Raw genomic sequence first — 71,096 nt, 5'->3', positions numbered from 1 at the left:
AAATGTGGAGAAGGTGACAGCTTCTGGCTCTGGACCTCATCACACAGACAAGGCCCCAGGTTGGCACAGCTGCAGTCCACCCCAGATTGGCTGTGCAGCTCCAGCCCTGTCCAGGAGAGGCAGCTGTGCATCAACATTTGACTCCGGCAGCAATTCTCAGGGAAGATGCCTCCCTAGTGGGGAGGAGAGCTGGATCAGGTCCCTGATTCCTCTAGGGAGCATTTAGAAGCAGCTGGCCCCAGGCAAAGTCATAAATAGGAAGAAGTTATTTCTGGTGCTTGGACCGGGAACTGCAATTTGTGTGGGTCTACTATGTGGTGGTCAGATTTGTTCATATTTATTATTTCAGTCATCCTCCTAACAACCCCAGGAGCTGGGCATTATTGGTCCCATCTTGAGGATGAGGGAATCAAGATCTGGGCCAGCTCAGTAGCACAAAGCACCACGATTAGCCAGTGGCATATGGTTGACTGGTTATCTCAAGAGTTCAGCTCTAACTCCAAAGCTCGGGCCCTCCTGAGTCCTGCTGTCTTTCCTTCCAGCTCGCCCCAGGACACCGTGGGCTGGGCAGTGGAGAGCTTTCTGGGCAAACGCTCCCTCCTGGGGGTTCTCGACCCTTTCTCTGCTTCCCCATCACTGGGACCCTCATTTCTCTCAACCATCAGAAGCATTTCTGATGAGGCTGTCATTGATTTTGTTCTCTAAATTATTTCCCTTTGAACTTCTACCTCTGTCCCCAACATTTCCTCTGAAATTCCTTTTACTTCCTTGCTGGCACCTAGCACTGACCACTGAGGAAATGTGACTTCTGTTCATTTGTGTTCAATAAAGTGTTCCACAATTCACACCAGGCTGCGGTTTCTTTGTTCTTCTTGTGGTTTCTGTCGCATTAGCGAATTGGAAGAGAGGCCAGGGCAGGGGTAGGGGAGATCCTTCGTGAAGCGACAAGTAGATGGAATCACCTTTACTTTTGAATATTTAAAAAAATCAATAGCAAAAGGAGATGCATATGCGAGTGAGTTTTGGTGTCATTGCCTTTGGGGTCCTGCTCCAGTAGCTTGGTATGTGCCTGCTCTGAGGTGTCATCTGCTTCCTTGACACGCTCCAGGCTGCAGAAAGGGCAGGGCCTTGACCCCAGACTGGCTTGAGGACAACTAGAGCTTGGGGCAGCCTCCTCTTGTCCTTCTCTAAGAATCTGAGAGTTCTCTACCTCAAGAATGAAATCTTGAAGCCCAAACTGTGCCTCTTAGAGTAGCTGGCAGGACTCGATCTTGATATTTTGGTTCCAAAAAGGCCCTTAAACTGTGAGAAGGAAGAAAGCAAAGAACTTCTGAGGAAGTGGGGAGAAAAAAAGATAATTATTTGCCTCTTGGGTTTGGAAACTATTGACCTTCCTTCCTTGAGCATAATCTCCCACTAAATTCCTCTGCAAGTGAACTCTACTGACTTCTGTTTGTCTTCATTAAGTGAAGTGGGGAGAAGGGGAGGGCTGGGGTCAGGGAAGCTGTAGGAAACCACCATCTTGGGCTCTTCCCAGCAGAGCCAACAACATTGTGGATTCATCATCTGAGATGTCAGGCTCAGGGCCAAGGTCTCTACATACTTTTTCTCCTTTAAACCTGACAGCTAACAATAGCACGTGGCTATTATTAGCCCATTTTGTAAATAAAGAAACAGGGTCAGAGTGGTCAAGTCACCTTGCCCAAGGTCACATAATTGGTGCCGAGCCCAGGGTCCCATCAGGTCCGCTTGACTCATTCCTTTGGCAATTCTAACTCCATGTGCCAGCAACGCAGCAAGCAAACAATAGAAAAGAAAAGTCTCTGCATTCGAGCCTTTCCCACAAGCCCATGCTCCCATCTGGAAAAGTTGACATTTGCATTTGCGTGGTCCAAACAAACTAATTAGGATTTACGCAGATCAGGGCGTATTTTAAATTGTGATACCCTTTCTAGTCTCCTCCTACACGACATGGACCATGATCATTCTCTCTCTCTTGTAAAATGGAATGCGAGAAACGTGTGGGGCTTTTGTAACAACTTTGGGGCGAGTGTATGCCTCCAGGGGTAGCATAAACTAGATTTCAAGAAATACCCATTTTTAGGGACTACAGTTTACCACTCTTTTCCTTCAGTTTCATTTAGGCATGAAATAACAAAGCTTAATATGGCAGTTATACTAATAACAATAACAATGAATATTTACTGTGTGCTTACTTCGGGTAAAGCACTGTTTTTTTCTGTTTTAAAAGATATTTATTTATTTGAGAGCGAGAGAGCACGAATAGGGGAAGGGAAGAGGAGGAGGGAGACAGAGAAGCAGACTCCTCGCAGAGCAGGGAGCCTGACACAGGGGCTCCATCCCAGGACCCCGAGGTCATGACCTGAGCTGAAGTAGGACATGGACACTTATCCGACTGAGCCACCCAGGTGCTGCAAGGCACCGTTCTAAGTACTTTACATGAAATAGCTATTTTAACCCCTCTGATGTAAGAGCTAGCTACTCGAACAACCCTATAAGATAAGATAAGGACTATGCCTCTCTGGAGCATAGAGAGGTGAAAACGTATCCAAGACTGTGCAACTTAGTAGCAGCAAACCCAGGATTCACTCCTCGCCAGTCATGCTCCACACTGGCCCTGACCACCACTCCAGATGTGCCCATGGGGCTCAGCAAGGAGTCCTCCCTCGTCCTCCCCCTGTCCCCTTTCCGCTGTTCATGGTCTCTCTCTGTGTCTCTTTCTCTCTTGCTCTAAAATAAATAAATAAAATTAAAAAAAAAAAAGACCAGGTGTTGAACATAACACATGTAGAATAAATGATGGGCAGTGTCCCATGTGGCTCATTTACTAAATGCTCAAGGGTTTCCTATTGTACTTCTCACTCTGTACTTCTTTCCTACCCACAAAGGAGAAACCCAGCCTAGAGTGATAATGCTTCAAACCTTCTTTCTTCTCCTGCCTGGTTCCTCTGTATCTCACAGCCCCTGCTGCACCTTTATTTCAAACTGCAAAAAATTGCTCCCCAGTTGTACCCACATGAGTCTTGTCTTTCACCCTTCCCTCTCCCCACTGTCCCCATCCTTCGGTACTTGGCCCTCCCTGTGTTCTGTGCCACCCCTGCCCAGCCTAGGGAGGGAGGGGAGATTAAGCAGAGAAAGCCAGAATCTTTAGTTGCGGGGTACATTCATTCAATGGTCATCCTATCCACTTGTGAGCACAGCACTCATGTGGACTGGCTTGAGGTCTCTTTCACTCTTTTGATCATCTGGGTACTGCAGATTATGAACGACACGTGTAGCTGGCTGAGTATGAGGCCTAGCGGCAACAAACAAGTGCAGGGTGGTCAAGATGCCACAACTTTAAACACAAGTGACACTGTGATCTTTCTTGACCTATGTGATCTTGTTCAAGCCCTCTGATAATCTTGTGAGGGCAAAATGTGGTCTCTGTTCTCAAGATGTTTAAGTGGAGCTGGGGCTAGATCTATCCCTAAATAAGCATATTATAAGCAAAATATAAAAAGAGAAGAAATTTTTACAAAGGCATCCCAAATCAGTGGGAATAAGGGGAGGAGAGAGGAGTTCTGTTGGATGGGGCACCTGGCCTTGTAGGTAAACTGGCACTGAATGAACCTAGATGGGTCACTGGGATCTCGGTGGGGCAGAGTGGCATGTCAAGGGAGAAAGAACAGCAAAGTTGAGGTACAAAGGCAGGAATGGGGGCGCCTGGGTGGCTCAGTTGGTTTAAGTGTCTGCCTTTGGCTCAGGTCATGATCTTGGAGTCCCGCATTGGGCTCTCTGCTCAGCGGGAAGTCTGCTTCTCCATCTACCTCTTACCCCCCTTGTCGCTATCTCTCAAATAAATAAATAAAATCTTTTTTTTTTTTTTTTAAAGCAGGAATGGCAAGAGGCACAGCATGTGGGCATGTGGGCTGTGGGTGTTTGGGTACAGATTGTAAAGGATCAAATGGCAAGCTAAGGGGTTGAATGGAGAAAATACCTTTATTTTTTGCTTGACTCATTCTTTAAGGGTAGGCAATAAAGATGAATTTATGCACTGAAGAAGAATTCAGGAGTTCATGGCATGTTTCCTGGCCTGCACTCGGTATCTGGGAGAGAGGCAGGATCTCTGATCTTAGATCTAGTGGTAAGATATAAATGGCATTCCTGATTGAGGAGAAAGGACAGTGGCACAGGTGCAGGAACTCTGGGAATTGGAAGCACAGATGGAGGGGTTGAGGGGTTACAGGATGTGAGAACGGAGGCTGCAGGGGTGGGAAGGGAGTGAGGGCAGAGCATTCTTACAGGAACTGAGGAGTAGAGTGAAGGAGGGACCAGGAGTGGTGAGAAGGAAATGGTGGGCCTCGTTTTGGAAAGCTCTGGAAAAGCTAGTGCAAAAGACATCATTCTGAAATACTGATCAGTCCCCAAGCATTCTGTTCTTTCTGAAATGTTCACTTCAGTGAAGACTTGCCACAAACAGACCGCCTACCCTGGGCCTGCCTCTTCCTAATACTTCCAGGAGGGCTGTGAGGTAGCTGCCATCATCCCCGTTTTACAGATGAGAAAATGAGGCTCACTGAGGTAAAGCAAATGGCCTGGGGTCTGTGGCTAGTAAAGGGCTTCACCTGGGCCTCTCAGCGGCGCTGCCCTCATTTCACACAGAGAACCTGAGTGTAAAACTAGAGCATGATGATCCTACGGGAGGAACGACTGATTGTCTGGGACAGTTCTGAACACAGGAAATATCTGTGATTAACACTGAAAATGAAACATTCCAGGAAAGGGGGAGGGACAGAGTTCTTGCTCTGTTGATAGCTGATTTAAGGAAGTACAAATGCCTCCCCGGCCTTTGATCTCGCAGTTTTCTTGTTTGGGAAGGATCTAGTAAAAAATCCCAGGGTGGGGGGCGGTGTTGAATAAGTTTAGGAAACCAAATAAGTTGCCCCAGTCACTTCCCTGGGTCTCTGGTTCTCAAGGCCCCTTCAGTCCATCCTACTCTGGTGCTTCCCTGTCCACCTCTCCCCCCAGGGGGATAGCCAGGCTGGAGGTGCCAAAGCGGGCCCCTGGGGGGACAGAGGGACCAGGAGGTGCCATTATAAAGGGCTCTACTTAAAAGGAGCAAAAGGTGTCAGAGAAATGCTAGGGCCTTGTTGTTTGTTTGTGTGTGTGGATTTTAAATACCAGGAGGGAATAGCAGCTCCTATTCCAGAGCCCCAGGCGTGTCTCGCAATGCCAAGGACCTGGTAGCAGCTTTGTGGAAGCAGGAGCTGGAAGCAGATGCTATTTCCCCCCCTTCGGGAATGCCCTGCCATTCCTCTTTGGGAACAAAGCTGCAGGTAAGTCTCCCAAGCCAGCAAGCATCCAGCCGTTGCTTCTCGATCCAGCTGCTCTAGGTCACCCCACAACTCAGGCTCACTGTGAAGGCCACGGACAGATGTTTGGGCTGCTAGGGAGGCCCTCTGGCTGCAAACCAAAGAATCCAATCAGGAAACTTTATTTCTGGCTGGAGCAGGCAATCCTGCAGACATGGTCCTGGACTGAAGAGAGCCAAGAGCAGAACGAATGGGAGAGTCGGGGATGCTCCAGCACGCACCTTGGGGGTCGTGCTCCTGGGCTTCAAGGTGACATCCCTTGCTCCCAGCCAGGCTTTGAGCAGACTGGGTACCAAGGCAGAGGAACAGCCGTGGGGGTCCAGTTCTGTGGCCTGAGAACTTGAGACAGTGAGAAGTGGTGGGTTAGGGAAGGACCTGAGCAATGTCTCCAAACTCACAAAATTCATGAAGTCTTTAATCTGCAAAATGGGGGCAGAGCTTACTTCCCAGGCCAGGTGTGAAGATTAAATGGGATGATGCCATTAAGTTCCATGCACAACTATTGATGGAGTAAATGCTAGTTTCTTTCGCCTCAAGTCAAAGAGCTCTGGTTAAAAAAAAAAAAAAAAATCAAAAAGGTAAATCAGCAAGCTTAGTGGAGGAGAGTTAGCCTTACATGACTTTTCCCCACAGTGGTGGGGGGGCTGGCAGGGGGGGGTAGGTGGCCCCCTAATGTCAGAGACTGTGCTCACTATAAATGATCCATCTTGGAGACAGAGATCCCAGCTCAACTACAGAAAGAAGCTGCTGCCCTTATTTCAGTCTTGAGATGATGGAATTATTAAGTGTTTAATTATATAACAAAAATGTTTTGAAAAGGTCAAACAGTATGGACAAACTGAAAATGCAAAGTAGAACTAGCTTTCCTTATAGACAGTTACTATACTTTTTTATTCTAGAGATTGCCTTATGAAAGCTAAATAAATTGGCATTTACCTGTTTCAAGCACTGCATCTCCTAATTTTTCTTAATGCCTTTTTTTAATATCAGTAAGATTTTTATTTATTATTTTTATTTTCAAAAAAGCTTTTATTATTTATTTGAGAGAGAGAGAGAGATTGAGCAAGCACAGGAGCAGGGGCGAGGGGCAGGGAGAAGCAGACTCCCCGCTGAGCAGGGAGCCCCAAGCGGGTGATCCCAGGATCTAAGGCAGGTGCTTAACTGACTGAGCCACCCAGGTTCCCCACATCAGTAAAATTAATAACATATACATTTTGTTCTCTAATTACAGTGAGTTGTTCTGTGCTTTACTTATAGGTCAAGTCTAAAAACTGAAAACTGATGAACAGCATTTACAACAGTATTCAGTATGTTTTATACCATGAATTTTTAGTCATGGAACTGTGTTTGGAGCCTTCTGAAAGCAATATATCCATGACTCAACCTGGTGCATACTTTATTTTTTATTTTATTTTATTTATTTTTTAGATTTTTTATTTATTCATGAGCAACAGAGAGAGAGAGAGAGAGAGAGAGAGAGAGGCAGAGACACAGGCAGAGGGAGAAGCAGGCTCCCTGCAGGGAGCCTGATGTGGGACTCGATCCCGGGTCTCCAGGATCACGCCCTGGGCTGAAGGCTGTGCTAAATCACTAAGCCACCCGGGCTGCCCCTGGTGCATACATGTATACCACCTACATGGCCTGGGGGCATCCAAGCATAGAAATGGCCATCTTTATCATTGGAGGTAAAGAAGACTCCAAATTATTGTAGGTTTATCTTTGCCACAACCGGGAAGGTCTATCTGGGAATGAAGATGAAGGAAGGCCAAGCTAGGCGTACCCCAAGACTAGCTCTAACTCTGAAGTTTTCAGTTTCCTGAATGAAGAACTTTCACTGGCCTATTTAGAAGGTCGCATCTGTTGACTGCGACCAAGGGCCCCAATGCAGGAATAGTCCCTACGTAGTCCAACAGGCTAATAAAAAGCCCCGGATATTCATGTGCTACCAAACAGCTCCTCTTCTGTTACCCACAGGGTAGGCTGCAGCTGTGCCAGCCATGAACATCGTCGAGTGCTGTTTGGAGGAAATGTTTGCTCTAACAGAAAAAAGTAATGCCTCGAATCCTCCAAGAACCACAAGTAGTTAGGATCCCGACAATTTGTTTTAAAGTTTGTTTCTGTAATAGCTAAGCTATATTGCTGAGTGGTTATGAAATAAATCCATTTGCATTCTCTATGCAAAATATATGTCTTAGAACTTTATGGAAAAAAGCGTCTGCTTCTTTTTGCAAATGGCATTTTGCCTCTTGTAATTTGAAAACCTCTTTGACTAAATAGTATTTTAATGACTATTTAATGATGAAAAGACACCATAGTCTAAACCATCTTAAAGTTTGAGATTTCCAACTTCCTTAACGATGCCATAATATTTATATAATCATATTTTCTATAGTCAATCTATGCACATGTTCTTTTAAGGGGTATCACAAGGTCAAGAAATATGAATTTCATAATGAATTCGAACTGCTTTATAATGTCTTCTTAACATTAAAAACAGTCTTTGTTAGTTTTGTGGGGGAGAGAAAAACTGTAAGTTTTCATTCATAATTCATAAATTGCTTTCATCAGAAGAAAAAAATATTCTTAGATTTAGAAATTCACCCACCTTTGATTCCCGGGCTACAGGGGCTGTGAACACCACTCACAGCAGGGCCCTGGTGTCAGCTCTCTTCAGGGTCACACAGCTGGTGAAGAAGATAGGTGGGTCAAACTCAAGTCTAAGCACTCTCCATAATCATTTGTGGCTTCTAGAAGATGTGTATCTCCTTTTTGAAGGGCTAGCCACCCCAAAACAGTTGTTTCTTAATGGTAATAGTCAACTATTTACATGCTTGCATGCATTCAAATGTGAAATCTATAGTCATCCCATGCCCAGAGGTCCAGAGGTCCAGGTCCCAGTGAAATAATAGTCTTCAGATGGCAAACGGGGCTGGTTAATGCTAAGAAAGGCAGAAGGTATCAGGGATTTACGGGAAACAGGAGTTTGAGCTCTACCTTCAAAACATGCAATCCTTTGGCATGATTAAAATCAAGGAGAACTCCCATGCCCCCCACCGCCCCAGACCCCATGAGAATCCAGAGGGGTCAAAGCTGCACTCATCAACTGCAAGAAGGTCAGTTTACTTGTCTCTGCCATGTGGGACCTCGAGGATCACATGCATGAGGCTTCCCACACGCTCCAGAGTCATGAAGGTTACATCTGCGTGTGTGGAACAACATGAAGAGGGGTGATGAGCCTCCTAAATACCACTGTTAGCTCCTCTATGTCCATGTGGACAAGAAGAAACTTATCACCTACCTGTAGTAGTGGCTTCATGTCTGAAAGTTAAAGCTCCTAGATGAATTAACATGCAATAAAAGCACAAATCCTACTGTTGAGTCTGTACACCAATGTCTTCCCCTCTCTGCTTTGAGACATATTGAAAGAAGCTTACCAAACAGCAGGAGAAAGAGGAGCTGAAGGGGTGTGGGGAGAGAGAGACGCACAAACATATATGCACAGAGACACAGAAATAGATAGACATGCACGGAGAGAGAGAGAGAGATGATCAGAACCCTGAGGCCTATGGCTCTCTCAGAACCATCGTAAGAGCCTGGTAGGATCCCTCACGTCATAAGATGCAGCCCACGCTATAGCAAGAAGCCCAGCCTTTTGGTCTTTTATCTCTGCAGACAAGTTCTGCTTTCTTTTTGGCCTATCAGCATGGAGCTGCCCTCAGCGGAGCTTGCAATCACCAGGAGAAACCATTAGAGCTGCCCTTCCTCCCTTCGCAGCAACAAGACAGGACCCTAAACAGTTGTCCTATAAGGAGGCCCCACATTCTCTGGTTCTTTCCTAAGGCTTGCCTTCACATCTGTCATAATGTTCCACAAACACTCAAAGGTGGAGGCCCCAAAGTAGGGCTGCCAGATAAAATACAGGGCACCCTGTCAATTTTGAATTGCAGATATGACTCAGAATATTGCAATATTTAGGACACACTAATAGTAAAAAATTATCCACTGTTTATCTGAAATTCAAATTTAGCAATGCATCCTTTATATTTATTTGCTAAACTTGACATCTCTATTAAAAAGATCTTTGTTTTGTTGAGCTGAAAAGGAAAACTTTAGGATGAGCTAGAATAGATATATTTTTCCAAAATTTTTTTCTGCCACTTTTGATCAGACGTGCAAGTTAAATGGATAATTGCTAGGAAAGGCCCGTGTGATGTTTGACCGAGACTAGGCGACATTGGCGAGGGCGTGAGTAATTGGGAATACACGCACACCAAAGCCTCACTGGAATGAGAACTTTTCTGTGGCAAGAATATGTTATGGATTAAAACCCTTTAAATGAGAACCTACTGTTTACCAGGGATTGTGCTAGAGACCAGGGTTGCAGGGGTGAATGCTCATGGCTCTCATGGTGACTAGCCCCCACTAGGCTGGCGTGCACCCCCAGGAACTTCGTGGGTGCGATCTGAAACTGGCCCTGTATGCAGAGGGCAGGGAGAGAGGAAGGCCACTCCAGACTGCTAGGTGGTGGTTGTACTTACACAAGAGAACTTGCATACAAGGCTTCTCCCGGGCACCACTGGATGGGGAGATCTCCACCAGGACATCCGCCAGGATCTTATAGAGAGAGGCCTTAACCGGATTTAATCACATATATTGCCCAGAAGCTCTCAGCAACCCATTGCTTTCTCAAGTCTGTGTCCTTAGAACCATCTCCTCGTGTGGGAACAGTGGGCCGAGCACATATCACAGACAAGGGCGGTTGTCCAGGTCAAGCTCGAGGGTCAACCAGCAGTCACACTCTCTCGATGACCTCCTCGAGAACAGACCTGGCTCATGAGACACTGATCAGCTCTCTCTGTTAGTTTACTCGGCTGCTAACTCCAATTGGGCATCCAGTGGGGGGAAAAGGCTCAGAGGACAGTCCATGGGTGATGGTCCCATTCTACAGCCCTGTGGGTGATGAAGGAGCAGCTGTCCTGATCAGTGTGTTATAGCCTCTGATTTTTAATTTGCTGCCAGTGATGGGCCAAAAACTGGAAATTTAGCCTTCTTTCTGTTTCACATTGAAGACACTCTCTTAGGATCCACGATTAGCTGCAGAGCTGCCTCTGGCCCTAACCTGCTGAGCACTTTGGTCAAGTCCTCTCTCCTTGCTGGGCTTCCATGTCCTTGTAAGTACAAGGAGCTTGTCGGGCTGGATGATCTCTGAGGCCCTGTGAGCTGGGACACAGAGTGATTTCTCATTAAAGGACGCTTCCTCCCATGAGGATCCTGGTGGCTGAACTACAGCTATGGGCAGAGGCTCAGTGGGATGGGGTGGAGGCATCTGGCTGCCATACAGCAGGGCTTGGGGACTACAGGGGGCACAGAGGGATTTCCTCACTCACCTTGGGATTTCCTGGCTGGTCACATCTGCTGGAACAGGAGCTTATTTAAGTACAACTGTGGGAGAATTCTCAGAGTTTGGAATGTCCCTAAGCCAACTGAGGAGTATTTAATGGGAATAGGAGAAGACAGCCCAGGAACGACTCAGTGCCCATTTGGGGGGGGGGGGGGCATGAGGAAGAGCTGAAGTCATTCTGGTTGGATGTGTGAGACTGATCAACCACGACAGTGACAACAAATCTGGAAGGTGTCCCAGCTGAGGTTGTTCAAAGACACCCCCCCCCCCAACACACACACCCTGCACAGGGGTAGCAGAAAGCTCTAGTTGGACAGGTCCAGGATCTCAGACAGAACAAGGCTTTGGGGTCATAGAAGGGGTATGCTTGATTCCTGGTCTTGACGTCCCCTGCTGTGTGACCTTGGGAAAGTCACTTAACTCTTCTGAACTGAGGTTCCTTATCAGTAAAGTAGGAAGATCCTGCACCACAAGGTTCTCAGGTAAAAAGCACCTTTGGAAATGATGGACACACACTCAGGAAAACATGCAAGAAGTTCCCTTCTCTCTTTCCATCCTCAACTCCTACCTGGAAGAATAAAGATTCTCTGAATGTGTAGGTGTGTACGTGCGTGCATGACAGACACACAGACAGACGGTGAGAGAATTATGGAGTGTCATGTAAGTGATTATTTCTCAATATTTCACAATTCCTTCACAGTTTTGTGCAATAATTTTTTTACATTAAAAAATGCCCAAGAGTAGCAAAATTAAATTGTCTTGGGAGGTTAAATGAAAAAAGAGGCATATACATCCGCATGCCTTCTGTGCTAATGGGAAGCCTCCCGGAAGTCAGACGGTAATGTGACCATTTCTGTGCATAGGGAGGGCCTGAGTGCTTCGAGAATTGTCCGGAGGCAGCAATCTTGTGCGGGTGCAATGGCCAATGCAGGTCACAGGGGGGCGCCCGGGCCTCTCGAATGATTTTCTGGAGGCGCCGCAGAATCACAGGTGAGGATGAGAGCCCCGTGAGCTGTGGACTGGCTTAGTTGCTGGAAGGCCCCCCTGAAATAAAACATGCCCTAAGCCCCCCTTTATACAATAGTTGGCCCTATCCAGGGAAGGCGACATACTAGAATGAGACTGGGATTGAGCAAGATAGTCTCAGGTCTGAGGGTGTGTGGCTGGGGTCAGGAGCCCAGGCCTCCCTCCTGCTTTCCCCTTGGCCCTTATGTACCTCTGGGACCCAGAGTGGAAGGACCAAGTGCCCCAGCAGAGGTAAGTGCCCACCACAAGCTCGGAAGTGGGAAGTTCCAGGAGGTTCAGGAAGGACATGGCATAAAGGTGAGACTGGCCACCTGCCTGGGCAGGGATGTCGCAGTCCTGCGCTGAGCTGTCCTGAGCAAGCAGGAAGAGCCCTGGGTGGGGAGGGGGTCTACTGCCTCCCTTTGGTGTGATGAGAAGGATGAGTTTTCCATGGCCTGCTGGATACCATGGAGGGCCCTGGGGCTTGCAGGTTTGCCCTCTGTGATGGCCATCTATGGGGAGGGTCTTCAAGCGTGAGTGGAAGTGGCTGGGGGAAGAGTGGGTAGGGAAGGAAGAGGCAGCCATCTAGGCTGGAGTCTCCCATGTTAGTGGCATGTGTGGAAGGACCCTGTCAGGTCCTCTGAGGTGTGCACACCTCTCCTCTCCATCCACATCGGACATTTGGCACATAAGAGCATTGCTGGCCAGTTGGTGGGAACCAAAGGAGCCATGACCACTCACAGGAACACAGCAGTGGCCAAATCATTAAAAATAAAGAAAGGATCCCAAATCACACACACACACACACACACACACACACACACACAATGATTGTTTTCCCCCCTCCTTCTCTCCTCTCTGCTAGAGTTGGTCCTAGAAGAGTAAGGGGGGTGGAAAGGGCTGGGAAACAAGTCATCCCTCTTGAGTCTTACACACCTGGGAGTAGAGAGTGTCCCAGGTCCCTTGTCCTGGGCAGAGTTCATGGACTCTGCTGATTTTCTTTTATTAAGGTTAGCCCCGCCCAGTTCATGATGCCAGGCTCATGTGAGATTCAGAGCTGTTCTCCTTGGCCGTTTGAGGTCACTGTCACGCTCAACAGCCTTGGAGCGGGGAGAGAGCATGTTCTCTTTTACCTCCTCCTCCTCCCCTTCACCTCCTTCTGCTTCTCCTGCCTCCTCTAGTCTTCAATCCAGCAGAATGTTGGGGGCAGGGAGGTGGAAAGGGGGCGGTGGTGTGCTGGTAAATGTTGAATGACCAGCTCTCCAGAAAAGATTCCCCAATTTGTAGCATCTGCCTATTTCTGTGTGGTAAATGGCCCACCATGGCTGCTTTCAAGTTGCTGGTGTGATGTTGCTGGACATGGCATTGGGAAGAGGTGTGTAAACTCTCTCAAGCTGAGGTGAACTGGTATGACCCAGTGTGAGGTGGAGTGAGTTGCAGTGAGCACATCCCTGGATGAAGGATAAAGAACTAGACTACCTGAGGGTGGGGGTGGGGTGGGGGCAGATAGTGTTCCTTCTGCTGGCTGCCTCTGCCACTCTGGCTGCCATCAGTAGGTTCTGATATCCTCTGTGGGCTTTAGGGGCCTCCAGGATCCCCACTGCTCAGTCCCTGCACATGGAAGACCTGACTGTTCCACTCTTCTTCAGCTCCGGCCACCAGTGCCCAGTCTAGGGCCTCTTGCTGGTGGTCCCCCTGGGCTAGGTGGGCAGCTTCCCCCCCATCATGGGGCGCACCTGCAAGGGGGCCCAAGCTGAGCTACATTCTCTAGTGTCTGCCTGATGCTCAGAGAAACCATGAACCCCTGACACAACAAATCACAGGGAAGCACATACTTTAGTTACTGTTTCTGCTCTCTGAACTCTTTGTAGGAATAAGTTTTCAGTCTCATACCAGTTCTCATACCAAATGTGTGGGTTTTCCACTGCAAGCAAGTCTCCAATTCTCAGTGGACACCGACTAGGTGTCCCATAAGTCACTTGGGTTCTAACACTAACTACCTGGCTTCCTTCACATGAGGACACAGCAAGAAGAGAGCCGTCTGTGAACCAGGAAGCCAGCTCTCACCAGACATCAAATCCGCTGACACCTTAGTCTTAGACTTGCCAGTCTCCAGAATTGTGAGAAATAAATTTCTGATGTATGCAGAGAGTTTTACCAATGCACGTTATTCAACATGGGTATTTTAGAGAAAGTTGACTGGGTGGCATAAATAACAGATATTTATTTCTCACAGTTCTGGAGGCTGGAAAGTCCAAGGTTCAGGTCCAGTAGATTTGGATCCTGGTGAGAACCCTTCCCCTGGCCTCTGTAAAACCACCTTCTTTCTCTGTGCTTATGTAGCCTTTCATTGGTGTGTGTTTTGGAGAGACAGAGAGAGCTCATCCCCGAGTGTGACACTTATAAAGACACTAATCCCATCATGAGTGCTCCACTCTCAGGATCCAACCAAAACCTCATTACCTCCCAACAGCCTCATCTCCAAATACCATCATTGTGGAGGCAATGAATTTTGGGAGGTCATGAACATTCAGCCCAAGGCTACCACACACACACACACACACACACACACACACACATACCTGTGTGTATCTATATACCTTTTTAGGTTTTTGCTAAATTTAGCAATGTATCTCCTACCAGTGCATTCCCTACATGGCCCCTGCCCACCCCTACCCCCAACTTAAGCAAGCAAACTCGTAGGGAATGGGTAGCATCCGATACCACTGCCCTGGAACCTATCCAAGGTCCCAATGTGACCACCAGTGATTCCAAGCCACTCATGTCCTCCTACCAACTCTGCTATATTGCTAAAGAGCTCTCCTCTCTCCTGAAGGAATTCAACCTTCTGAACTCTGATGGAATGGCCAGACAAGGATTCTACATTAAGTTTTGGTGACTTTGATGAGCCTTTCAAATTATACAATGATACCTACTTCAAAGGCTTTCAGGTGGTGTTCAATGAGGAGAAGATGAGGAAAAGCCTTTGTGGTATTTGTGAAAATTGCAGAGCTCATCTAAAGGCAAAGTCCAATGCCTTGATCACTATGTGGAGCTTTTAGTAATAATATAGGTTGTTTGATCCATAGCATGGCTAAGTTGGGTGCTGTGGGGCAGCCTTAGGCTCCAGCCTGGTATGGGTGCAGAGTCTTAGGATTCCTGTACTGCCAGTCCCACCCTCAGACCATTGGCATCACTTCCAGTGGAAGACCATGGGTCATCTGCAATGGCAAACAGACTGATCTGTTGAAGAAGGAGCCATGGCTGAGAGCCTGGGGATATCACCCAGGCAGGAGACTGGGCATATAGCAGTCACAGTTATGTCACTCAGACCTGCCCAAGATAGAGAAGAACGTTGATTGGCAAATTACTCATTGAGAAGATTCCAAGATGCAGAATGATGGGGGGTGGGGAACCAGGCCTTTCTGGTGGTGGATATGATTGAACTCCTGGCTGCTAGTAACTGAAATATGACTGATACATTTAATCAAAGAGTAATGTCCTGGGAGCTCACAGAGTTCATGAGAATCCAGAGGATCGTACTTGGGGATGAGCAAGAATCAAGGCCATTCTGGATGGCTGCTTCCACAGCCACCACCACTACTATCTGAAACCAACTTCACCACTTGCCCCATGTTTGCATTGCCTTCTTGGGAGATGGCTGATTGGCCAAGCAGAAGTCTCCTCTATTCCTATGCAGTTATATTTTTCCCATTCCTTGAGGAAGGATTATCACCCTGGCATTTTCTGAGACCTGCCCCCACCCATCTTTTGCTCTAACCTCAGAAATCCAATGAATATAGAAAGTAACTACTACCCTTCCATAGAGCCTGGATGCACAGCAGACTAAGTACTAAGGAAAGGGTTAGAATAGAAAAAGAAAAAGTCCACCCTTTGATAAATAGAGCTGACAAGAAAGCTTGTCTGTTTCAATTTGGATTCTGGGTGGAATAATTTTTTTTCTACGTTCACAATTAGGGTTGGGATTTGTATTTACACTATTTTATGGTCCAAAGAACCACCACTTCATGCCATTAACCTAAACATGGTCTCCGATGATAATGCACCAGAGAAAACAAAAAACTTTTGGTATGGCAGGCTTAAAACCAGGCCTTACAGACATCTTGGATGAGTGGGCTGATGTGTTCATTAGGATAAGTGTGAGGCTCCCTTATGCTGTTGGAAGGAACCAGAATGGGAAGGCAAGAGTATCTGATAAGGGTCTGGGGACCTCTACCTGTGCTCCTGTCATAGCCCCACAAATGTTAGGATAGGGACAGAGCTAAATCCACGGGTTAGTTTACAAACCAGTGTTTGATAATTACAGCCAGTCTTTGGAGTTTATATTAGATATGGTCAATGGGCCTGTTTGCTGTTTGATGAAAATTTCCCATTGACTATGAGCCTTTCAATGGCAGGGACCATGTGTGGTTAATATGTGGTGAGATGATGTTTTAAAATATTAATCAGAGTGCTTCCCCTTCCCATAGATTTTATATACAATCTTCTCCTCTTTTAGTTAGAGGCCAGGATTAGGATTATAGGAATGCAAAGAGGAAGAAATGTCAGGGTTTCATTTTTGACTTGCAAAATAGGCTCTTGACACTCATATCAACAACTTCGAGAGAAACGAATTCATTATAGAAGCTCAAGAGCCAAGGTTGTAGAACAAACAGTAAATGGGAAAGGAAATACATGAAAAGCCAGTTTTCCTAGAGTTGTTGGAGCCAGGTGAGAGATGGTGGGAAGACCTATGGACCTTAGATCTGAGAGAGCTGGTAGAGGCCCAAAGAAGGGGAGGGAGAGGGAAAGTCCAGGTCAATTTGGAAGAATCCCAGGCAAAGGATACCAGTGTCCATATTTGAAGCCATATGGAGAGATCTGCTCCCAGCGTGGTGTTTGAGACAGGGTAGTGGCAGCTGAGTAAGCTGTTGGGGAACGCGGGCCTACGTGTATCTTGCAGGGTGTCACACACTCCATGCGGTGTAGGAAATGGGGCTGGGAGTTTCACACCCTGCAGAGAGGCTGCAGCTGTGCTGAAGGTGGAGTGATGGACCCAAAGCATGAAGGTCAGGACCATGAGAACAGTAAAGTCAACAAGCCCAGTGGAAACATAGAAACCAGTAATGCATGACCAGATAGGATGGGGGTCAGGCATTGGGCAGTCCAGTCCAGCAGAGGCCATTGAGGTGCATTCCTTCACTTACCCTCACTTCTGAGGTGATGCACACAGGCCTCCACAGATCACAGGTGTTCCAGAAAATAAGGGAAGGCTGATGTTACACAATTTAACTCTAGGAATCACCAGATTTACCTGGAACTGCCAAAGGTATTTTCTGCTGCCACACAGAAATGGATTCTCAAGAGCTGTCAGAGATAGAGAAATAGAGAATATTTAAAAATGTGCAACTGTAAATCTGAATTCCTGAAATTCACATTCAACCATCCCAGTTTTTTGCACTGATCCTGGAGTGGAAATAATGTTTGGAAAACCTTTGTTGCCAGGGAATGAATGAATGACAATACTGCATTTCTGATCATCAAAGAGAGCATATTTGGAAGCTGTGCTGCCAGCCCCCTGGCCTAAGGGGTCCTTCCTGTCATCATCTGGCAGGACTTGCAGCCTCAATCCTGGGATGATTTATGTCGAATGAGAATGTTGTTCAACTAGCTGCTTACAACCTAGAACTTTATTGTGAGAACAGAAAGGTATACTTCGAAGTATATGTGGGATTTATATTGATGCTTCTCATTAGCCAACTAGAAATTTATTTTGTTTATGAGGAATTCCTCTTTATATACAGAATAGGAGCAGGGGTGCTACAAGCCAGGAAGGAAGATAATTCACACTTATCATTTCTTCCTGTGCTTGATGGGGGACCAAAGCCTCAAGACAAGCTTTCAGGTTCGTAGCATTATTACCTCCATTTTATAATAGCTGAATTGTAGCTGCAGTTAGTACCCTTGACACTCAGTAGATCTTCAAATGTTGGTTGAAGGAATTCATACATGAAAGTTGAGTCACATGCTCAAACCCAAACAGGTGGTAAGTGGTAGAGCCTTGATACAGCTCTGAAACCTACATATTTCCACTATGCAATGACATGTATTCTTTTTCTTTTTTTTTTTTTAATGACATGTATTCTAAGATTGTAATCTATTCCTTGGTGATCATTTATAAAATTCTCTTTCTTGGGACACCTGGGTGGCTCAATCGATCAAGTGCCTGCCTTCAGCTCAGGTCATGATCCTGGGATCCTTGGATCAAGCCCCACATTGGGCTCCCTGCTCAGTGGGGTGCCTGCTTCTCTCTCTCCCTCTGCCCCTTCCCTCATTTGTGTTCTTTCTCAAATAAATAAATAAAATCTTTTTAAAAAATCCCTCTCTTTCTCTATGGTCTTGCTTCTCTTGGTGACCATTATATTGGCTCTCCAAAGTACATGAGTATAAGCATCTTTCCTCAAAGCAAAAGAAAAAGAGAAAATGTATAAGCCTCAGAGACTTTGAGGTGGACAAGATGGAAGGTAAGGGACCATAGTTCCTGTAACCTCTATTGTCTCGGTAAGCAGGTGGTCAGGTTACATGCTAAGGATGAGACCCGAGGATTGTGTTGGAATGGAGACATTCCAGGGCTTAAGATGGAGACTTGAATGGGATTCTATAGAGAATGTTGAAACAAATTGAAGTTGACTAAGAAAGATTTGCTAGCACCAGAAGAGATTCCCTAAATAAACATCTCACAAGTTTCTGAGGGTGGAAGTTCTCATTCCCAAGGTTCTACATGTAGTAAGCGTTATTGAGATTTGTGTCAACTCCTGTAATTATCTGTACATTTTTAGAGCTGACTTTTAAAATTTATCTCTCAGTTAATTAAGTCATAGAATGCTCATTTCTTGAGAGCAGAGATTGTTTCTTTATCTTTGCATTTTCCAAAGTCCTTAACACAATATGCTGCTCTGAGCAGCCTCTCAGAGGACGGGATTAGAGGTAGAAGTTGAGATCTAAGAGACATCAAGATATACAAGCAGGGATTGAGTCAATTGATAAACTGGTCGAGAGGAGCAGCCGCGAGAAGAGTACAGAGGCTAGGGTAGGAGCTTAATCCACCCTTAATTTACCCTTCTTCTGACCCTGAATCAGCATGTGGGAGGGGATCCCCTTCTTCCTGAATCTCCCTGAGTGTAACTCCATGGCTAATGATCAAGCTGTCTTGCCCTGACTCTTTATGACTCAGCATCCTACATCCAACCTAGTATACATTGAAAATGATGGTATTATCATCTTTAAAATGAGGGCAGCCTGGGTGGCTCAGCGGTTTAGTGCTGCCTTCAGCCCAGGGCCAGATCCTGGAGATCCAGGATCAAGTCCCATGTCAGGCTCCCTGCATGGAGCCTGCTTCTCCCTCTACTGGTGTCTTTGTGCCTCTCTCTCTCTCTCTCTCTCTCATGAATAAATAAATAAAATCTTTAAAAAAATAAAAAAATAAAATTATAACTCATAATAGCTTAGTGCTCTGATGAAGGAGAAATCTGGGGCTTTCACATCTCAGGGAACTGCTGGCAAGTGCCGCTGGGTGTGGATGCGAGGGGGTACCCGTGTGCGTCTGTGTGTGTGGATGAAACATCTGTAGCTTCCTGATGGTGTATGCACACCCATGCAGGTGTGTGCATTGTAGCGTATTCATGTGTAAATAGGGATGCATGTGGGCCTTCATCTTGTACAACAGATTTGCTCTCCTAGAAATGTATCTGTTAGTTCAGAAGAAGATAGAATTTTCCATACTTTTCAGCCACAGAATGACCTGAGCCTGAACATGGATTTGGATGTCCTAAAGGTAGTTACGAAAAATACCTGTAATGCATTGCTGCACCACCATGGAACCTGACATTTCAGAAGCTAAAAAAATAAAAATAAAAAATCCTTGAAGCATCTCAATTTTTAAAAAACCTCCTGGTGCCTTTAGGAGCTAAATAAAATAGTATGTAATATTTTTTAATACTAAGCATTTTTCATAACAGCTGAGATTAAGATCACTTGAATACATACACACACCTACACACAAATAATTTTTTTTCTCTCACGTAAAAGAATTGCAGTGATTGGCAATATATAGCGTTCATTTATATAATAGCTCCATGAAGTGGTGAAGGCCCCAGATTCACAACTCTTTGAGAGAGGTACTTGTTCTGATAACCTCCTAGTCACCTGGTTGGTGAAGGAGGATTCTTCCCATAAATAGGATGAGTCTTGAACACATGACCTCCAACCCAGGACAGATGAGACCAATAGCAGTTTAGTCCCGTGTACTCATAGCCAGGGGGAGGGGGATGCCACACACTGCACAAGGCCACTTGGGAATGCTTGGGAGCAGAGAGAACCAGCAGAGGCTCCAAGGAGGCAGGCCTTGTAGTGATGAGAAGATGGGGGTGACTCTTGGTTCCTGCAGGAGAATGTGATTGGCTTGTTTGAATAATTCCACAGGCTGGCCCGGAGGCAAAACCCATTAGGTTGAGGACCAGGTGAGGTGCAGCTGGTCCAATCAATAGCCAGAAGGGGAGACTTTCCCCATGTTGGGGGGGCACATCTGACCAGAGCAGGAGAACTCCTGGCTAAGCCTCCAGGAGTCCTGTGAACCTCAAAAGTGTCAAGGCAGCACATGTCATAATAATCGAGGGATACAATATGGGATAATGATCCCCATTTTACATGGGAGACACAGAGACACAGTGAGGGCTAAGGCGACACAGATAATTTTATGCTGAGTTGGATACCAAGAGGCTTTTTCTTTCCTTCCTCTATATTGTTCTGTATCGTCATTATCTTATTTGAACTTTACTCCCACCCTGTCAGGGAGCATCTAGCCAATGAAGAGGCTGAGGGTCAGGGAGAGAGGAAATGCTCCAAGTCACACAGCTAGAGAGGAACAGAGCCAAGGTCAAACCCAGGAGGTTGAGTCTAGAGGTGCTTCACTTGCTGGCACAGCTGCCTTGGGTGCTGGCCCTGATATCAGGAGAGCGGTCACAGGCTGCTGGCTCCCACGTCTCTGCACAGCATTGGGTAGGACGCAACCCCAGTAATGCAGATGGAAACATCAGCAGGGATTCTGCGGCTCTGAGAATTCCAAGTCCTGAGAAGTCCAAGAGATTGGACTGAGTCCTTCGGGTAAGTTTGTTTTTGTTGTTGTTGCTCTAGGAAGAAATAAGGACTGGGACCATCGAGTCAGGTATGTGCATATCCAGGGGCAATAGTTAAAATATTTAACAACTGCTGGAAAGACTGTCAGCTGTAGCTGGGCCAGGCATTGGCCCTTCGGCTGTAGGATGGTGGGAAGTTCTGGGCGATCCTGGACATAGGCTGAGACAACAGGAAGGATGCTCAGGGAGCTTTGGGGCAGGGCAGGACTATTTATCAAGTGGCATATAAGTATCTAAATATTTCTCTCAGCCTTGCCTATACCCTATGACCAGCAATGCTGCTGTTGGGTACGTATGACCCTCTCAAATTCTTCCCAGGTCCCTAAGTTGGGCACGTGCAAGATGTCCTGTTCAAGTACTGTGGTAGTGGTGGAGAATGTAGGGCATTCTGAGCACCTGCCACTGGGGAGGAGACGGTGTGCAAAATAAAAAAAAAAAAAAGAGGAGCAGACCAGATGCACACAAAGCAACAAACAGGGATGGGGGTCAAAACTACTCGAGTGGAGTGAAACACTCAAGAAGATGAAGATAAAGGACAAATTTCCATTTGCATAAATTAAAAGTGCATGCACTCAAAACAACCCTCTACAAGGACACAGGGAAACAGAAGGTTATCAATAAACTCATTAGAACGGCTGCCTACGGAGGGTGGGCTGGGAATGCCAGTGTGGAAGGGGGAATAAAGGAATAAATAAACAATAAAAACAGGAAGAGGCTTTGTGCATACTGCTGCTGACAATATGCCATACCCGAGGGATGGTGAGTGATTTAATTCTTTGCAACCAAGGGGAAAAAAAGAAAAAGGCAAGAGACATGAAGTCAGTGCAGCTACCCAACACTCATGGGTGTTTGCAGCTGCATTTAAAGATGAAGAGTGAAAAAAAATAAGGATGAAGAGTGGGGTGCATTTGAGAGAGTGATCTCCCAGCAGACAGTAGGGTGTTGACTTTCTGTCTTGCTCCTCCAGAAAGATCTTTTGGTTTCTTCTCACCATTGTAACTTGATACAATACAATCTCCTCATTACCACTGCAGTAAGAAGTTGTGATTTTTTTTCAAAAGAAATTTTAATAGAAAATTCCTTCTGTCCCAGAGACTGAATAGGCCTCTTCCACTGCCACCCCATTTGAAAGAACTCAGTCATGTGCTCTCCCCTGTTGGCATGGGAGGCTTGGACATGTAGGCTTTATCCTGGGCCTCAGTGTATCTAATAGGATGACCAGAGTCCTGGTTTGTTTGGACTGAGGAAGTTCCTGGGACACTGGACTTTCAGTTTTTTAAAAGTGGGACAATCTTAGGAAAACCTGGAAGAGTTGGTCACCTTATGATCCAGGTAACCATTGGGGATATTTTTACTGAAGAATCAGAAAAGATCATGGGATTGTGTCTAACGGTTTCTGCCATGGAGAAACTTTTCACTTGTCTAGTTGGTAATGAAAGCTAGACCCCAAGTTCCATCACAGGAATGGAGGTTTATTAAAATAGGCACAGAACTCTCCAAGAGAAGGAAAAAACAGGAGGTTGACCCATCTGGTCTTTGGTGCCTCTGAGTTGTTTTCCTGTACTCTCCCTGAAGCCTGAACTAAGGTCTTAGTTCATCCATCTATCCATCCACCCATCCACTCAATGACCCATCCATTCATTCATCCATCCATCCATCCATCCATCCATCCATCCATCCATCATCTACTTCTTTATTCTTGAAGTAGTCACTGAACATCTGTAATGCACCAGGCTCTGAAGATATTGAGATGAGCAAAACCACATAATGTCTGCCTTCAAGGAGCCTGCAACTTAATAGAGAAGATCCAATCTAAACAGGTGCCCGTATTGTAAGAGTATAACTATAACTAGAGGCTTGTATGAAGTATGAGGGGACACAGTAGAAGGATTTACTAAAAACTATTTGTGGCTCAAGGAAAACTAAAAGAATGGGTGATAATGATATTGCAGGTGAAGTTGGCATTTGCCAGGTAGGGAAGGGGACATATAGGAACAGGCTGTGGACAAGGCCAAGGCTCAGAGAGTATACATGAACACAACGGAAAGATGGATCTATTGTGTCAGGCTGGAATGCAAGAGTGGGCAATGTGTGTGTCAGGGTCGGGGAGGATGTGTGGAGTGAGTGAGGCAGGGAGAAAAGTGTGAAGAGCCCAAAATTGACTGAAGAGCTAAGTTTCAGTCCAATTGTGAGCACTCTGGAAGTCCATTCCTTGGAGTATTTTCATGGCTTGACCTCTCAGACAGAGCCCTAACTATGCTGAAGCATGGGCCAGGCATTGGTGGAATATAGTATGTGCTTGTCCAAAGTCTTTTTTTAAAGATTTTATTATTTTATTTATTCATGACAGACAGAGAGAGACAGAGAGGCAGAGACACAGGCAGAGGGAGAAGCAGGCTCTATGCAGGGAGCCTGATGTGGGACTCGATCCCCGGTCTCCAGAATCACACCCCAGGCTGAAGGTGGTGTCAAACCGCTGGGCCATCGGGGGGCTGCCCTGTCCAAAGTCTTCTGACCTGACACAGGTGTTCCATGGAACCCAAATTGGGAAATGCTCAAGGATCCTTGGAGGACATCTCCAACGACCTGAAGAGAGGATTCCTTTGTGCCTGGAGACTTAAGCCATATTCTGTTACAGAAGGTTTTTTTAAATTTAATAATTTATAAATAATGTCCTTTTATCTGTGAACTGTAAGGCTTTTAGAACTGGCAAACACCTTGGGGATCATCTTGTCAAGTCTAGAGAGCCAGAGAGGAGATATCACTGAGTTGATCAGAGGCAGAGATAGCTTAGAATTCAAGTCTATGGACTTGAAGACCACAAATATTTAAGGTACTTTTTTTAAAGAATTTATTTACTTGTTTGTTTATTTATTTATTTATTTTAGAGAGAGAGATAATGCAAGCTGGAGGAGGGGCAGAGGGAGAGGGAGAGAGAGAATCTCAAGCAGACTCTGCACTTGAACGCAAGGCTTGACCAGGGCCTTGATCTCATAACCCCAAGATTATGACCTGAGCCAAAATCAAGAGTTGGAGGCTTAGCTGAATGAGCCACTCAGGCGCCCCTAAGGGACTTTCAATATAAAAATAATATAACAGGGCATTCTAAATAAGCATACAAATAGTTTTGTCAAAGAAGAGAGATCACTGGAGCAGTAGTCTGTGATAAAAGCATTCTAGCTAAATAACTAGATTTAATCTCGACCTGCCTGGCATCCAAGCAGAGATTGATGTGATGGTTGATATGTTTTCTCTTTACCTGATGGAAGAAATAAAGTATATCAATTTCTATCAGAAGCACATGTGGAGTCTTCAGTAATTCACCTCATAAACACGTAGACCCTATTAAAGGGTCTAGAAATTCAGCCTTCAAGGAGTTCAGCGCCAAGTTGAAAATAAACAATGAAAATCCAATATGGTAGGTGTTACCTAAGTGAGAAGCAGAAAGCATGAGGGAGTGTGAAGGGGAGGTACAGACTCCTGGATAGGCGAGGGGGCTTTCCAGAGGGTAGTGACCAGCAACTGCATCGTGTCCTAAGAGAAAGGGAGTTGGGTGAGCAAACAAAGGCTTCCAGTTGGGAAGGATATTCCAAGCAGAGGGAGATCACGGTGAGTGCAGGGAGACCGGAAAAAGGCTGGCACTGTGGGGAATTGCAAATGCTTCAAGTACTCCTGTGACATTCAGGCTGCTGTTTAAAGAGATGCCAACAAAAGGAACCAGTGGAACAAATGTTCACCCCTGTTACTAATACTCCCTCACTCACCATCTCCTTGTCAGAGATAAGAACACCTTCATTTTCACCTTTTTCCATTTAAAAAGCAAATTGATACCTCACTGGATTTCTGTCATTTGGAGTTTAGAGAGAATGAAGGGTCAGAGACAGGTTTAGGGTGGGGGGGGGGGCGACATGGACCTGTGGGTAAGTGGGTAAGAGAGGGGGAACCTACCAAGAGTGTCCAAAGCAAGAATTATAGAAGCCTGGAAGACATATGCACCGAGGCCCGCATTTGCTTGAGATGTCTCCACTGACCCAGGGAGTTCTGGAAACCATGGAGGAGGGAGTATTATTGTCAGCCAATGATTAACCCCTTATAGGTTAATGTCTGGCTTGTCCAGATGTTTTTCTATGCACATGGTTAATGAAAAGGGGATGGGCCATATTATGTGGCATAAAGACATTTTAATGGAGGGAGGAAAAAAGGAGGTGGCGTGTGGGAGGAAGGAGGCAGTTAAATGGATCAGAGCAGGCATTGTGGCAATGATGATAGAGATTAGGGGAAGATGCCCTAGACACACGGGGTGAGAGCATGACTCCGTGTGTGTGTGTGTGTGTGTGTGTGTGTGTGTATAAATGCATTTACCACCTTGCCTGACTCAACCTTGGTAAATGGTCAGGGGTGAATTTCTGGGGAACAGACATGCATTTTATGGCCCATACATGCTCCCCTGTTGATTATTCCATTTGCCTCATATGATCCCCCTGATGACCCCAGAAGGTGAAGAAGAAGAAGAAACATCATGTTGAACCACTAAGTGACTTGCTCACAGGGCTCCCCCTGGGTACAGCGTGATGAGAACCCCAGTCTCTGTCTCTTAAATCTGAGCCCCTTTTCTACCACACCCCCATATGTGCCCAGTAAAGTCCTGTCCTTTCTGTGCCCCGTTTTCACAGATGCCAAGTGGGGGTCCTCTCGGTACTCCACCATGGGTGCCTCCCTCTAGTTCCCAGGTGCTATTCAGACCAGCGAGAAGGCCCTGGCTTCCTGGCTCTTCTGCACTGCAGATGCGCTCTGCAGTGCATGGAGATTCTGAACATATCTCATTCTCAAGTAAACAATGCTGGACTTTTCGGGTTACTTAATGATTTGAAATGATTAAAGAGCTAACTGCTGGGAGAGATTTGGAAGCATTCTTCTCAGGTGCTGATAAAATATAAGCATATTTTTAGAATAATCTTAGATCTTACACTAAAGATGATTATTGTATATGCAAATTACCTTCTTCAGAGGCTTGCAAACAGCAGTGTAGACAAATGCTTTGGATCCTCTTCCATAAGAGAGGGGACAGGCCTGGGAGAGCCAAACAACAATGGGATTAGGGACAGAGGGCCCCCAAACACCTGTTTCCCAGCCACCTGCCTCCCCACCTTGCCTTCCATGAGCCAAATGAAAATGCTGGTGTCTAAGGGAAGACTCTGCTGTGCTTTTGCTTCTCCTCTGCCATTCCTGCTTGCTATTGTCCTCTCTTCTAGCTCAACCTCTCTGTAAGGTGGTTTCACCCCCTTTAGAAGCCTACCAGACATTGTAAAACACCGCTCCCCTTTCTCTGATTCCTAACGTGGGTTTTGATTAAACAAAAACAATGAGAAAATCCAGACACCACTGGGTCCTTGGATGAGGTCAGACAAAAGTGTCTTTCACCTTTCCCGTACATCCTTTGCCCCTGTCCCCCCCCCCCCCCCACGTGCCGGCTCAGGGCCTGGAACTTAACTCTGTGTGGTCCTGCTGGGTGCTCGTCTGAGGCCAGCGGGCAGGCGCTGGGGGGGGGCGGTTGTCCCATTGCGTGCTGTGGGGCGGGAACACCGGGCGCCTACAGCTTGGAGCAGCTGGCTCTGAGGAATTATTGCAAGTCTGCACAACTTAAAAATCTGCAGTTTGGGGGCGGGAGGGGGAGCGCGGGGGTGGGTCCCCGAGCGTCCCATTTCTGCTCCGGGCGGTTCACTGAGTTCCTGCTCACTGCGGAGGGGCCGGCCAGGCCTTCCGGACCCCACGGCGCCCTAGCTGACGCCCCGGGTTCGTTCCTCAGCCTCGGGCTGCGGGCATCTCCCTCTGACCTCCTCTTCCATCCTCGGGAGGGAGACCCGACTCGTCGCCTTCCGCTCGCTGCGTGCGCCTCGGTAGGTAAGTCGAGGAACGGAGCGCGTGAAGCAGTCTCGCTGCACAGTGCACGAGCCTTCGGGCAGCGGGGCTGGCGGGTAACAGGCGGGAGCGCGGCTGGTTCCTCCTTCGCACTTTGTTTTAAAACAAGTTGGGGCCTCGGTACTTCCTAGGGGGATCCCGGCAAATGTGCAGAGCGTCGCTAGGGCCGCGACTTTTCGGAGCCGCCGGGGACCGCGGAGGAGCTGGTGGGTGTCCGGCGGCGGCGCGGGCTGCAGCCCGGGGGGCGCGCAGGGGGGCGCGGGGGGCCCCGCAGGGGGGGGCGCAGGGGGGCGCGGGGGGCCCCGCAGGGGGGAGCGCAGGGGGGCGCGCTCCTGCTCGCAGCGGGTCGGGGCTCGCGGCTGCGGGACTGGGGCGCTCGGGGCGCTCGGGGCGGGGGCGGGGGTCTGTCCTCCGGTGCGTCCGCCGGAGGCGCGGCGCGGGCCCCGCAACCTGCCAGCGCCGGCGGCGGGGCGCCTGGCCCCGGGCCCGGGGAGCGCAGGCGGAGGGCCGAGGCGCGGCGGCGGGCGGAGCGGGACCAATGGGGCGGCGGCCGAGCAGCCCGCCCCGCCCGGCCCCGCCCCTCCCCGCCCCGCCCCGCTCGCCGCTGCCCCGCGCTGCGCTCCCGCCGGGCGGGACGGGCCGACGGACCCGGGCGGGCCACCGGCTGTCCTCGCCGCCGCCGTGGCGGGCGCGGGGCCGCGCGGCGAGGCCGGATCCCTGCGGCGCGGGCGGCCGGGCGGGCGGGCGGCGTCGCCGAGCGGAGCGAGCCCGCGGCGCCGGGATCCCGCAGGTACCTGCCCGCGTCCCCTCCTCCGCGCGCACTCGGGCGACTTCTCCGTGCGACCCCGCAACTTTCGCCGCGTCTTGCCGCCCCTGCAGCCCCGCAGCCCCGGTCGCGGCCCCGGTCACGGCCCGCGGGGACTGTGCGCTGTGCGGGGCGCCTGCCCGGCGGCGCCCCCCGTCCTCCGGGTGCCCGGAGCCCGCCGTCGCTGGAGTCCTACAGATCCGCCTGTTGCGCGAGCGGCGGGCGGCGGGACGGCGGCTGGGCCCCTCGGGAGGCCTCGGGGGGGGGCGTCTGGGCCCCGCTGTTGCGCGTGGGGTGGGCAGCGGCGGGGTGCAGGGCCGCCTGCAGGCGGGAGAGCGGGCGAGCCGGAGAGGCGGCACTCCGCCGGGGGCATCCCTGGGGCGTTTCCTGCGCCGCGAAGCCTTTCCTTCTCTTCCTCGAGAGGAGGCGCTTTCCTGGCGAATGTAAGTGCTTCCCGGGCCGCCTGCTCCGCCTTCTTGCCTGTCATCCCCCCTCCCCTTTGCCCTGCAGCGGTGCCAGGCGCCCCGCGACAGTCGCAGAGCGGAGCGCACGCGGGCCCGGTGCTGGTGCGGCGCTGCCCACGGACTGCCGGGCGCTCGGGTGGGAGCGGCGCGGGGCTTGCAGGGCCGCCGTGCAGCCGCGCCGGCTCCGCGCGTCTGCATCCGCGGTGGTGGAGGCGGGGGTGGGGGCGGAGGTCGGGGACTTCCCTCCCCGCGCCCCTCGGGGTGCCTGCCGGACCTCCCGAGGTGAAGCGGCTGGCGGGCGAGCCAGACCTTCCTGCAGGGGCCGCGGCGAGCCGGGCCGGGCGCCTTTCGCATTGCAGGGCTCGGTCGCCCCCCCATCCCTCCTGCGCTCTGTCTTTCCCCGTCTCTTTTGGGAAAGGAGCACCGTTTGCGTCCTTGGTTGTCACCCACCTCTCGGCTAGGGAGACTGAGCCGGTGGTGTAACTCGGGCGGCCCCGCGGCAGGGGTGGAGGACAGCAAAGAACCACCTCCTCCCGCCCGAATAACCCGGGGGCTCGGGTTTGATGCCCGAGCGCGAGCGGGTGGAGCGGGGTCGTGCGTGGTCTTCACACACAGCGGACTTGCGGCTCGTCCCGCTCTTGGACCTTTCACTTCATCCTACCCTCCGAAGAGTGGGGCAGGTGAGGAAAGCCAGATCAGAAACCTTCCCTTCCCTTTTCCATGCATTTGTTTAAGTGATTTGCATAACCATTTGCTTAGAACTGTATACATCCCCCCCCACCCCCACCCCGCCCCTTAGACTCCTTGCAAATACCTGCCCAGGTAAACAGGAAGCTAGCATTTTCCTGAGCACCTGCCCCACGGAGTTCAGGCTGGACGAGGGTGGAGTTGATTTTGTGGTTGAACTTGGTGTAATAGTTAGGTTACATTCCTCACCTGGGTTGCAAACTCCGTGGGGACGTGGATCCAGGCAGTTTGCATTTGCCACCCGTTCCTCTGGGGCTGGGCCCTGGGCTCTGCTCCGGGGAATACACAGTACAAAATGCAGTTTCTGCTCCCCGTCTAGTCCTGTCCTTCTTTTTCATTTTTCTTTTTTCCACCAGATTCCTTCTGTTCTAATATTAAATTTATCTTTTCACAACTAGGGATTGTCAGTATTGGGATAGGGAGACGGTGATACGGAAGTGCTTTAGAACTCTGAATCCAAAGCATGTCGTGAATATTCTAAGGAGATTTGTGGGTTGTGTTTTAATTCAGTCTTGTGTCTGAGCCATTTTTTTTTTACCTGGAAAATCAGCCTGAATAAGCCCATTCATCAATGCGGCAAAGCCAAGCATTTGCTGCGCAAGTATATGTAACCAAATAGGGAGTGGAAGCCGTCTTTGCTCTGTTTAGAAATACTAAAATATTAAAAATCCAATGCTCAGATACTGGGTTTTGCTAGCAAAGCACCAGCTAAAGATTTTTCCTTTTCCCTTATTATCATCATTATTATTATTTTTTTCTTAAAGAAAGACAGGGAAGAGTGGGACTCCGGACACTTCCTCTGTCTTAAGTGAATCTCACCTTTCACTGTAGTTCTTCATGGACTCTGTGTCCCTCTCTTCTACCCAAGTGAGATCTCAGTCTGCCCTGTGTCTGGCATTTGGGATTGGAATGTGTACAGCTTCTAGAGAGCAGGCACTACTAATGTTTTTAATAGACAACATTTATTGGCTGCATACCATATGCCAGCTACTCTGCTCGGCACTTTTCCAAGCATTATCTCATTTAATCTACAAAACCACCCCATGAGGGAGTGAGGTTTTCCTTCATCACAGTGTTTCTGGCGGAGCTAGCAGTAGATGGAACCCCTCTAGGTATATTCTGAGTCCCATGGGAGAACAAAAAGGGCAAGGCCGGACTTGGGGTCCCATTGGCAGGCAAGGGTGGCTGTGCAGGGTAGTTGGAGGGATAGTAGAAGTAGGTGTCTTTACTGTCCCCGCTTATCAGGTTTCAGCTTATCTGGACTCTCTGGAGTGCCACTTGTGTGAAATACCCACAAGGAGCTGGGTTCCAGCCCTCACTGCAATCTCTTTATGGCTCCTTGACTTAAGTCACTTTGCTTCTCTGAATCGCAGTCTGTTCAGCTACAAGGATTTACATGGTTCATATTTTTGTTACCCTATACTAGGCACTATGCTAAAAGCTCTGTATTGACTCAATTCAACCTGAAGACAACCTTTGGAGGTGGGATCTATTACTACCCTATTTTATTTTTAAAAAATTTATTTATTCTTATTGAAGTATAGTTGACATACAATATTCTATTAGTTTCAGATATACAACATAGTGATTTGACAATTCCATACATTACACAGTGCTCACCATGGTAAGTGTGGCCATTATTACCCTATTTTAGATGAGAAAAAAGAGAAAAACCGGGTGACTTGTGCAAAATCAGGCAGGTAGGACTATGTGAAGCCAGAATTCTATCCCTGGCAGTCTGGCTGCAGACCCATTGTGGGATTCTGCTGACCTTGTTTACCCTTACAGCCCCAACACTGTGCCCTATGCTCAGGAGGACTCAGGCTGGGTTTGTTGAAAAGCAAGTAGTAGAAGTGGCTTGCCATTACCAAGTGACTTTTTGGCCGCAATCTCATCTTTAGAAGGAACCTTGAAAATTGCACTGGAAAAGTATTCTTTATGCTTTTGCCAAAAATGTTTTCTTTCCAATATAATTGGGGAAAAGGGAGAAAGATCATAAAGATTATTGTCTAGATAAACAGTATGGCTATTTCCAGAAAAAGTGCTTATTATCAATGAGAAACCCAGGAAGGTCATGGAACACTTTGTACTCTGAGTCAAATCCGTCAAAAACGCCAAAAAGTAACCAACCTACAAGAATTTATTATGTGGGTGCCATGTGCTCAGTACTGCAGGCACCACCGGCAGGCAGATTGTAAGGCGTGTGTTCTCTGAGCCTGAATATACAGTGGACCTGGAGGCTCGAGATTAACAAGCACTAGACAGGTCAATACGAGATGCTAAATATTTGAGTCCTGATAAAAGTCACAAACTGTCACATTTGTACAGCCTACTATAGTCTGCGGAAACTTTCACAAGTAACCTTTCACTCCTAGTAGCAGTGCCATAGGCCATGGGCAGGGTGGTGGTTAGAAGCCCATCTTGCAAAGGAATAAGGAAATAGGGCAAAGTGAGCCACTTGACTTTAGCCATGGCAAGGGGTCTTCTGACTCCAAAGCCATCATCATCTGTCTGTCTCACAAGGAAGGGGTGGATGTGGAGGGTCCTCGGAGCTGGCAGTTTGAATTTCATCCTGAAGCTGGCTTTCAGTCACTGCTCTTGGCTAGTCAGGAGGAGCAGGGGAGGAGAAAGTATTTGTCGCTCTTGTTTCATTTTTGCATTTAGGAGTCTGGTATGTGAAACGTGGAGAGAAATTTCAATTATGGTGAATTCAGTAACACTGTTTAGAACATGCAGTCAAATGTAGAACCTGATTTAGAAGAAGCTCCATCCGTGTCCTCCTTTATCATTTTTCTTTCCTCTTTATCATTTTGTGGGCAAGGGGCTCTTGCTCTCTTTGGAATCCTGCAGAGCCTGGCACCATGGTTTGCTTGGAGTAGACACCCTTTAAAATTATCCGTAATTGCCCAAGTGTTGAATGATAAAGGTCTAACATCTGCTTTTAGCTAATAATGTTATAGATAAGCAGTTAATGTTGACAGCAGCTGGCTTCAGTGTGCTTGTTGAGGTCCCTCTTGAATGCAAGCCTCCTGCTCATCATCCTGAGCAGATCAGCTGAGCTCAACTAAGCAGCTAGGAGATGCTTACCAATGTTGACTTAATGAGTAACTTATGTGGTCATATATATAAATGTATATTTATATATACATAAATCTCTTATACATATACAAATATGTACAAGCATTCATTCTATAAGGACTGGAGTACTTACCCGGGGGTACATACTGTTAGGTGCTGGGGTACTGTGGTGAAGGAAACGGGCACGGAGTAGTAAGTGGTGGATGAGGAGACAGACATTAAACAAAGAAATGCAAACATTAGATAGTGCCAGGTGCTCTAAAGAACTTACTGGGGGCAGAGGAACAAGGGTGGGGAGGGCACTCATTTAGGTGCAGGAGATGGGAAGATATGAGGAAGGCCCTTTTCAATCTGAGGGAGGCACAGGAGTTTATCAAGTGAAAAGTGGGAGGAAGATAATCCCAGGCTGTGGATGGAGTGTGAGGATTTGAAGGCAAGGATGCACACTGAGCCTCGGAGGGACTTCCAGAGAGCTGGGTGGGGCTGGAGGTGGGGGTCATGGCTGGGAGGAGGCTGGCAAGGAGGCAAAGGGCAGATCATGCTGCACACTCCTCCCCCCTTATCTATCTATCTATCTATCTATCTATCTATCTATCTATCTATCTATTTATGAGACACACACACAGAGAGGCAGAGACATAGGCAGAGGGAGAAGCAGGCTCTGCACCGGGGAGCCTGATGCAGACCTCGATCCCAGGACCTTGGGATCGCAAGCTGAGCCGAAGGCAAACACTCAACCACCAAGCCGCCCACGTGCCCCCTTGCTGTACCCTTTATGTCAGCTTAGAGACCTTTGGGTGTATCCTGGGGGCTGCAGGAAGGATCTCTTGGATTTGTAGGAGGGGAGTGTCAGGAGCCAATTTACATTTCTGCAAGATAGTCCATGAAGACAGTGAAGAATAGATCGGAGAGGCTCAGGCATGGCAGTTGGGAGCCTCCTCAACTGGAACTTTGGAGAGTTGGGACCAGATTGGACTGAGTGGGAATGAATAGGAGCTGAGAAAGTAGAGGCCACAATTATACAGGTTGGCTCTGGAAGGGATCAGAGAGGCAGAGTGGGCGCCAGACAGGGGGTGTGGATATGCCCATCTATGTGCAAGCAGTCCTGGCTGAGGTTAGGGAGCTGAGTCCAGCTCCTCATTGAGTCAACACATCCACATCTCTGTGCTTGGGGTAATATCTAGCACTTCTAGAAGATAAGACATTTGAATCCTAGCTCTGGTTTTGTCTCTAATTGCTGGAGAAATTTGAGCTTATCTCTTAATCATCTTTGTTTTTGTTCTTATTTTCCTCACAGCCTGTTGATTTTATCATTGAAAAAAGTAGGTAATCTGTCTATGAATATTTTTCTTCAATAGTGTCATTCATATGTGTTAATTTGGATCATTTTTATAAATTGAATTAGGAGAACTATGAGTGGGTATGTGGAACATTTGTGGTGAGTTTCTAAGCATTTGCTCTTTGATGATTACCAATAAGCTGCTTTTGAATTGCCTTAAATGGAGAGACAGCAGCAGCGATAAGCCTGGTGGTGAGGAGATGCTGAGCTCCGCTGAGTTCTGTGGGGGTGAGGCCTGGTGGAGAGCTCTAGGCATGGCTAAGTGTCCTAGTGGAATCCTTCCTTACTGACTCTTCCTCATCACATAAGACTCTTCCTCTTTATCCATGGATATCTCATAAAAGAATGCAAGAGAGGTACCTCTGGTCTGTCATTTGGGGACACACGTTTGGGAGAATGTGACAGCCTAAAGATCCATAATGAATATGACACATAGCCTAATGGGGCCTTGGAAAAGTGATCCCTTTGTAGCTGTGTGGAATGAGGACGTAGGTAGGACCATGAACTGGCAGTTACTCCAAAGATCAGTTTTCAGACTTCCTCCTCACAAATAATTATTGTGGTGAGATAAAAGAATGACAGCAGACTAAAATTTGGGGCTTGAAGATGCCCACATTTTTTTAAACTCTCATTCTTTTACAGACTGGGTGTGATTTTCTTAAACTCTGACATGCCACGGTGAACCTCAAAGCATTTCCTAGGGTTTACTTAAGGTAAATAATTTCTTTGGCCAGAGTGGTAGGTGAACTTGGCAGCCAGACTGTGGTTGGTTGGTTTGGATTGAGAGGAGGTGCCTGGGTTCTGGCAAAAAGTGAGGTCAGCACTCTTATCTTTGAGGTCAATAAATCATACCTTCTGGGCAGGGTTTTCTTGTGGGTTTTTAAGATCTCAGTTTTCTAAGAGTGGAACCTTCATGAGGCTGCTTACATCAAACCTCCTCCTCCCCTCCTCTTCTTGGTGATAAGACATCATCTGGCCATGATTTAGCTCCAATGATGTTTCAGGGTTGAACCTTTTTCTCCTCCAGGCTAAAGGTATAAATGAAAAGTGTCATTGTCCTTTTGTCAGTGTCCTTTTGTCTATCCATCCATCTATCTTCTTTTTAAAAATTATTTATTTATTTTAGAGAGATAGAGAGAGAGAGAGGGAGAGAATGAACAGAGGAAGGGACAGAAGGAGAGAATCTCAAGCAGAGTCCCTGCTGAGCGTGGAGACAAGCTTGGGGCTCCATCTCAAGACCCTGAGATCATGACCTGAGCTGGAATTGAGCGTTGGACACTCAACCGTCTGAGCCACCCAGGTGCTCATCTTTGTCAAAGAGTAGAAAGGTATCGGTATCCTTATCTTTTATGATCTCCTTAAACCACAAATGCACAGGGTAAGCTCTCTGGATATGCAAAACTAGGAATCTCATGAAAGTTCATATGATGCCTGAGAACTTCACCTTTTATGTAGTTTCTTCAGACTTCCTGACCTAATTAGAAAGCAGAGGACAGTGTGGTTACATCTTTGTGGTGATGTGTACTGAGTTCTCTCCCAGCCACCCCCCTCCCCCCCACGACTTAAAATGCGGACACTGCAGTGCATTTTGCCTTCTCATCTAGTGTCCTTTACGTGAGGAGGCTTTGAAGCAAAGAGTACAAGATACGGTTGTGTAATGTGGCCCTAAACTCTAATGGGTTTGCTTTTAGCTGTTTTTGACCAGTCACTCCTGTCATCCACATCATTTAAAAGCACCCAAGCAAGCCCTGTTTTTTCAGATGCTTTTTTTAAAAAAAATTTTTTTTGCAATCCCTGTTTTACAACCCTTCATTCCTAAGTCAGTGTCAGCAACTCAGAAATAAATCCTACTTTAACGTTATTAGGCACTGGGGTTAGGTTTCAGAATGCTCGCAAATGCAGAGGTAAGTCAGAAGGAGTAGGAAGCCAGATGGTTCTTAGTGGAACGCCACGATTGTGTGGTGTAGAAGAGAGGTGCAGTTCCTTCTGCTGAAAGCAGGGCTCTACTCCACACACCATGCACACAGATGCACACCCTACAGGGGAAAGAGTGCTCGCTGCTGGGGTTTGCTCCGTGGATTGCACAGAAGTAGACAAACCATAGAAGTACCAATTAGAAAGGGAGTTTCTGTTTGACAAGATGCAAACAGAAGGTAGAAGGATGGTACTGATGGTTGCATATTAGGAAAGAATTTAACACCACTGGACTGTACCCTTAAGATAGATAAGATGGTAAATCTTATGTCACGTGTATTTTTATCACAATTAATAAGTTGGAAAAGAGAAATTGAGATTCCTTTGTTTTGGTCTCAGATTCTTTACATGCTTAGGGATTATTGAGAACCCCCTGAAAGCTCCTGTTAATGTGGGTTTTATCTATCCATATTTTTTTTGGATACCATTAGTTTATTATAAAAGAGACAGAAATTATGTACATGATGAAAGATTTCATAACTTCAATTGTGAAAGGGCAGCTTCAGGTGATACCATTACAATAATAATGTATTTCAGTCTACATACTTTCTGAGAATGTCGCAATCTCTAAATAAGAAGTAATCCTTGTCATTTAGAACTACTTTGGTACCTTCATATTCTGGGAGAAGAATTTTATTTCCAACTTTCATGCTAACTGGTTGAATCTCTCCACACTTTCCTTTAGAGCCCAAACCAATAGCTACTACTGTTGCTTGTAATATTTTTCCTTGAGATTTTTCTAGAAGCATAATGTCTCCTTTGGTTACAGTTTTGGCTATACTCCTTTCAACTAAAACTTGGTCAAAGAGGGGAAGGGGGTGCCTGGGTGGCTCAGTTGGTTAAGTATCTGCCTTTGGCTCCGGTCATGTTGCCAGGGTTCTGGGATCAAGCCCTGTGGTGGGCTCTTTGTTTAGGGAGGAGCCTGCTTTTCCCTCTCTGCACCCCTCAACCCTGCCATGTTCTCTCTCTCTCTCTCTCAAATAAGTGGATAAAATCTTAAAAAAAAGAGGGGAAGAAACTTTCTAAATGCCTGTCCTGCTATGACTCTGGCTGCTACAGTGTATACTCTCATCTATCAATTATATATTAGAAATTAAAATTAGTTACATTTTAGGGTGCCTGGCTGGCTCACTTGGGTAGAGCATGCAACTCTTGATCTTGGGGTTGTAAATTGTAATATTCACCATGTTGGGTGTAAAGATTACTTAAAAAAATCTTAAAATAGGCAAATTTTGAAGTATTACTAATTCATTTAAAATAACAATAACCAGGCAGCCCAGGTGGCTCAGCCGTGTAGTGCTGCCATCAGCCTGGGGCCTGATCCTGGAGCCCTGGGATGGTGTCCCAGGTCGGGCTCCCTGCATGGAACCTGCTTCTCCCTCTGCTTGTGTCTCTGCCTCTCTCTGCACCCCCCCCCCCCACAGTGTGTCTCTCATGAATAAATAAATAAAATCTTAAAAAATAACAATAACCTCATTACATGTTAACATAAATGGCATATTTTTATGAAATATATCTTTTTTCAAAACAAGAACAATGCAAGAGTGGCATTGGTTTACATTTTTACAAATGTATTTATCCTCTGGTTTATGGAAAGCAGTGGGATTCTTGGACTTGCTTCTTTGTTTAGTCTATAATCCCACAAGTCATATACTTGCTGGAAAACTCTATGGGACACTTGTGAGAGAATGAATGAAAGTAAACAGGAAAATCACATCTTAGTTGATTATGAAAGCAGCTTTGATCTTATAGACTCTTTAAAGGGTCTTAGGAATCCCAGGGTTCTCCTGACCACATTTTGAGAACTACTGATATAGAATAAATCTGCAGCCAAATTAATTTTTTGTTATGTTCTACAGTTTTTAGCTCTTCTCATCAGATGTTATCCAAACTTGAACTTTAGCAATTCAATGTGTTGCTTATCTGTGATTCAAATGCAAGACCTAGGTGGCTCCTGAAAATAAAGTAAAAGTACCATAATTCTTTCCCAGAGTTTGTATAACAAACAACAAAAAAACTCTCTTTGCACCATTCCATTGTTAACTGTTTTGGAAGCTACCAGATTAGTCTAGGATTTTGATTAAATCCCAAATTCAAAGGATTTTGAATTTCCTTTGCTAACCTGACTTGAGTACGAAGCTCAAGACATGGAAAATTTTGAGTGTGAAAATCAGGTTAAGAAAGCCATGCTTTCCTCCAGGATACGCAAAGTTTCCTTTTTTTTCAAGTGTGCATTCCTGTTTACTGAGGAGTCTGTCCTGAGGTAGTGCCCAGAGCTATCTCCTGGGTCTTGGCCTTGAGTTGCCCTCTCAGGAGGATACCTCGCTCTTCAGAGAACCTCCCTGTCTTCCCTCCAGCTCTGTCCCCCGTCCTCCCTCCTTGTGTGGAAAACTTGGAAACCCTGTGAGGAGGATGCACTTAGGAAATGAATTGGAAAAAAGAGAGATGTGAGATTTAATGTTAATAAGTCAAATTGAAAGCTTTATGGATCACATTGTCTGGGGAATCTCATTATTTTATAATTTTTTTTTCATGTTGATGAAGTATGCGGTTAGTCACAGCAGATAGTTCTGCGGAAAGTGTTAAGGAAAAAAAAATCCTCCCAGGGTGGCTTCTAGGAGCTGGATGTGGATGTTTGTGAAGCATAAAAACATTTTTTCTACCTCTCAAATAATGGATTAGATGCTGTGTGAATGATCATATTTATTTGATTATATCTTTTAAATTCTAAATGAAACTTTTTTTTTTCACCCCATGAAATAGCCACTGTGGCAACTTGCTAGAGCAGTAGACACTTGGCTCCCTGAGTTCCTTCTGAACATACTGAGGATTTATGGTTTGGCAAAAGCACTCTGTTACTTCTAGTAGCAATAAGCGCTTTTCTACAATTCTTTGGAAATGTCATAATGTGTCGGACGCTCCCACTGGGTACAGAGAAGCAATAGCTCAGCAAGACATCCTCATCCCAGTGTCTTGGAGGCCTCAGGAAGGCCTATATGATGTAAAGGCAACTCCCAAGCAGCCTCCTTTACTCCATTTTGAGCAGGAAAATCCTTGTCTTTTATCCTTAAGTAGATCATTCATTTAGTGATACGTGCACTCAAATCTCCCACTTGTCCGCTGTGTATCAGACACTGAAAACTACTGTGTCTTGGTGAGGTTGCTAAGAAATTGGGACTGGCGGTGCCTGGATGGGCTCAGTTGGTTGAGTGTCAGACTCTTGATTTCAACTCTGGTCATGATCTCTGGGTCATGAGATGGAGCCCTATGTCGGGATCATGCTGGATGTGGAGCCTCCTGAAGACTCCCTCTCTCCCTCTTCCTCTGCCCCTCTTCCCCTGAAGAAAAAAAAGGAGAAGAAGAAAAGAAATTGGGTTCTGGAAGCATCAAGAGGAAGTGACTATTTTTTTCCTATTTAGCATCTGGGGGGTGTGTGTGTGTGTATGCACATGTGCTCACGTGTGGTACATCAAAGGGAAGTGTCCTGAAAGAGGTGATATCTGAGCAGATTTCTTGTAGACAAAGGGATTAACTGGAAAAGAAGGGAACAGAAGGAAGAGCGTCAAGGAGATTTGGGGAGGAGAGTACATTGTGAGGTTGAAGATGGTGAATAATTTGTTGGGACTGAGGCAGAAGGGTTTGAAGTAGACTGGTGCATCAGAGGCCAGAGGGGCAGACAGGATGTTCTTGCTTGACATCTGAGGAGGAGTCTGGACTCTCTCCTCAGGATGCTGGGAGCTTTTAAAGGTGTATGCAGGGCAATGACACATCCTGACTTGGAGTTCAGAAAAGTCTCTCTGGCCTGTGGAGAGGAAAGGGAATTAGAAGTGGGGCAAGACCATGCCATTGACTTGTCTACTAGTGCAATTCAGGGGTATAAAAAGGGGTCTCTGTCACCCAGTCATTAACTTGGTCTGTTTCTTGATACCCGAAATTTCTCAGGCTTCTACATTCTCTATGTGTTATATTTTAAGTTCAAGAATGGAGAACTCGCTGGGAAAGGTGAATGGTGTTTTTGGCCACATGTTGCTTTGCTATTCCTGAAACCCCTTAATTACCTTTGGATAATTATCCCTCCCCATTTGAATGTTATCTTGATGGGACAGCAAACACTAAGGATGTCCCCATGGGTTCCTTCTGCCAGCTGCTTCTGGTCCCTGCCCTGGTAAGAGCCATTGGTGGGCAGGTGGTGTATGGTTAAGCCTATCACATGCTCTGTCCATTGAGTGACTCAAGGTTGGAAGAGGCCTGGAGTTGCTTCCTTGCCCAGACCTCTGCTGTGAGTAGTTTCTCTTTGACCCTGAGAGCTGCAAGTTGCCTTCTGACAAAAATTGTATTTGTTTAGTTAGCCGACACCAGCATCTCTTGCTTGTATCCCAAGAACCCCCCAAGATGTGGGAATATCCAAAGGCCTTATCTCACAGCAGAGTGTAAAGACTAATCTTGTAGCCCTTTCCACTGGTTTTCAAAGGGGTGTGTGTGTGTGGTGGGGGGTGGTGGTGAATGCAAGGATGTCATTTGCTAAAATGGAGCAAAGAATGGACTGAAAGGGACACAGTTCACTAAGGCCCTGCAGATGAGCTTGGCTGGCTCCCCTTGTGTTGCTGCCTGTGGTACCCCTGAGGTGTGTCTACCTGGTGGGGTCAACGCATACTTCTTTAGCACTTGTATTGTGTGCTGGGCACTGTTCTAAATGTGGCCTACATGGTAGCTCATTGCATTCTCACAACAATCTGAGATAAGTACTATCATTTTATTTTAAATTATATATTTGTTCTATCTATACCATATGTATCTTCCTCCCTCCCTCCCTCCCTCCCTCCCTATCTACCTATCTTTCTATCGACAGATGAGAAAACATCTGAGAGATTTTAATAATTTACCCAAGTCATACAACTAGAAGGTAGCAGAACTGAGATTTGAATCCTGGCCGGCCAGGTAAGAATCTGCTCTTATCCAAGAATTTGAACCTTGGCTCCACCACTTACTGTGAGAAAGCTATTTAATGTCTCTGGCCTCAGTTGCTTGATCTGCCGAGTGGAGATAGTAATAGCATCTGCCTTAAGGTAGATAAAATAAGGTATTTAAAGCAGTGCCTGGTACAAAGTAAGCACTAGAGGAGGCTTGCTAGAGATTATTTTGTAATGGATGCTATAAAGAAGGCTGAGTGTACATCTTTCTAGAGGTAAGCATAGAAATAATTGTGACTCTTCTATTGGTCACTTGTATCTACAAGGCCTTTCTAGATATTTTGAAGCTCTTCATGGCAAGAGCATAAGTTGATGACAATTCATATGTATCATCCCACACTCATTTAGGGAGCTAGGACAGAAGTAAAAGTTGTTTTAAGGACACGAGCCTAGTGTGTAAAAACAGACAGCAAAGCAGCACCATGAAGAGCAGAATGTGAGCAGCTTCCCCAACATAAGCCTCATCCAGAAAGCTGAGCTTGGGCTCTGAGCTTGCTGTTTCCCCTGCGTGCTAAGCCATTCTGAACCTCATAAAAACCTGCCTCTCTGGGTTGATCTGTGAATTAACAAAGTTCATCCAGCCATTCATTATTTTTTGCTGGGCATTAAGGATATAAAGATTAAGAAAACGTAGGCCCTGCCTTTGTGGGGCTCACAGTGCAGTGGTGGAGGCTTCCAGGAAATTGTTCTACTGCATTTCAGCAGGTTAAATACTTGGTAAAGGCAGGCAATGGTGGATGGGGATGGGGGCCTGGATTTGGGGTAGGGAGAGGTCTGGGGTCAGGGCTTGGTTCTAGAGACTGTGATAGAGAATATGAATGTCAAAAGGCATTCTGAGCAGACGAATGAGAAGTTGAGGATACTTTGGGGGAATTTCAGGTAATTCCTCATCATTCTAGAGTTTGAGTTGTGTTGTGGAATGTAAGGATAATGGATAAGGAATCATAATAATGATAGTTAACATTTGATTGAGCATTTGCTATGGACTAAGCACACAGGGCTTATCTTATTTTTAATCTTCATGACTGCTCTATGTAATCTGTGACATTTAGTATTCATGTTTTATAAATGAAAAAAATCATTCTGACTTGTGTGAAGTGGTATCTCATTGTGGTTTTGATTTGTATTTCCCTGATCCCAGGTGATGTGGAGCATTTTTCATTTGTCTGTTGGCCATTTGTATGACTTCTTTGTTCATATCTTCTGCCCATTTCTTGATTGAATTATTTGTTCTTTGAGTATTGAGTTTGATAAGTTCTTTATAGATTTTGGATACTAGCCTTTTATCTGATAAGAAATTTGCAAATATTTTTTACCATTCCATAGGTTGCCTTTTAATTTTGTTGACTATTTTCTTTGTTGTGCAGAAGCTTTTTATCTTAATGAAGTCCCAACCCAGCAATTCTACTAAGTATTTACCTCAAAGATACAAATGTAGTGATCTGTACAGGGCACCTGCACCCAAATGCTCATAGCAGCAATGTCCACAATAGCCAAACTGTGGAAAGAGCCCAGATGTCCATTGAAAAAATATATCTATATATGTCCCACATCTTTATAAATGGATAAAGAAGATTCTATATATATACACACACACACACATATACATATATATATATAAAATGGAATACTACTCAGCCATCAAAAGGATAGATTCTTACCATTTACATCGATGTGGATGGAACTGGAGGGTATTATGCTGAATGAAGTAAGTCAATGAGAGAAAGACAGTTATCATATGGTTTCATGCATATGTGGAATATAGGAAATAGCACAGAGGATCATGGAGAAGGGAGGGAAAACTGAATGGGAAGTCAATAGAGAGGGAGAGAAAACATGAAAGACTCTTAACTGTAGGAAACAAACTAATGGTTGCTGGAGGGAAAATGGGTAGGGGGATGGGGTAACTGGGCATTAAGGAGGGCATGTGATGTGATGAGCACTGGGTGTTATACAAAACTGATAAATTGTTGAATACTATGTCTAAGACTAATGATGTACTATATATTGGCTAATTGAATTTAAATAAAATAAATCACTAAAAAGTTTATAATGAAAACAAACAAAAACCCCCAAGGCTCAGAGAACTCAACTAATTGACCAAGGTCACACAGCTAGTGGGTGGTGAAGCTGGGTTTCAGACTCAAGCAGTCTGGGTCCAGAGTTCATTCGGAAGGGCAGGGGAGGTAGCTGTCAGGGGACTTGAAGCTTGCACATTTTAGAAGGTGCTTGAATATGGCATGGAGAATGAATCTGAAGGTAGGGGATGGGTTAGATCCAGGGCAGGGAAGACGATTAGAAGTGGATTGTAATCATGGTAAAATACAGAGTGTCTGAATTAAAGCAGAGGCAGGAAGGATAAGGAAAGGAAAGGAATTTGAGAAATGTTTGGGAATAGAGGATGAAGGGAAAGTGTGGACACATTTATTTTAAGGTCCCACTGGGACATTCAAATGGACATGTCCAGTAGGCAGTTATAGGAGTCTGAAATGGAGGGAGGCAATCCGGGCAGGAGATACATATCCAGGCTCTAGAGTTCAATGAAATTCCTGGAGAGAGGAGCGGAGGGACAGGAGAAATCCATGGGGTTACATCCACACACATTTGAGGCCTGAAGATTATACCCAGGCTACAGATTTGTTTGATTTGGCTCACAGTAGTAAAATATTAAAACCAATAATTGCCAACATTTAGAAAATTGGGAAAGTTCACATAAAAATAAGATTTGTGGGTGTTCTTGAGAAGTTGGGCAATGCAACCACTTGATGTGCACAGATAAGGGACAGAAGTCCCCTTTTGGCAGGGCCGGTGCTCTTCAGCTTGTCACAGCAGCCAGATGTCCTTTTTTATTCATTTGGGGCCTCTGCATGGCCTCTGGATATTTTGTGATCCCAGATTTAAGGTATCAGAACACGAAGCAGAGTTTCACCGGAAACCAAGAGTGAGTAGTCAGACGGGTGGCATCAGTGACCCCCAGGGGTTGGGGGGTGGGCAGTGACAAATCCTTGGGCTGGTAAGTCACGCACGGATGAGAGGTGTGCTTAGTGAAAACACTTAGTGGAGTGTTAGGGCAAGAGTTGCACAAGAAGAAGGAAGGGGGAGTGTAAAAAATGATTTTAAGAAGCTGTGTTGCAAAGAGCAGTTGGGGTTGGGAGAGTTTGTTTTGTTACTTTTTAATATGTGAATGACTTGATCATTTCTATATAAGGATGTATGTGATATGAAAGAGTACTTTCTTTGTCCTCAACTCATGTTTTATAGCAATGAGGAATCCAGTCTTACTTAGGTTGTTTTTATTAAAACAGAGTGCTCCAGGGTACAGAATGGAATGAGGCTCCTTGTATGTGTATGAAGGCAGCCCTGCCAAGTTCAGATCTTCCCAATGTTAAGTGCATTTTTGCTAGTTTGAGCAACAGTGCCTTAAAACGGGCAATTGTATATTTTCACAGCAGCAGGTTAAGTTGAGCCGTGCCTGTGTGGTGACTTACTACCTGCATTTATTTACTCATGTGATTGTTTACTGTCCGTTTCTTTTACTGTTTGCCAGGTGGAATCTGTGTGATGATCTTATCAACTGGCATCACTTCTGTTTCAAGCTGGGTTAGTGGGCCTTTTACTGGATGTACATGACATACCAATTTTCCCATTTACTTTTTTGTATTTGTTGATCCAATAACATATTGTGTGTGTGTGTGTGTGTGTGAGAGAGAGAGAGAGAGAGAACTCATCTATCTTATCTTTGATGAAAATTCTTTTTATTAAGGAAGAAAATGCATCTCTCTCTGCAGTAGCTGATGACTAAACTACCTTTCTTCTCTGGTGGCCACAATTTTACAAGTAGGTTTGCCGTGATTTTTCTTTTCTCCCATGAATACGATGGGAAGGGGAGACTTTAAAATTTTGACATGGAGGGCAGCCCGGGTGGCTCAGGGGTTTAATGCCACCTTCAGCCCAGGGTGTGATCCTGGAGACTCAGGATCGAGTCCCAAATCAGGCTCCCTGCATGGAGCCTGCGTCTCCCTCTGCCTGTGTCTCTGTCTCTCTCTCTCTGTGTCTTTCATGAATAAATAAATAAAATCTTAAAAAAAAAATTCGACATGGAGTGGAAGCAGCCAGCAGCCAAGCTATATGACAAATGTTACTTAATGAATTCAATAAATAATTTTGAACCTACTGTGTGTCAGACGAGGTTGTAGGCACTTGGGATATGGTGGTGTTTAAGGCAGATAAAAATTCCTAATTTCATGGAGCTCATATCTGAGTGAGGAAATAAATAATAAATATGATAAAGAAATAAAAAGTACATGTCTGTAAGTATATTTTGGGGAGTGATAAATGCTAAGGAGAAAAAATAAAGTAGGGAGTGGGGGATATTTTGGATAAGGTAACCAGGAAGGGCCTCATTTGGAAGATATCTTTTGAGTCCAGGCCTGCAGAGAGCGAGGAAGCAAGCCATACAGTCTCCTATGGATAGAGTATTTCAGGCACAGAGATTAGCCAGTGCAAAGGCCCTGAGGCAGGAATAATTAAGAAATAGCATGGATACCACTATGCCAGACAGGAATGAAAGAAAGGAGAAGGAGATGAAATCAGATAAGTGGAATGGGAGGAGGGGAGCTTTTGCCTTGAGTAAGATGGAAGCCACTGAAAAGTTGAACATAGGAGTGACATGATGTGACTTACATTTTAATAGGATCTGTAGCTAATGGATTCTTTTTGTTTGTTTGTTTTTACATTTTTTTAAATTTAAATTCAATTTGTAACATATAGTATAACACCCAATGCTCATCCCATCAAGTGCCTTCCTCAGTGCCTGTCACCCAGTTACCCCATCCTCCCACCCACCTCCCCTTCCACAACCCTTTGTTTTACAGAGTTAGGAGTCTCTCATGGTATATCTTCCTCTCTAATTTTTCCCACTCAGTTCCCCTCCTTTCCCTTCTAGTCCCTTTCACTATTTCCTATATTCCACATATGAGTGAGACTATGCATATGATCATTGTCTTTCTCCAATTGACTTATTTCACTCAGCATAATATCCTCTAATTCCATCCATGTTGAAGCAAATGGTGGGTATTCATCCTTTCTGGTGGCTGAGTAATATTCTGTTGTATATATAGACCACGTCTTCTTTATCTGTCCATCTGTCAAAGGACATCGTGGCTTCTTCCTCAGTTTGGCTATTGTGGACATTGCTGCCATGAACATTGGGGTGCAGGTGTCCCAGCATTCCACTACGTCAGTATCTTTGGGGTAAATACCCAGTAGTGCAATAATGGGGTCTTAGGGTACCTCTATTTTTAACTTCTTAAGCAACCTTCACAGCCACTCTGGAAGTGAAGGTTCCTTAAGAAGTTAAAAATAGAGCTACCCTATGACCTAGCTAATGGATTCTTAACTTTTTTTGTGCCATGGACCCCTTTGGCAGTCTGAGGGAGCCTATGAACCACTTTTCAGAATAGCATTTTTAAATACAAATAACAAGAACCACAGAATGTAAAGGAATCCAAGTATATGGAAATATGTATATCTCAAAATATTTAAACCTACGTATGATTTAGTGATGTATTTACTTCTTTATCAGCTCCTGAAGGGTGATCTAGCAGTAAGTCTGTAACTACTATGATTTTAAAGAAACAGTGAACTTCTGTGATTATTTTCTGAGACTTAGAACAACTGTGCTATAATATAAAATTATCTGGAACTTCTAATGGACTGAAGTCAGTGGTACTGCTCTTACTGCCCTGGGGCACTGCTCGTATTTTTACGGGGAGGAATTACTGAATTTCAGTTAGAGATTAGTGCAAATCAAGATTCCCCCACCCCCACCCCCCGCATCTAAATTTAAGGACCTCCTAGTTCTCTCTACTGACCACTGCTTTCCTGCTCTGGCTGTTAGGTGGAAGTGCAAGAGAGAAGTGGGGTAAATTCATGTGATTGATGTTGCCCACGTTTCTGGCCTTGCCATTGTCTTAGGTCACTGCCATTCCTGTGGGTTGCTGTACCCAACATCAGCCTCTAGTTTTCCAGATGTTCCACAAACAGCGATAACTCTGAGACGTTTTTTTTTTTAATTTTAATTTTATTTAATTTTATTTTTATGTCTCTCTGACTGGTTCCTTGTAGCTATGTAGTTCCAGAGACCTGAATTATGGTTCCCGTTTCAGCAGATTCTCTGCTGGGCCACCTGCAATCCGTTCTTCTTTCGTAAAGCTATCACTGACTCACCTTGGTTATATTCCTGGCTCATGAAGGTGTGGATAGTGCAAGTATAGAGAGTTCTTTATACTCTACATGAACACCTGGAGGTCATAGGGCTCCATTAGCCAGACTCAACTATTTTCTGCTCTCTGTACATACCACAAGCTTTCTAGTCTGCAGGGCTTTGCATGTGTTCCTTCCTCTTCTTGCAGAACCACCTTCTCACTCTTACCTGTCTTCTTTCCTTGTTCGTGTCTGACCTGACCCTCCAGCCTCAGCTCAAATCCCACCTGTTCCCATAGTTGTCCTTCCTTCCCAATCCCGGAGGGACCCCTTACCTCCTGTGAACTTCCATGGCACGTCTTGGTATCTCTTCTCAGGGTATCTGACATCTTCTGCTTGTACTGCCGTTATTTATTTACCTACATGCCTTCCCATAACCCTTCTAAGTACCTGTAAGCATTGAGGGCAGGAGCCATGTTATCTTTTCTTTGCCATAGTTCCCAGGACAGTGCCTGCCACAAAGCAGCCATGAATGTCACAGAAGCTTATGATTCTACAGCTGACAAAGGAGCCCGTCGGTGGAGGATCCCATCTCACCCAAATCTGTAGGGTGAGATCACCTTAGCATTTATCCGGCTCCCCCTTCCCCTCCACGGGTACTGACCAAGGCTACTTTTGATCTTTTATTTTTTTCCAAAAAATAAAAGACTATTCCAGGCGTGTTTTGGAATCCTCGCAAAGAAAGCCACACAATGTTGAGAGTCACAGAGCAGGAAGCAAAAACCACCCCAAATTCCAGCAGCCGGAGAGAAAGCATTTAACATTGTAGCATATCCTTAGAGATTTTTTCCCCCACAAAAAGTTAGACCTTTTTTATAAAGATCAGATCAGGCCGTATATTGTACTATAATTATTTTCTCTTTTCACTTAGCATATCGTGATGATCTTTTCATGAATCTCTAGGTCGTAGAGCATTGTGGTTAAGAGAATGGCTTTAGAGCTTTATTGTTTAAATTCCAACTCTGAGACCATCACTTAATAGCTGTTGACCCTGGAGAGTTAGTTAATTTCTCTATTTACTAGTTCCTCCATCTGTACAGTGAATCCAGTAAAAATACTACTTGTTCAAGTGCTGAGAGGGTTAGGTGCGTTCAGATATGCAAATGCCCAGGGGTATTGAAACATCTGATTCAGGATACGGGAGCTCTTACTATAGTTCTTACTATGAGTATTTCAGTTTTTAATGACCACAGAATATCCCATTAGATGCCTTACCTCCTGACATATTTCCCCACTGATGGACATTTAGATTGCCTTTGACTTTTTATATAACTACTGATGCAATGAACATCCTTGGATACCCATCCTTGCACACTTATCTAATTCATCCCCTCGGGATACATTCTCAAGTGTGAAACCATGATTTTGCAATACACATCTCTACAGTATCTTCCAGAAGGTTTCCCTTTGCCTGTTTCCATCTCTGTTACCATGGCATGATATGTTTTTTCTCCTCTGTTCCATAAAACTGCTTGCTTTCAGGTACTCGTTTCATCATGGGGCTAGTGCAGATGCTTGATGCATCAGCCACGGGCCAGATGACACAGGATCTATAGCCCCTCGGTGGGCTGGTTTCCTGTCTGTTTGCTAGCTGTAGCCTGAGCCCCTGCTTCCAGCCAGATCTACTGCAGGGGGTTCCTGTAAGGGGGAGGGAGCCAGGGCAGTTCCTTTCTGGGGCTGGTGGAACAGTGACAGCCCTATGGGGCACTCCCATCTCTGGGGCCCCCATCAGCACCTGGGGATGACCGTGCTGAGGTCAGTGGCTGCGGTGTTTCGCTTTCTCGGGGCTCTTCCTCACTTTCCTCTCTGAAGATTGCCTTTGGAGGTGACTCAGTGACTCAGCAGCAGCCTGCTGTCTCCCTCTGTTCCCCAGGGAGGGTTGTCTAGGAACACAGAACCCAAGGAAAGGAAAGTGGTGTTTAGTTACCCGAGAAATCAAGCCTTAGGGATTTCTGGAGATGGTATTACATTTATTCATTCTGGATGGCCAAGAGAAATATAATTTATATTAACTTTTGAAATATAATTTAGGGGCTTTGCTTTGGGAGGTGCTCACTGGTTTCTTCCCCGAAGAAAGACCAGAACTTCTATAAATTTATTTTTAATCCCTGAATGTATTAGACCCTGAGAAGTTTTCATTTTCTTCTGTGGACAGAGCAAAATTTAAAAAAAATCATTATTAATTCAAGGATTTCACATATTATTGGATGTCTCAAAATTTTGATAATCTGGAAAAAGGAAGTAATTCAGGGATATTCTTAGAAATCTACTGTCTGAGTCAACTGGGAGGTGTTGTATTATTCTGATTGCTTTGGATTATGGGATTTAAATTTAAGTACAGTCTTTCTGGTACACTAAATCTAATTATGGCAGCCTGAATGTGAGATTTTAATTTTATTTAGGCAAAACCCCAGACTACCACTCTCATTAGTTAATCAAGATAGAAGTAGGGTCAAATTTCACCTTTTGTTATTATTCCTATTAATTCGTTACTCTTGGATTTTATTGAAAATTAGTCTGTGATTGATAAAGAATGGCAAGACTACAAAACTGACACATATTTGCATTTTTCCTGGGACATCAATGAGTTTTCACAAGATTGGAGCTTGTTCAGGGGCAGGTATGGTCAGCAGGAGGACCCCTATATGCAGAGAAGTATAGTAAGACATCTTTCAGACTATATGAGTGCATTGCACGGTGAGTCATTCTGGCACCAAAAATGTTAGCAAATATCAGATAGATTCTCCAAGAAAATCAGTAACCTTTACTCTAGACTCAAATTGCCTGATGCATGCTTTGAGTTTCAACAAAAGCTTAACCTTCCTTTATCTTTCCTCACTTGCAAAGTTTCGCTTGTCTGACACCAGAAATGCCATGACTGAATTCTAGAACAAGTGTCCAGGGGAATATCCCCGGCTCCTGTCAGCAGACAGAGTATTAGTACAATCTCCCATCTTCCAAATGGGTATCTGAGGTCTTTTTACTCTACTTCAGAGCAGTGGTTCACAACTGGGGATGGTTTTACTTTCTGGGGGAAAGGCAATTTTGGTTGTCATGACCTTAGGGGATAGAGGGGAGATGTGCTCCTGGCGCCTAGTGGGTCGAGGCCAGGGATGCTGCTAACCATCCTGCAATGCATCAGACAGCCCTCCACAAGAGGATTACCTGGCCCCAAAATGTCAATAGTGCAAAGACTGAGGAAACTCTCCTGTAGAAGTTGGTCAGGTTAGGATGTCTCCAGGGAACCTGGCTGGCTGTCAGGGTGGTGCTTAAAGGTGTCATTTACTTGGTAACTCTATCACAGGTCAGGGTCAGGCTCTCTCGCAGCCTGGCAACTTCAGAAACTCACTTTCAAGTGTCCCAGAGTTGATCAAACTCTAGCAAATTGACTCATAGAAACTCACAGAAAACTCAGTAAATAAACCTCTTCCTGCCTTATTACATTCCACTTATAAATATAACTAGTGGACAGAGTGGACACTCATGTTGGCAGCTCATATGCTCCCCGTTGGCGAGATGCCTGGGAACTAAAATTGCCAGGAGATGCCTCAGGGAGTCTGGAATCAGAACAAGGAGAGGTTTTTGGGTATTTAATGATACCTGAAACTCTGGGTCTAGACCCTTAACAAGCCACTCAGGATATACCCATCAGGACTGGGAGGTGCTACATCTTCAGGATGAGATGCCTTTTGCAAAGTTCTGGGCTGGGTCTTGGTAACCTACTTTGATCTTTTACACTTTCCTCCTCTGCTTCCCTTTGACCAACTGCCTTTCATTATCCATATTGATTCTTTTTAGTTAATTTACTCTTTAGTCTCGTTGCCTTGGGGGAGAGGAATTGGTTCAATAAAAATGTGTCAAGCACCATTGTGTAACAGGGATAATGAATATGAAGACTGACATTATAACACTGTCCCTAACTGGAGGCTGCCCGGTCTAGTGGGTAGATGGAGGTGACAATATTTCAGAAGAAAGTGAGCAGGGCAGTAACAGGTGCACTCAGGATTCTGTGCAAGTGCATAAGACATAGACCTATTATGCAGCAGTGTCACTCAGAGTGTCTGCTTTGATCTCTCAGACACTGATTTTATAGTTTAATTTTTGGAGAGCAACCTTAATCCTGTGATTCTGAGTCCTGGGAGACAGGCATAGGGAGTTATTATTACCGCTGTATACTGTCTGCTTGTCCGTTTGATTTTCCTCATTCTGTGCCAAGATTGGATGTCAGCTCTCTGGATGATGAAAGAGGCCAATATGCCACTTAATCTCCACCTTTTCCCTCTCAATAATGGAGCAAGTCATTTTGTACATTTTTGAATGCTATAGGCAACCCACCAGGAAGTATAGCCACGCTAGAGGGCCTACCGGAAGGATGCCGCAGAGGGGGCCCCCTTTTATCATGAAGAGGATTCTACAGAGGCTAAGTGAACCTGATGTGCTGAATCACCAGCAAAGTCAGAAACCTAACTAAATTGCAAACAATACTGTCTTCTTTGGAACAGTTACACACTGATAGGGGTGGTAGGAACATAGATCATGGAACCATTTGGTGGGATTGTAAAGCAGGAAGGGGATACTGCGTTGGATGTATACATTTTTCTTTCCCAAAGCCTTGCTGGTTTGGGAAAATCCTTAACTTTCCCCAACAACTGATTTTTTTTCTTCAGTAATTAATGGATCAAAGTTGATTTTCTGTGCTGAGTGAAATCAGGCAGACTTGCCCCAGTTTGAATCCTGGCTCTGGCACCCATCAGTTTTGGGACTTTGGACAAATAGCTTCCCTGAGCTTAATGTCCCACTCATAAAATAGAGATCACAACAGTTCGCACTTTCAGTGGTTGAGAATAGAGATGAGGTGTGTGAAACTCCTGGAAGGTTCCTGACATATTGTAGGGACTCAGAAAATGCTGGTGTCATTTATGTAGAAAGATTACCCTTAGAATGAATGCCCTAGGAGGGGTGTGAATTGACATAAATTCACAACGAGAAGTATTGACTGGTATTACATCTTTTCCAGAAATCTAGGTTTTTTTGGACAGGAGTCATAGGGGTGGAAAATGAGGTGGAACATTGGCATTCTGAGTTTGGGGGGGGCGGAGAGGAAGGGCAGCCAGGTATGTTATTAATTTATCAGACATTGATGGAGGCCCACTAGGTACCAGTTTGTGTAAAAAAAATACACTTGGCTCACCTCACAGCCTGTCCCTGGGCCAGCCCTTCTGTGATGAGCCAGTGCCCAACAATGCTTAGGGTTTCTTAGAAGTGCCAAATAGCCTAAGTACTTCATTAATTTTTTTCTTCAGTAATTAATATAGTCGTATCAAAGCTGTTTGCAGTTAATTAATTATCTCCCAGCCAGATTAATCTTACCTTCCCTTAAAATGTGCTACATTTGGAAAGGTATTTGATAGGCAAAGGAAGACTATACATGTGTGCTCTACCCTTTAAGAAAAAGGCACAGCAGCATTTCTGTGTTTCAGTGGAACACAAATATTTGAGACTGACCCAATGATGTGTTGCTGGGAGCTTATGGAGGAGGAGGAGAAGGAGGAGGATTTTAGTTCCTGAATTGATTTTATTTATCCTTGTTGAGATTTCTCTACCTCTTCTGCTCAGAGTCCCATCTCAGAAATTTACTTTGCGTAGAGCTGCATTTTTTTTTTTTCTGAATCTTTCATTGTTATTATTAGTGGTGAAAATGCACTGAAGGGTTACCCTGGCCGTTGTTGGGACCAGTGTGTTCCTGCTTTACTCCCTTTCTATCGCATCCCCTTGATGTTGGTAGGATACCATTCCTTTTTATTTCATTTGGTGCTGGGCCTGGGAGCTCCTGGAGTGGGGAGGAGGGGGCAGGCGCGGCATCTTGTTTGCTAGGATAGTTCCAGGCATATCTTTAGTGATAATGAATGTTTGCTTAATGACTGACATAGCTGGAGGCATTTCCTTCATTTTCCTACTGAAGCTTGGAATCAATCTTTTCTTCTTCCTCCCCAACCACCCCTGGCCCCCTTTAGGATCTAGCATTGATTGGAAAACATGAAAATCAATGGAGAGATGCTTAGATACTAGTATAAATCTATGGGAAGGGATTGACATGAGGCAAGGCTTACCTTGTTGGGAACTGGAAACTTTTTGTTTTCCTTAATTTATTCAGACAGAGAAATGTAATTTTGTCCTTTTGTTCTCGTACAAGCTTAATCCCGCCCACCCCTCCACTCCCCCATACACACTACACACACATCCATGGACACACACCTGTTTCACCTAAGGACTCTGATCTGGCTTGTGTAGTCATTTCTGATCTGTGAAATACAACAATGGACAAATAAGACAAAATCGAATTTGGCCAGCCTTTGAAACCTATTGATTTCAAATTAGAGCAGCAGTGTTAATTCTATTAGGGCAGTCATGCTCAGAACTTGGTCTCTGAAATGGATTAAAATGTATTCATTTAGAGGTTTATAAGTATATCCTTGATGAATTAGCTGGGAAAAACAATACTTCTAGGAGAAACTATGTGGAAAGTGAATGACTGTAGTCCTAATTCTAGTGCCTTATTTTATCTTTGCATGCTTTGTTGGCTTTGGGGTCAGTGGAGATGTTCCAAGTGTCCACTGTGGTCATGACTTAAGAGTCCTTAAGCCTGAGAGCAATTGCAAGTCAGGTCTTGGAGCTCCCTATCCATGTGTCCAGTGAGAGTGATGGTTCCACGGGGAGAGAGGAACACACCCTCCCTGAGATGAGATGGGGCTCTAAGATATGGGTCTAATCAGTAAAATGCCCAGATCACTGAGTCTGTGTTAGAATGTCTTAGATGTGTTTCTTCCTTGGAGCTAAAACTTGACCTATGGCTTTCTCTGCAGGTGAGAGTGGATTTCCCAGTGATTGCTTTGGCTGATACAACCAGAAAACAGGATTCTTCTCTTCTTTCTGGCCACCAAATGCCTATGTGCACCACACATATACGTGAGGGAAAAAGGGCGGAGCTTCTTGGATGATGATGGACATTCTACTGGACAGGATGAGGGCAGGGAGTGTGACATCGACACCACAAGGGTAAGAGCTGCCACTCACCTTTCCTCTGGCACCATTATTAATCGGAAGGGAGAATGAGCTTTACAGTGTAGTGACAGAAATGAAGGTCACCCACCAGAGAGACTATTCTGACTAAAATTCACTGGCAGTTGGGGCAGACGAGTAAGGAAGAAGGTGAGAAAGCCAGCCTGGAAGGATTAGGTTGGATTCTTTTGGGGGATGCACCAAGCCTGCTATGGAAGACTCGGTGGTCCACATTGCCCACCTCCCCTTCTGATATTTATGGCTCCAACTTGAGGAAATAACAACTACTGTTAATTGTGATATGATTTCGTTTGTGTCCATTTACGTCAGTCTGGCTTAAAATGGGCCGTGGAGCCAGGTGGGTAAGTCTGGCTCAGGTCACAGATTGTGGGCTTCTTGGAAGTACTTGGCCTGGAGACACATTTTGTCTGGGCCACATAATGTTGAACACATGTTGGATCAATTCTAATTATTTTTTTGATTTTTAAAATTTTTAAAAAGATTTTATTTAAGAGAGAGAAAGTGAGTTAGAGAAGAGAGCACAAGCAGGGGGAGGGGCGGAGGGAGAAGCAGACTGGCCGCTGAGCAGGGAGACTTGATGTGGAGCTCTGATCCCTGAGCCCTGGGATCGTGACCTGAGCTGAAGGCAGATACTTAATTGACTGAGCGACCTGCACGTCCCAGATCAATTCTAATTAAACTTGAGATATCCCACATAAAAATCAGGATTTCAAGGTGAGATACGTGTGTACTGGCTCTCGGTTCCCGCAAAGGACTCTGGTACTGAGTGGCCTCTGCCTCTGGATAGTTCACCACAGTCCCAACCAACCCGCTTCATTTGTTTAACTTCCTTGTTTCGCCGCTGGAAGCATTTCATTTCACTTTGTTGGGTCCAGATCATTCTGCTAGCTTTTTGACAAAAATAGTGATAGCCTTTTAATTCTTCTGGACAAAAGTGAGTATCTTTCACTAGATTATGGCAGAAATTAGCATATGGGGCTGAGACTGTAGAGGTGGCAATACACGATTCCTTCCATCGAACAGCTGAGGGTATAAAGGACAGCAGTAGTCAGACCTGGGGGGTCGGGGGTTAAGGAGAACTGTAAAAACATTATAATATCTGGTGGTGGGTGCTAAAATAATTGTGTACTGGGGACTGTTGGGAGAAGATGAGAGGGGTGAAGAAGCGGGTTTGTCCAAAACTCCCTCCCCTGGACACCAGCGTGAGCATGTGTTTGTGGGTTCCTCCATATAACGTGACTCCTTATAGGGTACCTCCAGGAGAGTTAAGGCTCCCTTCTTGTGATCTATCCACATTTTTCCTGTTTCAGGTTGGAAATCCTCCATCTGTGATTTTTTGCTTTTTACAAATAGGGCAGATTTCTGGCCACTTGCCTCACCAAGTCACTTAGCCTTCCAAGTGGCCTCTGCTTGGAGATGAGCTGTATAAATGACAGGATCCCTGGAGTTTCTAGGGAGGAGCAGCCACACTAAATAGGGAATGACTACTATCATAATACTGTTCCAGGTGAGGAGAGCTGCCTCTTTTCCAGAAGGCTCTTGGAAGTTTCAGGTATTCTTTTTTTTTTTTAATATATATTTTTAAAGATTTTATTTATTTATTCATGAGAGACAGAGCAAGAGAGAGAGGGAGAGGCAGAGACAGAGGCAGAGGGAGAAGCAGGCTCCATGCAGGGAGCCTGATGCGGGACTTGATCCCGAGTCCCCAGGATCACAACCTGGGCCAAAGGCGGCGCTAAACCGCTGAGCCACCTGGGCTGCCCAGTTTCATGTATTCTATATGCTGGCTCTGGGCGTGACCTTTTAGATGTCTCATAAGCAGACCTTCATTTCCTAGAATTGCACTATTTTAGCTGCTCTAACAACATTGATGCAGGAAGGCCTGAACCAGGGAACACCAGCATCTCTGTGTCTAAGTCCACATAGAGTGGGCTATGCCATGCCAGTGACATTTCGCCATGCTCTCTGCTCTTCTCTGGCCTGTCATTAAGGTTTTCTTTTCCTTACACATTAGCCACACCGGTGCATGGGGAGAAGGTGCCTGGTGGGAACACCTCTGTCCATGGGTGTGGGTTGACTTTAGATATCTAATTCTGTTTACATGTGCTTGTTGTTGTTGTTGTTTTTTAAGATTTTATTTATTTATTATTTGACACAGGGAGAGAGTATGAGTGAGCACAAGCAGAGGGAGGAGCAGAGGGAGAGGGAGAGGGAGAAGCAGGTTCCCCACTAAGCAGGAAGCCCCATGCAGAGTTGGATCTCAGGAACGCAGGACCATGACCTGAGCTGAAGGCAGATGCTTGACCGGCTGAGCCACCCAGGTACCCCAACATCTGCTTGGTTTTGTTTGGAATATTCTCACGTGCCATGGGTAGAAATAAAATTTAACATGACCTACCCTTTTAAAAAAACATTAGGGGCAGCACGGGTGGCTCAATGGCTTAGTGCCACCTTCAACCCAGGGCGTGATCCTGGAGACCAGATGGAGTCCCAAGTTGGGCTACCAGCATGGAGCCTGCTTCTCCCTCTGCCTGTGTCTCTGCCTCTCTCTCTCTCTCTCTCATGAATAAATAAATAAAATCTTAAAAAAAATTAGTTATTTTTCTTTTAAATTTAATGGGATGAAATGCAGCTCTTAGAAGATCGTCCCAAAAAGGTGGCACTATTAATTCCAAAAAATGCCGTATCTTTTTTTTTTTTTTTATTTGATGGAAGGATTAATGCAGATTTTGGACAAGTGGGAGGGCAGAAGGAGTCTAGGTTTTTATTTACATTTATGCAATAATGGAAAGAGGTGGTTCTGACCAATCAAAAGACCGACTTGCATTTGTTAGGCTTCTGTTACTTTTCTGAGCAAAGCAAGAGCATTAGCAGAGCCACTCAGGCACACGTGTGCATGTATATTTGTCAGCCTTGAAAAGACACAGTTCTGAGAGTATTTTTTAAGTGAGTTGGAGAGCATAAAGCAGAAAGGGAGGGAAGTGGACTACAAAGAGGTGAGTAAGAGGTTAATGGCTTTGAAAAAGCCTTTTACAGGGTGCCACTCGGAGGGGAGTAGATCAATGCAGTTCTTCTTTTAAGCTGCCAGCGAATATCTTGGATTTTTGACATCTTTTTCTTTTCAATCCTGTAAACACCAAGAGGCACAAGGTGGCCAAATACAGTATACAGTGTTTGCGCCATGAGTAATTTGGGTTGATAGTAGGCAGGGGAGAGTGACATGGTGAGCCATGCTCTTCTTGAGAAAAAGAATGAAAATAGCATTTGATTTTTCAACTTGGTGGCCCCATGCCTTTTGTGTTCCTGGACACACCTGATTGGAGACCCCATGAGTCCTCAGCATGCTGATACCAAGTCCCCTACTAAAGACTATAGCACTCTTTAATAAGGATGATGAAAAACGAGGTAAATTCAAAGATCAGCCCTCCTCTCACTTAAAAAACTTGAAGGACTCATATTCGAGGCATAGTGGAGAGAGTGCTACATAAAAGCTAGATAATGTTGGTCAGACTCTGTGTGTTGAATGTCCCTCTTTGCAACATGGGGTATAAGATTGACCCCTTAGGACTGTTAAAGAATTAAAAGAAATTATTCATTCATTCAGTGATGCTTTCTCATCGCCTCCTAGTGCCCGGGTACTGCCTGGGTTGCTGGGAATCCAAGGGTGGACAGTAGTGCATAAGAAAGCACTTACTACAGTGCGTGGCCTGAAAAAAGGCTTAGTAAATTTTTCTTGAAACAGTTTTGATGGGGAATTTTGACATGTACAAAAATAGGGAGACTAATACATTAAACTTACATACCCATCACCCAGCTGAACAGTGATCAATTTATGACCATATCTTGTATGAACAGATACATCTCCCCCACTGCCCCCCAACCCCCTACCTCCTGGCTCTGTCACCCCCCTTTCATGGATTATTTTGAAATGGATCCCAAACGTGGTAGAATTTTATCTGTAAAATTGTAGTATATATTTTTAAGATAAGGATTCTTTTAAAAAGCAGAATGCCAATACCATCAGCACATTGAAAAATGAACAATAATTCTTTTATCAAGTATCTCTTTGGTACCCAAATGTCCCTGTTTTTATATATATTTTTTAAGCATTTGGCTAGTTAAAAATCAGGATTCATACAAAGCCCACACATTGGATCTATTTGGTACGTCGCTTATCTGGTCTGTGCTGTTTGTCCTGTAGTTTTCCCTCAGTCTGGATTTTGCTGTGTCATCGCACATGTTCCTCTGAAATCTCTATCTGATTTCAAATGGCAGATCTAGACTCTCCATAAAATTCAGGCCTGATTTTTTGTTGTTGTTGAAATTCTGCAGAATTGTGTATATAAACTCCCATCAAGAGGCATGTCATGTCTTGTTTCTTTCTGTTACTTGAGGCTTGATCAGCTGGCTGGGGTATTGTCATTCTGATGTGGCTGTGATAAAGTGCCCCATCAGCTTTTTATCTGGGTTTTAGCAGCCTACGTCCATTATTTCCTGATGACTTGCAAAATAGAGAGATTTTAATTCTCTCATTCCTTCTTCATTAGCTGGGATCCTTTTTAAATAAAATCACAGTTTTATTGAGATATACTTCACTTACAATAAAATTTATAAAATGCATAATCCGGTGGTTCTTAATATATTCATAAAGCTGTACAGCCATCTAATTCCAGAACATTTTTATCACCCCCAAAAGAAACACATACCTATTTGGTCACACCCTAGTCTCTCTTCCTCCTAACCCCTAGCAACCGCTAATCTGTTTTCTATGGTTTGCTTATTCTAGATATTTCATATAAACGGAATCATACAGTATGTGGCGTTTTTTGGTCTGTCTTCTGTTTTCAAAGTTCATCCATCTTGTAGTTTCAGTGTTCCATTCCTTCTTATGGCCAAATAAGATTCTATCCGTTCAATGGATAGAATGGATCAACAAAACAACATCCTCAGTTAATGGACGTGGATATTTGGGTTGTTTTCCCTCTTTGGCTAATAGGAATAATGCTGCCATGAACAGTAATGTGTACGTTTTGTTTGAACATATGTTTTCAGTTCTCTCAGAAATATGCTTAGAAGTGGAATTGTCGGATCATATGCTAATTCTGTGTTTAACTTTTTCAGAAATGGGCTCAACTGTTTTCCAACATGGCTGTACCATTTTACATTACCCTGGATAATATAGGAGGGTCCTGATATCTGCATATCCTCACTAATGGTTGCATTATAGTAAATTGCTTATATTATTATTATTAGATCATTATCAGATAAATGATTTGCAAATATTTTCTTCCATCATGGGGGTTGTCCTTTCATTTTCTTGTTACTTGTCCTTTGACTTGATAGTGTCCTTTGAAGCGCAACATTTTTTAATTTTGATGAAGTCTGTTTATCTATTTTTCTTTTTATTGCATTGTGATTTTGGTTTCATATCTGAGAAGTCATTTTAATCCAAGGTCACAAAAATGTATGCCTGTGTTTTCTTATGAGTGTTTTATTGTTTTGGCATCTATATTTAGGTTTCTGATCAACTGATAAATTAATTTTTATATATGATGTGAGGTAGGCATCCAGTTTTATTCTTTTGCATGTGGCTATCCAATTTTCCCAATACCATTTATTGAAAAGATTATTCTTTCCCTGTTGAATTGTCTTGACATCCTTGTTGAAAATCAGTTGACTGTAAATATGGACTTATTTCTGGATTTCTTAATTCTGTTTTCTTGATCTACCTGTCTATCCTGTGCCAACTCTACCCTGTCTTAATTACTGTAGCTTTGTAGCAGGTTTTAAAATCAGGAAGTATGAGTCTTCTGACTTTGTTTTCTTTCAAGATTATTTGGCTATTTTGGGTTTCTTGTACTTCCATAGGAATTTTATAATCAGCTGTCAATTTCTGAAAAGAAAAAGGCAGCAAATATTTGGATAGGAATTGTGTTGAATCTAATTAATTTGGGGAGTACAGCTATTCGGGGGTGTCTTTACATTTATTTATGTCTTCTTTTATTTCCTTCAACAGTATTTTGTAGTTTTGGCACAAATTTTTACCACTTTTGTTAAATTTATTCTTAATAAATTTTGATGCTATTATAACTGGAATTGTTTTTTAAATTTCATATTTTGGCTTTCTCATTGCTAGTGTATAGGAATATAATTAATTTTTGTATATTGATTTCATATTCTGCAACAATGATGACTTTATTATTAGTTCTAATATTTTTTATGTATTCCATAGGATTTTCTGTATACATGATCGTGCCATCTACAAATAGAGATAGAATTTTGGAACTTAATTGCTGGGTACATCTATATTTATAATTTTTATGTCTTCTCAATTGATTATTTTTATAAAATGTTCTTTGGCTCTGGTAATAATTTCTGTCTTAAATTTTATTTTATGTGGCATCAGTATAGTCAATGCTGCTCTCTTGATTACAATTTTCATGCTTTTACTTTCAAACTCTTTGTGTTTTTCAATATAAATATATATTTTCTAGTATACTATTTTAATTGTTTCTGTTACTATTATTTTTGAGTTATTAGAATATTTTTGTAAGGAAAAATTTCCCTTTTTAACTACTATATGGTTCTTCTAAGGTATAATTCATACAGGAAAAATGTTTGATTTTCTTTTTTTCTCCTCACACTCCAGAAGAGTGAGTTGATACTCTAATAGCCCCCAAAGAGGACCAATGTATTTGTTTCTTTCTTTAAAAAAATATTATTATGAACTCAGAGATTTTAACATATTTGACATAGTCCAGTCCATCGGAGATTTTTAAAAAATTTTTTTCTGAGTCCTTTTGATTCTTTCCCTGTCCTTGTTGATAGCTTCCTTGTTTTCTAATATAACATGATAGGCCAGGCTTATCTTGGGTATTTCTTACCCCAGACCAGGGATTGGCTATTTCTCTAAGGAGCCCTTGTTTTAGTGAGAAATTGTATTTTAATGCTCCAATCTGCACAAACTTGAGATGTTCATTGCTCTTGACTTGGCCTCTTCAGTTGGGTTCCCAGGGAAATAGCCTGAGGCAGAGATTTATGTGTAGGTTTGTTAGGAGGTGCCCTTGGGACCAATACCAGCCAGAAATGAAGGAAGGAGAATCAGGCAAGGAGAAGAGTTGAACTGTGACGAGGTTGGATCAGAAATCTTAGTTGATCCTCTGGGAATTCTGGAGCTGGGTTCCTACCTTGAGAAAAAGGCGCTGAGTCTTTACAGCCCCCTCATATACATAAGTCACTGGATATGAACTAACCAGAGAAAAGAGTATGACCTTGGGCAAGATAGCTCTCTTTGGCTGAGAGTGATTCCCAAAGAAGGATTTAATTGAGAGCCCTTTGCTATTAACACTTTCATCAGGTGTGAGAATGAGTGGCTCAGTCCTAAAGGGGAGATATAAGTGATGCCTCACAGCATCCCCTAGAGCTGTTCACTTTGTTCTAGGCTCTTTCAGTGAAAATAAAATTTTCTTTTAGGAAAAGTTAATTTATCAGTTCATAATGCTATTTTCTTTCTTCCTTTTTTTAAAGGTTTTATTTATTCATGAGACACACACACAGAGAGAGAGAGAGAGAGAGAGAGAGAGAGGCAGAGACACAGGCAGAGGGAGAAGCAGGGAGCCCGATGTGGGACTCCATTCCAGGTCTCCAGGATCAGGCCCTGGGCTGAAGGTGGCGCTAAACCGCTGAGCCATCTGGGCTGTCCATCTTTCTTCCTTTTTTAAAAAAGATTCTATTCATTTATTTGAGAGGGAGAGAGAAAGGGAGAGGGGAGAGATATATAGAGAGAGCGAGCGCTAGAGCACAAAAGCAGGGAGAGGGGGAAGCAGACTCCCTGCTGAGCAGGGAGCCCAATATGGGGCTCGATTACAGGACCCTGAGATCATGACCTGAGCCAAAGGCAGATGCTCAACTGACTGAGCCACCCAAGTGCCCCAATAATGCTATTTCCAATTCAAATTTAGGATCACTGGATTTTTATTTAATTTCTTTGATTTTTATATTTGTGTATTTTCTTTAGTTTGGCACTCAAAACCTTGAAGGTTCTTCATAACATAAACATAATCATTTATTTGCTTTGCCCTATGTGTGTGTGCAGAAAAGCTGTAGAATAATTATACCAATATGAATACTAAAATTATCTCAAGATTTCTGTGGTTTATTTGTCCTAGGAATGTATACCACTATGGCTGTACAAATTATTAAAATTATATTTTAAAAATCTGCAAATAATTTATCTCTCTGAGGTTAATGACCCACTTGATACACAGCAATGTTAAATTTTTAGGGATTGTCTTTTTCTTTTTTATTTAATTTTGTTTCATAATTATGTAAAACATTTACATGATTCCCAAGTCCAGCTTCCAACACTGTCGCCTCTACCCTGTTCCCCCTCTTCCCATACAGGGAAGCAGTTTGTTCATTTTCAATTTGTCCTTCTGCTGTTTCTTTTTCTCTTTGTAAGCATGTGTGTATGTGTGTATACGTATGTTTATGTATATGGATGAATATATACGCACATATTTTCCCTCTACTTAAGTAATATATCCTAGAAATCTCTCCATTGCATATATAGAGATAGACCCTAGTTTATTTAGCCAGTCTTCTATTGATGGATATTTGGATTGTTTCCAGTTATGCAAGTGTTTTGAATTTTTGTCTGTCTCTCTTTGAGAGAGATTTCTAGAAGAGAGATTGCTGGAGCAAAGGGTAAGTGCCTATACAGTTTTGCTTGTCAAATTCCCCTCCACATTCTCTTCCAAAAGGGTTCTCCTTCATTTTGCATCCCACTGCCCCTGTTCCCTCCCCTGCTTCCCCACAGACTCATTAATAGAGCATGCAGTTCAATTTTTGGATTACAGATCACATGAACATGCATATAGAAAATGCTGTAATGTCTTTAAAGTTTATTTATGTACTTATGAATACACATATAAATATGTATATGCTTACATATATAAAGAAATGTGTATTATAAATGAATTATAAATGTGTCATTCGTATATATCATAAATATACATAGGTATGTATAAATATACCTTTGATCTAGTAAATGTTTTCTGGATAGGAGTAAATGGATGGCTGTTAAATAGATGCTGGTCTGAAATAGGAATCATAGAAATAATGATGCTCAGTATCTGCCTTTCTTTCTTTATGTCACTTTGGATGTGTGAGGCAGCATGCTGTAGGAAGCCCTGGAGTCGGTAGGGCTTGCACCTCTGATCTAACCCTTAATAGCTGTACTATGCCCACTCATCTCCTCTGATCCTGCCTCCTCATTGGCAAAATCCCAGGGTGGTAGTGAGGGCCAAATGACAGAAGGAATGTTTGTAATTGGCAAGGAATGGTCTGCATGCCGGGGAACCCAGCTACAGAAGGTAGAGGTGGAACTCCTTCTTTCCTGCCCCCTGTCGGCGGCTCCTGTGGGATAGACACAGGCAAGGAAACCAACCTCAGCCTCTGGCCACCATGCCTTGGAAAGTCTCAGCTTGGACACCGAGTTCAAGCATTTGATCTGATCCAGAGATGCTTTCCTTTTTTCTCTCTGCTGAAGGCCCCACAACAAGCAGCCCCTTATTTTATGATGTATATTGCTTTTCTGATTAGACTTTGTGACATGAATGGGCCTCATAGTGGGCTCTCTTTCACCAGCATAGAATGATTAAAAAGCAAGGAGGACAGAGTAGGAAGACTGACATGAAGGGTGATAACAGTGTTCTTTCGAAAAGTGACTGCAGGGTGCCCAGGAAATGGATGACACACTCTCTGATTATGAGACCATCTTCTGCAGGTGGGTCATGAAGGCAGACACTGGTGTTCTATCACTGTGGCTCTCCAGAATAGCCGACATGAAAAATAAGCCACCCGAAGAAAATGTCCATTAAAATCTTCATGCCAGCTTAGCTAAAACTAGCTCCTTGGAACGGTTTACTACTATACTGGCCATGAGCACAAGCCTGCTTTCAGGGATCTGAGGTTCCATAAATATTTGGACCAAGACATGAGCTCTGATTTAGGCCCTTCAAAGAAGATATCTAGCTAAAAATAGAAAGCTGAGGCAGAAAAAAACCCAAGTATTTTGAAGAGGTCAGCAAACCTTTTAACTGGTATGTCAAGCTCTGCTATGGTCTCTGGTTTCATGGGAACACACTCATGGGAACACATTCAGCTAGTGTCTCGAGAGCAAATGTCCATGCATGCTTTGTGACAGTAGGCTTCCTACTGGGGTGGATGACAGAGGGCTGGACTTTGAGGCTGTGTCCTCTGGTGTGTTCCTCAGAGGTGGAATCTCTTGTCTCGCTTATAGCCTTGGCTTTTCATAAGCATAGGGGCAAAAAATTTCTTCCTGACTTTTTTGCCTCCTCTGATCGTGTCACCACATCAGCCACCTGCACAGAGTAGAAAATGCATCTTCCATTTGCCTTTCCACTTTCCTGTTCTATTTTTCAAGTCACCAAGTACTGCTGAGTCAACATTAGAAACTTTTCTTGATTTTTGTCACATCTTTATACACACCACTGCTGTATGAGTTGGGGCCTCTCCCTTCCTCTCATCTGTTCTGTTGCAGCCCAGTCTCCTTGACCCTGGCCTTTGCCCCCCCAGCAAATTCCCACACTGCCGTCAGCAGTTCTTTCTAGGTCACAGTCACAGAGAAGACGGTGTTCAATCACTGATTAAGACCATTTAGTGGTCTTGCCTACAGGTAAAGTCCAGACTCTGTAGACTGATATACATGATTCCTCCCAGTCTGGCTTCTGTCCACCCTTTCTTGCCCGCTGTTGGGAATGCCCTTTCCCCTCATGTGGTCAACTCTGCTTGAACCTTTAGCGTTTGAGCCAAATATAACCAATAACAAGGGTCAATGCTCTTTTCTCAAAAATGCCAAAGCTGCTTGCCTCATTTCTGTTATAGCACTTCCCACATTGGATTACTGGATTATAATCCGGGAGAAAGTGGCGGAGAGGGAGTATGTAGTGGAAATATAATGGGTTTGGGGCTAATCAAGCCTGGGTTTAAATCTTGACTCTACCATTTATCTATCCTGTGATCTTTGACTCAACCTCTCTGAGTATCCATTTTTCTGTACACCTTCTGTAAAGTGTTAGAAGGATGAGATGATATCATGTCTACAAAGCATCTAATAGTATCCTGTAGGAGCTTAGTATTTGACAATCTCCTACCTTTGATCTGCACCATTTGCTCTGAGGAAGCACCGTTGTGTTGAGTGATGGTTAAAAGCTATTACTTTCTCTCTGAGAAATAGATCTGGTGCATCCCAGTTTGTGTCACAACTAGAAACAGGCAGTATGGGCTGGACCAGTATAGAATTGGTATCTATGGAGCAATTGGGAGTGTGTAGGGGACGGTCTATGAAGAGAGGAAGCAGGTGGGAGAGAAGCCCGTTTGTGTCAGGAAACTGATAGTGCAATTAACTTATGGAGGTTTTCCCAAGTCACTTTCTTCCCTGTGGAAGTACCTGAAACACCATCCCATTAAGTGTAACTATATCTTTAAGATGTAGGGGACTTAAGGACAGGGAGATAATTATATCCTCTTGATTGTCCGCATCCAAACATAGGGATAGGGCTTTCTCTTAAAGGAGTGACACATGGGAGAAGGGGGGAAAGCTGTAGGAGCCGAGCCCCCAGTCATGTGTGGGTTGGGGGTGGGGGTCAGAGCAGAGGGGAGAGCTGTTTGTGAGGGTGCATGATTGAGCCCTGGGCGCAGGGAGAGGGGAGCTACGAGCCAGGCGGCAACCAGCCTGTCACGTCTGGACCGAGCATTCCCAAATGCAGAAGCCTCGTGCTTGAGACTGGAGATGCTTGTATTGTGTAAGTGATCCATGCATTGCTTTTTTTTGGGGGGGGGGAGGTGGGGAGGCGGGTGGTAACTTTTAGATGCTTAGCAAAATAAAAAAAAGAGGAATTCAGGTTCGTGAAAATAATCTGGCAGTCTTCTGTTTCCGAAAACCATGGATCTCCCAAGCCCAGTTTTTGAAAAACAACCTGTTTTGTCTTGATTTCCTCCGAGTCCGAATGCATAATGCTGTATCCCTTACTCTTTTTTTGTCTTTTTGTCCCCTTTCCTGCTCTGCTCTCCGTGCAGCCCATCATCCCGGAAAGGGCAGATTAAAAATAAGCCTGGCAAGGCCCGGTGGGACAGTGCTAATGCCGTCTTGTGCTCCTTCCAGGTGCAGCGTGAACTGCCTCATCTCCCTTCCCGTCCAGCTCCCTGCCTCCCGTATCCACCATGGTGTTTGGTGAGTTTTTCCATCGCCCCGGACAAGACGAGGAACTTGTCAACCTGAACGTGGGGGGCTTTAAGCAGTCCGTGGACCAAAGCACCCTGCTGCGGTTTCCGCACACCAGACTGGGAAAGCTGCTCACCTGCCACTCGGAAGAGGCCATCCTGGAGCTGTGTGATGACTACAGCGTGGCCGACAAGGAGTACTATTTCGATCGGAACCCCTCCTTGTTCAGATACGTCCTGAATTTTTATTACACGGGGAAGCTGCACGTCATGGAGGAGCTGTGCGTGTTCTCCTTCTGCCAGGAGATCGAGTACTGGGGCATCAACGAGCTCTTCATCGACTCCTGCTGCAGTAATCGCTACCAGGAGCGCAAGGAGGAAAACCACGAGAGGGACTGGGACCAGAAGAGCAACGACGTGAGTACCGACTCCTCCTTCGAAGAGTCGTCTCTGTTTGAGAAGGAGCTGGAGAAGTTTGAGCAGCTGCGATTTGGTCAGCTCCGGAAGAAGATCTGGATTCGAATGGAAAACCCCGCCCACTGCCTGTCTGCCAAGCTCATTGCCATCTCGTCCTTGAGCGTGGTGCTGGCCTCCATTGTGGCCATGTGTGTCCACAGCATGTCGGAGTTCCAGAACGAGGATGGGGAGGTGGATGACCCCGTGCTGGAAGGCGTGGAGATCGCGTGCATCGCTTGGTTCACTGGCGAGCTTGCCATTCGGCTGGTTGCTGCCCCCTGTCAAAAGAAATTCTGGAAGAACCCTCTGAACATAATTGACTTCGTCTCCGTTATTCCCTTCTATGCCACCTTGGCCGTTGACACCAAGGAGGAGGAGAGTGAGGACATTGAGAACATGGGCAAGGTGGTCCAGATCCTCAGGCTTATGAGGATTTTCCGAATTCTCAAGCTTGCCCGGCACTCGGTAGGACTTCGGTCTCTAGGGGCCACGCTGAGACACAGCTACCATGAAGTCGGGCTGCTGCTTCTCTTTCTCTCTGTGGGCATTTCCATCTTTTCTGTGCTCATCTACTCTGTGGAGAAAGATGAGCACACGTCCAGCCTCACCAGCATCCCCATCTGCTGGTGGTGGGCCACCATCAGCATGACTACTGTGGGCTATGGAGACACCCACCCAGTCACCTTGGCCGGGAAGCTTATCGCCAGCACGTGCATCATCTGTGGCATCTTGGTGGTGGCCCTTCCCATCACCATTATCTTCAACAAGTTTTCCAAGTACTACCAGAAGCAGAAGGATATTGACGTGGACCAGTGCAACGAGGACCCACCAGAGAAGTGTCAGGAGCTACCTTACTTCAACATTAGGGATATTTATGCACAGCGGATGCACGCCTTCATTACCAGTCTCTCTTCTGTCGGAATCGTGGTGAGCGATCCCGATTCCACAGATGCTTCGAGCATTGAAGACAACGAGGATGTCTATAACACAGCATCCTTGGAAAATTGCACAGCAAAATGAGCGGGGACGTTCGTGCCTGTTATCTTGTGTCCCTTCCTAATGTTAGGTTAACACAGCTTTATAAACCTCAATGGGTTCGTTAAAATCATTTAATTCTCAGGGTGTACCTTTCAGCCATAGTTGGACATTCATTGCTCCAAAATGATAGAATCTTCTTTATTTTTCTCAGTGAAGTGAATTAAATGCCTTGTTCTGAAATTTATTTTTTACAAGAGAGTTGTGATAGGATTTTGGAAAAAAGGTAAACGGTATCGGGTGGGATTTATTGCTACGGCTTCTGTATCATTCTGTGTTTGTCATCTACTCACATTGAGCTAACTGTAAATTACTGACAAGTAGAATCAAAGGCCCAGCTGACTGAAGACTACATGCATGTAAGATCCACAAAATGAGACAATGCATGTAAATCCATGTTCATGTTCTAGACATGGAAACTAGAAGCCTAATAAACTTGCCTAATTCAGTATGGAGAATGTCTTGGTTGTATGTGTTGATGTCAAGTAAGTACATTGAGTATGTTCACAAGTGGTTTGGAAGGGACATGCTCTTTGGAGTATCAAGAGTCTTTTCTGTTCTTTTCTGGATTTTGAGTAAACCTTAATGATGGGCTAGTTCTTTTGTTTAGTAGACTGGTGGTAGTTGGCAGGGAGAAGGACCAGGTCCGAGACAAAACCAGGCTGTCCCGTGTAAACTGATTAAACATGTACACGTTTAGGACATACTCAAGGTAGCATATATGAATGAAGCATGTGCCCTTACAGTTAAACTTCCGGGATGTATTTTGTATTTTATAATTTCTCCTGCTGAGATAACATCTCATCACCTGAAAATTACGCAGAACAGAGTGAACCCCCACACTCACAGGCAGCAATACACTCAGTGAGTAGAAGAAAGGAGAAATGCTGCACACACACACAGATGTGATTAACTATGGCCAGAGGAGTGAAGCTTTAATCACTGGAGAGCGTGATGCCACCAACTATAACATGAGCCACCGTTTGAAAATAGCTTTCGAGACAGTAATGTCTGCATCTTATATAAAAGCCCCTCACAATGAAAGAAAACATACATACTCATTTCCAGAGCAGGGACAGAGCAATTCTATCCCATGTGGAGAGAATTTAGCTCACATCTTAATTTTGGAGATGTATGGTGACTCTAACTCATGCTGTCAGACTGAGTTTCTTTCCCTGAGATCTTTTTGAATGAAAAAGCCACGTGGATTTATTACCCAACTTCCTATGTTTGCAGATGCATTTCATTGAAAGAAGGACGTCGCCTGTAGGTTATCTGATGAAGAGAACTCTGACTCATCTCTCCTTTTAACGTTTCTGTGCCTTCTGAGACGGATATAACTGAACAGGGTTTATAGTCACTTTTAAATCTGGAGGTTTATTCATGCTTTTGTGGCATCCCCTTCCCATTTGAAAAATCTTCCTTTTCCCCCCAAATGTTGGCGTAAATTGAGTTTTGAAGCATAGCAATAGAATTTGGGATCCAGTTTTATTAAAGATTTCCCAATTAGTAGTGAAGTAGCTGAAGACTGCTTCTATAGAAATAGGAATAGGAAAAGAATAGTACGAGCAATGACCTTGGTAATGATGATAGTAATAAGGGCAACAGCAATGATAATAATCAGCTTCTATGTAAGCGCACGACCTATATAATCTCACCGATTGCTTACAGCACTGCTGTGAGCAAGGGTTTATTACTGTCTGCATTTTAAGACAAGGAAACTGAGGTTTGCAAGAAAGGTGCCAGTGCACACAGTGAGTAATGAACTTAGGCTGAGAACCCTGGGATGCCCGTGCTTTGAACGCAGCATCATGCTGTCTCCTCTTCCACTGTGTTGGGGAGTAGATTTAAGGACACATCGGGACAGAGTTCACCTGGAGGGGTGAAGAGCAACAAACTGCTGGACTTTGATTTTTCTGGAATGTGAATTGAAAGGGGGAAAATGCTGGCTCTGTACCTGTCCTTCGCTGACCCACAAAGCAGGCATGTTGGTCTGCAGAGCTGAGTTTTCTAGAATGCCCTTGAAGCTGAAGCAGACTGTGAGGGTCTCCTTGAACCTGAGTGGCAGGTGGGAAACTATGGTCGTACAAGAATTCTGGAATGTCTCTCAGCTGGTAGGACCTAAAGGAGGGCTAAAATCCTACATACTTCACCTGAGTTTTTATGGTTGGAGCAGACTAGCAATGGTATTTCTGCCTCTCTCCATACAGGTCACCTTTTGTTCATTCCATATGGTGAGATGGCAAGTTCCTTCTCAGAGGGTTGAGTCAGTGGCCAAAGGCCCCTGGCACAGGGGGGCTGGCAGAGGAGCAGGGACTGCGGGGCAGGGGAGGAAGCCGGCCAACCCGACCTACCTCTGGCACTGCCTGTTGCTGTGTGATCAGTCCTGGACACTGGGGTTCACTGAGCAGGACCAGGCCACTTTGGGAGAGTTTTCTCTTTTAATTCTTTCAAACTCTTCATCTGTACCCTGTGACCTCTTCCATGTCCTCGGATTTGTGTTACCGTCTTCAGCAGCAGTTCTATGGTGGTTTGGAAGGCCATTGACTCATCCAAGGACCTATCTCACCAACCTTGATTTTCTCCCTCTCAGCCCTCCTCCACTGGAGATTGTCTCAGCTTGCTCATGTTTCTACTTGGCCTTTCCCCAGTGCTTACTGGGGTGTGTGCTCAGGGTAGGTGGGCACGGGAATGAAAGATGGACATGTGGTCTTTGCTCTCAGGGAGACTGTAGGCTGATGGGGAGATAAATTAGTCAGCTGACATGTATGTGTGTGGGTGGATAGGTGTGAGAGACAGGGAGAGCTTCCTGGAGGAGGTGGCACCTGAGCTATTCAGGAACTTTAGTCTGAGATCCTGGTGAGTTTGATGCAGTTTTAGGGAGAACACCTTCACTATCACTGGTTGGGTCCCAGCCACAGACACTGTGAACCTCTGCCTTTGGGACTTCTCTTTCCCTCCCTCTGCCAACCAACACCCTTCTTTAGTTAAAGGATCTTCCATCTTTAATGTGATTATCCCATTTTTTCTTCCCTTGTGGAGGTTTAACTATGCCCATATTAGTCACAGTTGCTTTTTATATGCCTGAGCTCATCCCCATGTGTTGATCTTATATTTAACTTAGAATTTGGGGGCAATTAGTATTGTGCCCACCTTGAGGGTCATGGTGGGCCATCATCGTGGGGTTTCTGTGCTTTGAGACTCCTGTACTATTTTATGGAGTTGTTTAATAGTGTTGGAAAAGCTTTTTCTAACATTCTGAAAAGGATGATTTGCACCATATGAAATTGTCATTATTCCATCATTTTTTTTTGTCTAGAATCACAGCAGCTCCAATATGATTCAGTGAAATATTAAGGGGGTTTGCCTTATGTTAGCAAAAAGGTGTTTCTCAAGTTCTTAGGCAAACTTGTGACTGGTCCTGTCTGTACATCTACTTTAAGGAAGAAGTGGACATCAGGTAGCCTCAGGAGGAGTTATCAGCACCAGAGCTCACCAGCTGTGCCATCAGGAGGCCAGGTGACTCTTCTCTGAGCTTCTTTTCTTAGGTTGGATTTAAGTGTAATAATCACCGGAATCCTTTCTATCTCAGACATTTATGTAATGCACTTTCTTTTCTGCAAATTAGCTAGTTCCCCTCTCACTTTGTTTACATTATAAATTTGTATAGCAAAAACAGATTTTAATTTTTCTTATTCTCTGTCAGTAGATTTCTAACCAATGGGGTTTTATTACTGTTGAGGA

General features: G+C 44.9%; 1 protein-coding gene, 2 long non-coding RNA genes and 1 pseudogene across 12 annotated transcripts; 1 reads left to right on the top strand and 3 right to left on the bottom strand.

The window, feature by feature from the left end:
• Positions 1–3,958: 3,958 nt before the first annotated feature.
• On the bottom strand, positions 3,959–8,390 carry LOC140601699 (uncharacterized). Its single transcript, XR_012004724.1, has 3 exons — positions 7,981–8,390; positions 5,819–5,922; positions 3,959–5,714 (listed from the first exon to the last, which is right to left on the bottom strand). It is a non-coding gene; the product is annotated as an uncharacterized lncRNA (long non-coding RNA).
• A 14,901-nt stretch (positions 8,391–23,291) lies between these two features.
• LOC140601697 (uncharacterized) lies at positions 23,292–26,509 on the bottom strand. Of its 2 annotated transcripts, XR_012004723.1 has the most exons (5): positions 26,467–26,509; positions 25,974–26,045; positions 24,924–25,016; positions 24,235–24,404; positions 23,326–23,591 (listed from the first exon to the last, which is right to left on the bottom strand). It is a non-coding gene; the product is annotated as an uncharacterized lncRNA (long non-coding RNA). The 2 variants fall into 2 exon arrangements; XR_012004722.1 differs by lacking the exon at positions 26,467–26,509 and having other exon boundaries at positions 23,292–23,591; positions 25,974–26,421.
• A 157-nt stretch (positions 26,510–26,666) lies between these two features.
• On the top strand, positions 26,667–67,810 carry KCNS3 (potassium voltage-gated channel modifier subfamily S member 3). 9 transcript variants are annotated; one of them, XM_072771003.1, is made up of 3 exons: positions 26,667–26,872; positions 53,399–53,591; positions 65,803–67,810. In XM_072771003.1, the coding sequence occupies exon 3, from the start codon at positions 65,862–65,864 to the stop codon at positions 67,335–67,337; it is 1,476 nt and encodes a 491-aa protein (XP_072627104.1). In that variant the 5' UTR covers positions 26,667–26,872; positions 53,399–53,591; positions 65,803–65,861; the 3' UTR covers positions 67,338–67,810. The 9 variants fall into 9 exon arrangements, with proteins under 9 accessions (XP_072627104.1, XP_072627102.1, XP_072627107.1 ...); XM_072771001.1 differs by having other exon boundaries at positions 26,667–26,876; XM_072771006.1 differs by lacking the exon at positions 26,667–26,872 and adding an exon at positions 26,953–27,100.
• Positions 35,835–36,373, bottom strand: LOC140600811 (10 kDa heat shock protein, mitochondrial pseudogene; annotated as a pseudogene).
• Positions 67,811–71,096: the final 3,286 nt, after the last annotated feature.

The sequence above is a fragment of the Canis lupus genome, chromosome 12 (genome assembly GCF_048164855.1).
Source record: "Canis lupus baileyi chromosome 12, mCanLup2.hap1, whole genome shotgun sequence".
Lineage (NCBI taxonomy): Eukaryota > Metazoa > Chordata > Mammalia > Carnivora > Canidae > Canis > Canis lupus.
The sequence above is the reverse complement of the archived record's forward strand: the minus strand, read 5'-3'. Positions and strand labels throughout refer to the sequence as shown.

Excerpts from the sequence above, each read along its gene's own strand:
- KCNS3 (XM_072771003.1), top strand. The coding sequence starts at position 65,862 with ATGGTGTTTGGTGAGTTTTTCCATCGCCCCGGACAAGACGAGGAACTT.